A 72089-nucleotide genomic window follows, 5' to 3' on the forward strand; every position below is an offset into this window, starting at 1 on the left:
TTCATATCACTTTATATGTGAGGGTTATAATAACACCGGTGTAACTTTTATTAATTGTTACACCGTTTAATAACTTTATATTAAATATAAATTTTATAAATTTAACCGTTAGATCGAAAGTTCTTTACTCTTAGATCATATATACAAACTTTTATATTAATCCAAGATGATTTGATACTCCATTCTTATAAAATAAAATTGACGTAATATATTCATTTCAAAATATACTAAAATATAAACACTTTGATTACCTTCAATCTGTTATTCCATTTTAACAAAATTTGATATACACATATAAAGTGATATGAACTTTCAATCTACCGGTTTGATTTACAAAATTCACAATTAATATCAAGTTATTGAGCGGTGTAATACTTAATAAAAGTTATACTAGTGTTATTATAACCCTCATCATATATATATATATATATATATATATATCAAGGCTGGACATTCAATAAGGCAATTAAATTTAATGCCTAGAGCCCCCAAACTTATAAGGTCTCCAAATTTTTTTAATAGTAGTATTATTGATATAAATTAATTTTTAAAAATTAATAATATTTGAGATAAGACCCAATATTTTATAAGATACATATCTCATATTTTTTATATCTCTTATTTTCTTATTATTAAAATTACTTAAAAGACCACAAACCATTTATTAGTTTTTGTAAATGAAAAGTCACTAAACATTCAACAGTCACTACTACTTTTGCCTTTTACAGACAATAGATTTTCAACTTCTTTGTTTTCTCTCTAGTCTATCTCTTTCTCATTCTCTCTCTTCATTCTCATTCTCAATCCTTCTTCGCGTCTAATTTGAGAGCTTAATTGGAAGCAATACGGTCCTAATCTGTCTTTTTTCTTAATTGATTCCTACGTTTTAAAAATCAAGGAGTACAAAAAAGATTGCTAGACATAAACCTTAAAGCATATTATACTCCTTGCGGTTGTCATAATTTGAATTTGGTTCGAGGTGATATGGCAAATTCATGTTCTAGAGCTATTTCTTTTTTGGAGTTTTACAACGTATTTATTCTTTGTTTGCTTCTTCTGCCAAACGGTGGAAAATCTTACAAGAAAATGTATTTAAGTTTTTAGTTAAATCACTATCTCAAACAACATGGGAGTGTAGAATTGAAAGCGTTAAAGTCATAAAGTTTCAAGCACCAAAAATAAGGGATGCACTTGTTCAATTATCAAAAACTAGTGAAGATCCTAAGATAAAGAGTGAAGCTATGTGTTTAGCGACTTATGAGATAGATAATTTAGAATTTTTATTGGGAATGAATATTTGGTATATATGATATACTTTTTGCGGTTAATCTTGTAAGTAAGATCATGCAATCTAAAGATATGCATATAGATGTTGCCATAGATCACTTAAGAGGCCTTATAACATTTAAAAAATTATAGGGAAAATGGTTTTGCATCTACATTAGAATCCACCAAAGAAATGACTATTGAAATGGATACAGAGTTTAAGTTCATTGAAAAACGTAAGATTCATAGGAAAAACATTTTGATGACATTGATAGTGATGAGATATGAACAATTTTTAGAATATGAAAATATGTTTATTTTTTTATTTGATTCAAATAAATTTAAAACTTTAGGGGAAGATGATTTGAAAAAATATTGTATCAATCTTGAAAAGATTATGAGTTTTGAGGACCATTTTGATATTGATGGTCTTGATTTATTTTCAAAATTAAAGTTATTGAAAGAAATTCTAACAAATGAAATTAACACACCATTAAAAATATTAAACTATATAAAAAGATCATGTTCTTTTCCAAATACATACATTGTTTATAGAATATTATTAACATTACTTGTAATTGTCGCGGCTGTTGAAGGAAGTTTTTCAAAATTAAAATTGATTAAATCATATTTAAGATCAACTATGTTATAAGATAGATTGAATGAATTAGCTATATTATCTATTGAGAGTGAGATGTTAGAATTACTTGATTATAAAAATAACATAAAAATTATTAGATTATATTAACATAAACTCTTGTCTTAATTTTTGCCTAAGGCCCCAAAATTTCTAGATACGGCCCTGATATATATATATATATATATATATATATATATATATATATATATATCTAAAAGAAGGATATGTTTACTTTAGGAGTAAGTCTAGGTAAACTTACTCTATTCAATAACTCATGTTCTATATCAAATTTTAACGATCCAATCGTTGAATTTAAAGTTCTTAATGCATAGATCAAATTTTTAAATTTTTTAAAAATTTGAAAATCATTTGATACTTCATTTCATTAATTTAAATCGATGTATAAAATGATTTTATGATTATCTGTCAATTCGAATTAATTAAATGAAGTATTAAATGGTTTTTAAATTTTTTTAAAAATTTACATATTTGATCTATGCCTTAAGAACTTTAAATTCAACGATTGGATCGTTAAAATTTGATGTAGAATATGAGTTATTGAACGGAATAAGTCTAGGTAGACTTACTCTTAGAGTAATATATATATAAAGTTGACATCTATTTATTCTAAAATTAAGTATATTTAAACTTATTTCGCTTGAAATAAATATATCATTCCTCTTTCTACACGCATATTGATAAGATTATTGTTTTTGTACATATGTAACTGAACCTGAATTTCACCCTAAGCTTTAACTAAAATTGTTGAACATATTAGAAAAGATGTGTTTGTTAGTTTTTGGGATTCCAATCTGGCCAAAATCTATTTGATACTGATTAAGTTGATTTATGAATCTATTAAGAGTGTTTTTAGGAATTATTGTAGGCAACTCTTGTATATAAACTAATACAGTAGATCATTGAAAAGGCAGAGTTTTGTTCTCTCATATTTTATATTTTATTATGGCATTAGAGCATGTGAATTCAAAGGGAGATGATACAAAAGTGACGGGGAATATATATGACACGTCTTCTTGACCAAGGGAAGAAAATTCCCTTACCATATGATCTCAACTCGAGTGATAACCCGGGAAATGTAATCACCCAGGTGCAGCTTCTAGGAGAGAATTATGAAGAATGGGCACATGCAATGAGGATTTCATTGCATGCTAGAAGAAAATGGGGGGTTTGTAGATAGAACGATTATCCAAACGAAGGAAAGATCGTTCGAGATGGAGGATTGGTGGACATTGCATTCCCTATTGGTAGCATAGATCTTAAAAACCATTGAACCTAGCCTACATTCTACATTTTCTTATATGAAGAATGCCAAGGACCTGTGGGAAGGCATAAAGGAGCGATTCTTGATCATAAATGGCCCTAGAATACAGTAGTTGAAGTCAGACATGGCCAACTACAAGCAAGGAGACTTGACTATGGTGGCTTATTATGGAAAATTGAAAATGTTATGGGATGAGTTAACTGATTATGAACAGATTCGAACTTGTAACTATGGAGGGTGTAAGTGTAGTATTGCATCTAAATTGGAGAAACATAAGGAAGAATAAAAGGGTGCATCAATTTCTCATGGGACTAGATGATGTGACCTATGGAATTGTGTGTTCCAATCTCCTAGCAACAGATCCATTGTCTTTTATGAATAGGTATATTCAACCTTAATACAGGAAGAAAGGATGAGAACAATCATTAAAGCAAAGGAAGAAAGTGGAGAGGTCATGGGATTGGTTGTTCAAAGTAGTACCAAAGTTAAAGGATGTGGAGACACAAAGGACAAGAATGTGATATGCAGAAATTGCAATAGAGTAGGACATGATGTAGCAAAATGTTTTCAGTTGATCAGTTATCCTGATTGCGAAAGAGACCTAAAAATAAAGTTAAAAGTGGTAGACAAAGCAAGGCAAAATAACGGGTCAGAGTAAGATGTGGAAGAATGGTCTTGTTGGGCTAACCACTGAACAATGGCAAGTATTTGTGTTAATGTTGAATACTCATAATAAGGCAAACTCATATGAGAAGATGACAAGTAAGTGTAGCATTATTCCCTAGATAATTGACATAGGAGCATCTAATCATATGATAGGAAATTTGAAAAGTCTGTGTGAGTTGCGTGATATTCAACAAAGCCCCGTAGGACTTCCAAATGGAGAGAAAAATTTTGCAACTAAAGAAGGGGATGTGGTGTTGGATAGGAGTCTAAAACTCACTAATGTTATTTATTATGTTCTTGAGCTAAATTGCAACTTAATATCTATCATCCAACTAATGGATGAATCCAATTGCATTCTACAATTCACTAACAGATTGTGTGTTATGCAGGATTGCATTTCAAGGATGATGATTGGTGCAGGTGAATGAAAGAATGAGCTCTATTTTTTTGTGGAAATCGAGGAGCAAATGTTTTTAAAGTTGATGGAGTGAACCATATAGATCTTTGGCATAGGCACTTGAGGCATCCTTCGTGGAAAATAACACAATTAGTTCCTTGTGTTTGTGGAAATAAAACTAGGGAAAATTTTTCTTTAAGTAACAAAAGTAAGCAATGTGTTTGAATTGGTTCGTTGTGACTTCTTCACGTGGTGCCTTTTATTTCTTAACAATAGTAGATGACTTCTCACGTGCTATTTGAATTTATTTACTTGTTGATAAAAAGGAAATCCCATGAAAACTACTAAATTTTTTTGTGTTAGTGGAAAGACAATATGTGAATAACCAATTTTATCTGGACCCACAAAAGCAATGAAATGGATCTCTACTATGAAGAGGAGGAGCTCTCAAAGTATGGAGGCAACACCATATGACAACATGGAAGCTTGAAGCCCAAACAAGTTGGTCTTAGGAGCACAGAACGGGCTATTCCAAAACCGGAACGGGCCGTTCCCAAGTCGGAACGGGCCGTTCCTAAATTGGAACGGGCCGTTCAAGGTTACTAAAAAGACCTAAAATTCTAATTGAGAACGGTTCGTTCTGCCTTTAGAATATGCCATTCCATGTTACAAAAAAGACCTAAAACCCTAATTGAGAACGAGTCATTCCAGGTTAAAATTTAGATCATAATTGAATGATCCAGAACAGGTCGTTTTGAATATGGAACGGGTCGTTTTGGTCAGGTCTAACATCTATAAATAGCAAACTCGGGCACTGTTCTCGGGGTGCGGAAAAAAAATGGCAAAAAAATTCGTCTAAGATTCCTTATAGCTTGAAAATTCTCTATTTTCCTCTCTCTTTGTATTTCTTGAGATCTGTGAAGCATCTATATAGTGTGAAAGGTAGTCAAAAAGTACCTAATAGATCATCCTATTTGAAGATTCAACACGATAACAAGTTCAACAATTTATCTGCCTAACGTTTGGTATCATATTCTTTTCTCAAACTTTTTTTTTGTTTTTGATTTGTTGAAAATAATTGCATGTACAGAGTGAATGTGATTTGTTATCTTCAAGATTATTGTTTAGAAAGTATTCAATATACAACAAATAACAACATCAATGGAATAACATTTTTATCTTTGACATTATTTGAATTTGAAGGTTTAATGATTAGCCATTTGCTAACTTAAATTTTATACAAGTTCCACTTTTTTTTTTTTAAAAAAAGAAATAAATAAAAGAGGTTTATTTCACATATAAATTATTTTCTCGTATGCAACGATTTATGATGTTAATTGAGTAGCGTTTCTACCTTTAATATCATGTAAATCATAAAAGCTTATAGAATAGACATTTACTATCCTAAGCTTTTATGCACAAGGTAAATTAAAAATTATCATTTTATGAAAACAAAAACGATTATTAATAATATTAATTGAATAGAAATACTATCTTTAATGTTATTGATAGGGTTTATTGATTAGCCATTAGTTAACCCAAATCTTTATGATCTTTTTTAATAAAAATACAAAAGAAGCATCTCTAACATTTTTTAAAATATGTATATACCACTACAAAAAAATAGGTAATTACTGGCATTTTCTTTTTGCGATTTTCATAAACCGCCAAAAAATGTTACATCTGTGGTAAGGATGGTAATAGCTACAAATTATTGACACTTTCTAGCAATTTTAAACTGAAGGAATGGTAATTGTTACAAGTGTTGGCACTTTCTGGTGACTTTAAACCGCCAGAACCTTCAATAATTTTTTCATTAAAATTAAACTTAAAAAAACATTTTTAAAACGAAGTTTGGCCATCTAACAATAAGTACGCAAGGGTATTTTGGGGAAGAGTGAAGCTTCGTTTTGTTTAGTTTTCTTCTTCCACTGAGTCCCATGGCTAGCGTGAAGCACACTGTAGCTCTCGCAAGCTTGGTACATTTCAATTTCAACTTCTTGCTTTTGATTTTCGCAAAACCCTCATTTCCGCAAACTCCTCCCAGGTAGGAAGAACAAAGCGCCGCACGTACGCATCCACCTCCGCACCAGAATCACCGTAATCTCAATCGGTAACCCTCTCTCTTTCTCTTCACGCCGTCAGATCTACAGGTTCTCTCCTCCAAATTCTGAATTCTTTACATTCTTGGATTCCAAACGCTTTTCAATTACTCTCTTTAATTAACCTATTTAATTTCTTTGTATCTATTTATTGATTGATATTCGCCCATTAATGCAGACCAAGGGTTTGGAAATGTTAGACTCGAGTCATTTAACCAATGACAATCTCAAATCGTTCAGGTTTTTATTCCAGATTCTTATTCCATGTATACACGATCAAATTTTGAAAGAAACGATCCACTGAAAATGAATGCTAGATATGTTTTTAATTAATTTTATTGCTTCAGTTTGTTGAATGAGTGTCCTTATCTTGCATGACTTGTATTTTTCTAGAAAGGCAGGGTCCTTATATTGCATGCTGTTTGGTTGCACAATTTTTATTATTTTTTCAATAACTGCTATTAATGGATAAAGTATTGTTTTTGATGCAACTAGCTAAGATGCTTTCTTATTTAAGTAACCATTGCCAAAGTGATCTGGCCTATTCACATAACCACTTTGTTTGTACCTGAAAATTTTGCCCTATGGTTTGTTTTCATGCTTGCCAATTAATGTGTTGGGTGTTGCTCATATTGTGAAATATTCATGACATGAATTGCTTAGATGGAGCTGGCAATTTCTTTTAATGCTTTCAGACTATTGAAACTTAATTGAAAAATGAATGAAATTTTGACGTCTCTTGAATACATTTTGCTAGACAAATAATCTTTCAATACCTCAAGAACTTGATAGATCAAAAGTCACTCTAGTTTATTATCGTTGATTAATGGAAAAAGCAGAGAAACTGATGAGGTTTTTGATAACACTCCACTTGGCAAGCGGACCAAGTTTCGATGTAGTATTTAAGTATCGTTCTCAGGGATTTGAGAGTTTAGTAATTCTTACTCCAATGATTAATAAAGAGATGTTGATATGATTGGAAGTGAGCTAATGTGAAACAAAATTAAAACGATAATGTAAAGGTTATAAGAACAATTATATAAAACAAGGATTGGACCCAGGAGCACTTGCTAACTCTTAAATTTCCTTAAAATAAATATGATTTCATCTTCATGACTTCCCACGTTCATTTAGTAATTCAAAAAGATCCCTCAAAATTGAATCCTAAAGTAATTAATCTCAAAACATGATTCCTCTATGTTTTGAGACTAACACCTTGCATTAAGAACAATGACTTGAACAAAGGTGACTAACCATATCAAGTCTATCCCTAGAACAATAAATGATTAGGTGCAAGATTCAGTTCGGGTTCTCAAAAACGTTTCCCAACAGGATTCAAAAACCAAATATTCATATAACGGGTGATCAAGCCGGTATAAGCATTAAAAGTAGAATCAAGCACAAGTAATGAGAATAAAATGCATATATAGATTTAAGAAATAGAAGAGTTAGTAGTTACACCAGGACCAATCCTCAAAAGATTTAGCCACACATGGCCATTACAAGATCAGAGGAGTAGAAGAAGAAATCACAAATTAAAAGATGAAGAGAAGGGGTTGATCTTCGTTCCCAAATGATCCAACTTCCCAATCTTCACTCTTTCCCTGTTTTCTCCTCTTCGTGTTCCCAATCCTGTTTTTCTCTTTGTGTTTCATGATGCCCCCTACTTCTTTCATTTTCCCCCTTTTATATGAGCTTTAAAACAGGGGAAAAAATGATTTTTTCCCCCCACAGCTGCAACTGTAGATCCACAACTATGGCTGTGGAGAGTTCTTCATGGTGAAGTAAGCTTCACTGCTTCAGCTATGGATCCACAACCATAGCTGTGGAGACTCCTTCGTGGTTAAGCAACTCCCAACGCTGTAACTATGAAAGCACAGCTATGGCTGTGAGTTTTTGTAACTTTTCTTGATCTCCCATGCCTCAGCGCTTTAGCTGTGAACCTGCAGCTTTAGCTCCAAGTCTCTGGACCCAAAAATGTGGATTCCAGATTTCCACAGCTATAGCTACAGAACCACAACTATAACTGTAACTTTCTGACCTCCTAATTCCTTCCCAGATTTCCATAGCTCGAGCTCCAGATCCACAGCTATGGTTGTGGATCTCTGCCTTTTCAAATTTTTTGCACAAATGGAGAAAATTCATTAAGATTTTGCTACTACTCTTCTACTCTTTTAGTATAACTTGATTCTTTCAATTTAAGGGGTAAAATAACATATATAAATATCTATAATTACCAAAAAGAGTACCAAAAGTTGAGTATAAATGAAAAATAAAAGACACTCAACAGAAACACATCATCTGTGCATATTTCTTTGACTTCTAAAATCAATTCCTATGTTTCAGTAATCTACAGTTGAGTTTAAGTTAGACAAACTTTACTATTATATTTATTAAAGTTAATTTTATCTAACTTCAAAACAAAGCACTTAAATTGCTTTGCTAGAGGCATAGAAAAGAGAGACAGAGAAAAAAATGTTTATGCATAAGATAAAAAACAATATATGTAATTTTGTGGCGGTTTAAAACCGCCAAAAATGTTAAATTAGGAAAAATTTAGATGTATTTTGTGGCGGTTTTAAACCATCAGAAACAGTAAAACTAGTAACATTAAAATGAATTTTGTGGTGGTTTAAAACCGCCAAAAAGTAATTGAACTTTCTAACCCCTGACGTTTACAAAATATGCGCCGCAAACTGTGGCGGTTTTCAACCGCTAGAAACTGCCAAAATAACCGCCACAAATCACACATTTTTTTGTAGTGTACATTTCTGAAGGGCAAAATAAATATTTATGAATTTATATAATTTTGTGCAATTAATTAAAGGTACTATTTTTACAGGCATCGTAGGGTGCTAATACCTCTACACGTAATTGACTTTCAGACCCAATTTTGATTTTAAAGATTATTTTTAAAAGGGTTTTCCAATACTTTTCCCTTAAAATAAAATATTGGTGGCAGCTCCATTGAAAAAAATGTTTGTGTCACTCCCGTTGTGATTCCGGTTACGACACAATATAACAAACAAATAAAGATATTTAGAGGTGATAATGGGATAGAATTCAGTTGCATGAAGAGTTATTTTCTTGATCATATGGAATTATTTTTCAAACATCTTGCACGGGAACACCATAACAAAATGGAAGGGTTTAAAGAAAACATCATCATATTTTGAATGTGGCATGTGCTTTGCGTTTTCAAGGTGATCTTCCTATTGATTTTTGGGGGTGAATGTGTTTTAACTGTAGGCTATTAGATATACCGTACACCAATGAATGTATTAAACAGGAAAACTCCATATGAAGTATTACATGAACAAGTACCCTCAATTGAACACCTAAGAGTGTTTGGATCACTTTGTTATACTCATAACTAAGGAAGAAAAGGGGATAAGTTTGCTAGTAGAAGTAGAAAATGTATTTTTGTTGGGTACCCATATGGTAAGAAAGGTCGAAAACTGTTTGATTTGGAAACAAGAGGTTTTTATTTTTAGTTTTTTGGGGATGTCGAGTTTGTCAGACAAAATATCCTTTTGTTGGTGATGGTCCTACTCATAATGAATCAATCGTTGATTTTTTTAACCAAGTAATGAGGTGTTGTATAATGTCTTAGAAGATGAATTAACAAACCTATCTAAAAATAGTCTTGAATCAAATATAGAAGTCAAGGGGGCTGAGATAGACAAAGGCACAATAGAACCTGCACTTAGTTCTAGTGCACTAACACCCGCACATGAAGATATAGATGTTATCCCTAATGAGACTAGTCTACTTGGTAAAGGACATAGAACAAAGTAGCCCTCCACTTGGTTGCATGACTATGTAACCAACACGATCTAGAAGTTGAGCCTATTCTCCAATTCACCTTCTCCAACACATCCTTCAGGTGCGCCTTATCCCTTAGCACACTATGTAAATTGTGACAAATTTTCTTTGGCACATTGTATTTTTCTTACAGCAATTACACAAGATCAAGAACCTACCACCTATGCTGAAGTTGTAAGGGATAGCAAATGGAGGGAAGCCATGCAAAATGAAATCCAAGCTCTTGAAACCAATAGTATATGGACAATGACACCTTTACCCCTTGGGAAAAAGGCATTTGGTTGCTAGTGGGTATACAAGACAAAGCATAAATATGACGGAACAATGGAAAGATTTAAGGCTTGGTTGGTCATCCTTGGAAATCACCAAGTAGAAGGGGTAGATTATATAGAGTCGTTTGCTCCTATTGCAAAAATAGTTACGGTTAGAATAGTGTTGACTGTTGCAATAGAGAGAAATTGGGAACTGCATCAAATGGACGTGCACAATGCTTTCTTGCACAAGGAGCTCCAAGTTGTCCACTACCTTCAAGAGCTATGGATTTACTCAATCCCTCTATGATTATTCTTTATTTGTGTTGCAGAAATCGAACTTGAATCTTTTAGTTCTTGTCTATGTCGATGACCTTATTATTTGTGGGAACAAACATGAAGTCATTCATCAATTTAAGACTTACCTACACACTTGTTTTCACATGAAGGATCTAGGAAGCTCTCATGTATTTTCTTGGACTTGAGGTAGCTCATTCCTCAACTGGTATTTTTCTTTGCCAATAAAAATATGCATTGGATATAATTGTTAAAACTAGTCTTCTTGGAGCTAAACCAGCAAGCCCACCACTAGAACAAAATCATCACTTGGATCTTGTTGATGGTCCTTTTCTTGATGATCTTGAGCAGTATAGATGATTGGTAGGACAACTTATTTATCTTTGTTTCACGAGACTAGAACTTTCATATTGTGTTCATACTCTTTCTCAATTTATGTAGCAACCAAGACAAGAGCATTAGGAGGCTGCATTGGGAGTTGTTTGATATTTGAAAGGCAACCCTGGTCAAGGAATTCTTTTGCGCAGAAAAAGTGACTTAAGATTATATGGTTGGTGCAACTTTGACTGGGCTAGTGTTCCCATCACACGATGATCTCTTACAAGGTGGTTTGTGCTGTTAGGATAGCCACCAATGTCTTGGAAAACCAAGAAACAATATATTGTATCACGTTCATCTATAGAAGTTAAATACCATTCATTGGCAACCACGACATGCAAGTTGAAATGGCTGAAAGGCTTTTTATCGTGCCTCGGTGTCTCACATCCTCAACCTATGCATGTTTTTTGTGATAGTCAAACAACCCTTCATATTACTAAAAACCGAGTCTTTCATGAATAAACAAAATATATTGAGGGTGATTGTCACTTTGTTCGAGATGAGATTACTAATATGAACATCCAACCAACTTATGTCTTAACCTTTACATAAGTGGCTGACATTCTTACTAAAGTACTTCGTAGATCACAATTTCTTTCCTTAATGGCCAAGTTGGGCATCCATAATCTACATACATTCACCAAATTGAGGGGTATGATAAGATTATTGTTTCTATACATATGTAACCGAACCAGATTTCCTGCTTAAACTTTAGCTAAAATTGTTAGACATATCAGAAAAGATATGTTTATTATTTTTTAGGAACCGAATCTGGCCAAAATCTATTTGATACTAATTGAGTTGATTTAGGAACCTATTAGGAGTGGTTTCAGGAGTAAATATTGTAGGCAACTCTTGTATATAAACTAATATAGCATATCAATGAAAAGGCAAAGTTTTGTTCTCTCATTTTATATTTTATTACACACACGTGTATATATATATATATATATATATATATGGGAAAGAGTCAATTTATTTCAAGAATAAGTATACTTAAATTTACTTTACTCAATAATCTATGTTTTATGTCAAATTTTAATAATTTAATCGTTGAATTAAAAATTCTTAATGTCATGATGATTATATGTCAATTTGAACTCATGAAATGGCGTATTAAATAGTTTCTTTTGATTTTTTTCAAAATTTATAGACTTAATTTATGCATTAATAACTTTTAAGTTAATGGTAGGATTGTAAAAATTTGATGTAAAACATGAGTTATTACATGAAATAAATGTAGGTGTACTCTTAAAGTAACTGGATCCCTCTTCTAATTTTTTAGATTTGAAAATAAGTAAATTTAACTAACTTCATCTTATTTAATGTATTATTTCAAAAAAAAATACTCCTTATATTAAATGTAAATATTATTTTTAATAAATATTATTAAAGATAATTTCGAAAATAAAGTTTAATTTTTGAATGAAATCAATAAAATTAAATAAATTTAACTAATTTTTTAATATAAGTGAATTTAAAGTTTTTTCCCCTTGTATATGAGTGTAAAGAGATATACACCGAAAAAGTCAAATTTTATTGTTGAGATATTTTATTGTTGCGTTGAGAATCATTTACACACTTTGTTACTAAAGTAATCTTCATTGTCAAGTAAAATTCAAGTCCATTCTATTAAAGACAAAGTAAGTTCATTTTCAGTTATAAGGGCTTGGCATACGTGGGAGTGAAGCAGCTCATTGCATACTTAATTACGAAATGATGCCTGGCGCGTGATATCTGGGATCTGGCAGATGTCTATTTTCATCCAAGCTTGTGTATTGGTTGGAGGGTCTTTGGATTGATTTGAATTTGGATAAAACTTTAATATAAATTAATTAAATTTAATTATTTTGAATTAGTTTAGATTTTTTTTTCTTTGATTGATTCAAATAGAATCAATTTGATGTTAATTGGATTGATTGTGTTTGTATATATTAAATTTTAAAAAAATTAATTAAAAAATATTTTTTCTCAAAATAAACAAATATTTTAATATTAACTAAAATTAATATATTATCAAAAACTAACTTTAATTGATAGGTTTGTAATATAATTTCTTTTGATTTCTATTTGTTAATCTACCTTAAGATTTTTAATATAATATAGTGTATGAAAATGACATTTAATATATTGTAATATAAATTTTTTTTTTAATTTTCTTTAAGTATTTGATAAAAGGAATGAAAAAGTCTACATATTGTAATACAAAAATGTGACACCTTTTATCCCAAATATCATAATATACAAATAAATAAAACTAAATAAAAAGTCTTTCATAAATAAAATCTAACGTGTTTAACATAGAAGGTATGATCACATTTTCAATAAAATAAAATCAACTGAAATCTCATTGAAATCTATCACAAGAAAACTAACAATTAACCTAAAACATGACAAAGGTAATCTCTAACTAAGTCCCGATGTCACATTCTATTATTCTATCAAAGCATAACCCTTCTATTTAGACTAAGTCTCGTCATTGACATCCTCAACATCATACTAAAGATCACCTGAAACAACATACAAGAAAAACAACATACAAGAAAAACAACACAAAATAAAGAGAGTGAGAAACATCTATGGCTCACGACATAAGATGTAGTTGAGCAGTCAAACACAAATAAGACATATACCATTATAACAAGCATATCGATCATATAACATATCTCATTCATTCACAATGTGACAACTGAATACCACATAGTATTAAAATACATTATGCAATAAACACAGACTACGCATTATCATGCATGTGATACTAGTAAAATCATCACATATTACACTTGTGCATAATTGCCACTAACAATACACATAGAGTAGCTTAATTAGAAGTATATGTCGAGTCACACCGTCAACACACTCTCAATAGTAGGATATACTACTAGAGCCTGGTCGGGCTAACTGAATCACGCAAGATACATTCTATGCACACAAAGAGTGAGACTAGGACTTCCAAATCAAGTTATCCTCAAGGTTGGTTCCCAAGTTTTTACACAAGGGACTTTCCCTAGTGATATATTCCATATCATACCCATAAAAACACTTTTATGGATATGATGCATGTCAAACAGACTCTATGTATAACAACTCATGATCTGACTAATTCACATATGATAAGTTTTATTATATCACATTATCATATCATTTCATTATCAACTGATCCCAATATAGCAATTAACAATTCAAATATATCAATTAAATATTAGCAGTTAATTACATAAGGAATCACATCACTACAACTCACAAATAACTCACTATCATATCTATAGCATACTTATATACCATAACTAGTTATCAATATTAATTACTAAAATGATTACATATGTTTGCAAATTAAACATAACAATTACAGAAAATCATTCGATTCACCTCAAGACAAAATTATAACGAGATTGTCTAATTATATGTTAACACCTTGACCATAGTCACTAATTAAGTATTCAAATCAATAGCTTAAGTAGTCTAACAATCTTATCAATATCACTCATTAAGTCCTTAGACATTACTATCATCAAAACACTTCAAGTCATTAACCACATCAAATTGCATCATAACTTATTAACAATTGTTTTCTATCATAATTCATCCTTTTTAAATATTGATATAAGTACCTCAAACCATTCATAAGACCAAACACTTAAAGGGTAAAGTTATTCATCATCCTCATTTACAAACTACATTTCCATAACTTAATCTTCTAAGACCTGTGGTCCAAACACCCTATATATATATATATAAAGTTGATCCTAATTTTATTATGAAGTTAAGATAATTATCTCTAACTTCTATGTTGACCTCGAGAGCTAATTATGTCATCTACTATTTTAAAAAATTACAAAATCACAACATTTCAACCTAAATCTAACCATCTCACCTTTTCTCACTAATTTGACTATAACTCAAGTTCTAGGCCTTCTTTTTAAGTGATTCCCACAATATTTGAAAGCTGACATCTAGGACTACAACTTTCATGAAGATTTGAAAACCTATTTTTTTCATTTAAGTCTACTTGAAAGGCTTACAACGTATGCATATTATATTTCAGGCACAAAACATGAGGTTCATCTTTTAACTAACATAATTCGATCATTTCTTAACATTTTTATATGATTATTGAGTCTAAATTGTAGTGCTAAATGTTTAATTTCTAACCCAACAATCGAAAATCAATTTCATTAACCACTCATAGAGAAAATAGATAAATACTAAGGTATATTTATACCAAAATTTTTAGAACGAGACACAACGCACATTCTGTTGAGCACTAGGGGGATTACCACACATATACACATGTCTCCACATTGGTGAGATATTATCCTCTTTGGGCCCAAGCCCTCACGGATTTTCTTTTGGACATCATCCAAAAGGCCTCTCAACCAATGGAGACAAGTGAGTGTATATAAACCCATGTTCATCCTCTTGTTTGAACGATGTGGGACTTTGTTTGCATCCCAACAATCCTCCCCTCAAACAAAGGACCACTAGGAAGACTTTCGACACAAGGGATCCCAAACTTGGATCCACCTGCCAGCCATCATACCTGTTGATCCGGTCACCTCATACCATAGGCTCTGATACCACTTATTGAGGACCGGGGAGTTACCAGGCATATACACATGTCTTCACATTGGTGAGATATTGTTCGCTTTGGGCCCAAGCCCTCACGGATTTGCTTTTGGACATCACCCAAAAGGTCTCTCAACCAATGGAGACAAGTGTGTGTATATAAACTCATATCCATCCTCTTGCTTGAACGATGTGGGACTTTGCTTGCATCTCAACACATTCAAACTCTCCTCTCCTAGTCTAATTAATAAAAACAGATTAATATAAAATAAAATAAAATAAAATAAAGTGTGGAAGAGAGAGATTAAATCGCTCAACATTCCCCAAACGACTGAGTGGTCTGAACTTTCTACATAGTGAAGAAACATCAACGGTTGAGCCCCGGAGATGCGTTGAGCCCTTTAAGGTTAGATCATGGACCCAAAATGCTCAAGACTCTCCAAATGGCTGAGCAATTTTGGACTTTTGAAATTCCTTGCTCTTTGCCTTCAAACCGTTTAGTGCTTTACCAACGACCGAATGGTTTTGGGTTTGAACTATACTTGCTTTTTCACCTACAAGACTACAAGCCTAAAATAAATATGCAAATGTCATCAACTCTCAACAAAATATATAATTTGATATCCTTTTTATTCCAGTTACAAACATAGAGAGTTTACTTAACAATTTCATATCAAACTAGTTAGATAAGTGTCTAAAATGATCAAATAATTAAGTAAATTAGACATTTATCACCTTCTACAACAATCAATTAAAATGAATTATGGCATCTTGAAATGAAATATTATATAATAATTTTAGAAATTTTGAGTTTTAGAAATATTATATTAAGGTAAGACTCAACCTCATGTAAGATGAAAGTCAACCATTAATTTTTATGATGATTTTCAATAGGATTACAAATTGTCTATTTCATTCCTAACTCTATTTCGCATAAAAAGATATAACGTACAAGAAAAATAGAATTTAAACATATTATTTACTATTGACTGAAATTTACTTGAAATAACAGCAAACCTTACTTTTTATTTAATGAGTTGCACTACATAATTTGTGATTTTTAAAATTTTTTAGCTAATTAAAATAGTGTATGAATATGCCATGTTGCAACTCTTTTATACATTATTTGTGTAAATGGTTTATTATATTAGCAATTAATTTGAAATCATTCAAAATATATATTTTTTAAAAGAATATAATAAGATTAAAAAATTTATTATATATAATAATTTATTATTCTTTTTAGCGAAAATTTGTAATTATATAATATGATAAAATATTTAAATTAAATTCTTATTTAAAGACATATATGTCACACTTTGTTTCATTACTACATACACTTAAACGTGGTTAACTTTTTAGATTCTATAAAATATAGTTTTTTTTTTATTTCTTTGGTCACTTACAAAGTTTTTCTTTTTATTTCTATTTTTTATTGTTAGATTGATTATTGAATTTAGAGAAAAATAATAAAAAAAATTGTAAAGACTGAAAGAGAAAAATGAAAAAAATTATAGAAATCAAAATAAAACCAGATTAAAGTCAAAATTACTAAAGGATGATGGAACAAGCAAGTAGAAGTGGTAGATGATCTTCTAGATCTCCATGCTTCCTCCAAGTCCACGCGAATTCCTTTAAGGTTCCAAGAGATGATGAACACTTCTAGATGTGTGAAAATGCAGCTGAAACCGTGATGGATTTGTCTCCCTAAAGAAGGAGCAAGAAGCACTAAATCACAAACGAAGGATTCCTTTGTGAAGGAGCTTAAGGAGGGAGAATTTTCCTCCAGATTCTTGAGACTCTTTGAGAGAAATCTCTGAATAGAAATCATATATCATCAAAAAGTGGTTAGCTATAAGGAGTTTAGATATATATAAGAGTGGAGAAGCTTGTGGGAGAAGTTAGGTTAACTAGAGTTTAAAGTAGACCATTGTATGGTCACTTTAAACTCTAGTCACCCAAAATTTGAATTTGAAATTCAAATTTTGGGTGCCTTGGCTGGTCACACACAACCTTCAGACACTCACACGGATTAGATATCCAATGAATGTGATTTAGGTTGCATTTCATTTGGTTTTGAGGCATGTGGACGGCACCTAGGTTTGATCTTCCATGCATGCTTCAAATTCAAATGAAATGTATTTCAAATTACATTCTAATGCACATTTAATCCCTTCTATTATAAATGGTCCTAAACTACATGACCTAAAATACAAGGTAAAAAATAAACTAGATCATAATTCCTAAAATAAAAAGATAAAGAAAATAAGACCAATATTGGCAAAATGAATACAAAGACTTAAACCTATCCTATGTACAATGTAGCCTCAAAATGTGGTGGTCCATGAGAAGAGTAGCTTGGGCTTAGAAAGCCCACTATCCTCTAAGCTAGCTCATCCCTCGTGAATGCTCTTGGTCATAGTTCTAGTAATTAGGCCTTTGGCCCATGGTCTTCCATCATCCCCTTCGTCTTGAAAGGGATTTATCCTCAAATCTATAGGTTCTTCCTCTTCATCATCAATACCTACAAAAGGAATAAGATCACTAACATTAAATGTAGTACTTACTTTATACTCATCTGGAAGATCTAGCCTATATGCATTATCATTTACTCTTTGGAAGACGTGGAAAGGACCATCTCCCCTAGGATTGAGTTTAGACTTCCTTTGAGAAGGGAACCTTTCCTTCCTCAAATAAAGCCAAACCCAATCACCCTCCTAAAAAATGAGGGTTTTCTTACCTTTGTCTCTTTTTAAGGTATATATCTCATTTTGTTGTTGAATATGGTCCCTAACCCTCTCATGTAATTTCTTCACAAAATCAACTTTAGATACCTCTTCTTTATGGAAATAATGATGAGAATCAGGTAGGGGTACTAAGTCTAAAGGTGTAAGAGGGTTAAAACCATAAACATCTTCAAAAGGAGAGATTTTGGTACTTTTATGGACTACCCTATTATAAGCCAATTCAATGTGGGGCAAGTACTCATCCCAAGATTTGTGGTTTCTTTTAAGGACTTCCCTTAACATAGTAGATAGAGATCTATTAACTGCTTCAGTCTGCCCATCAGTTTGTGGATGAAAAGTGGTTGAGAAAAGTAGTTTAGTGACAAGTCTAGTCTAGAGAGTCTACTAGAAATGACTAAAACATTTTATGTCTCTATCAAATACTATAGTTTTAGGCAGACCATGAAGTCTAACCATTTCCTTAAGAAAAAGCCTTGCTATGTTGCTAGCGTTATCTATCTTGTGGCAAGGAATAAAATGATCCATTTTACTAAATCTGTTCACTACCACAAAGATATAATCCATGCCTTATTGAGTCCTAGGTAATCCTAAAATAAAGTCCATACTAATATCAACCCAGGGAGAGGTAGCAACAAGCAAGGGTGTGTAAATGCCATGAGGCATTGCTTTAGACTTAGCTTGTATACAAGCTATGCATCTAGAGCAAAACCTTTCAACATTTTTCCTCATATGGGGTCAAAGTAATTTTTTTTTAAGTAAACTAAGAGTCTTGTCAACTCCAAAATACCCTATGAGGCCACCCTCATGACTTTCTCTAACAAGGAGTTTTCTAATGGATCCTTAGGGTATACAAATTCATCTTTCTTTATACAAATACCCCTCAGATACATAGAATCCTCCTTGAGACTTATGCAAACATTTGTTAAATGTTTCATTAAAATTAGAGTAATTGGGATACAACTCCTTAATGTGATCAAAGCCTAAGATTTGGGATCCAAGAGAGACAAGTAAAGTGTGTCTTCTTGACAAAGCATCAACAACTTCTTATACTTGATCACATATGGGAATTGTTCCAAAAAATCAACCCATTTTTCATGTCTCTTGTTCAATTTGCCTTGATCCCTCAAATATTATAGTGACTCATGGTTACTATGAATAACAAACTCTTTAGGAACAAGATAATGTTCCCAAGTTTCAAGAGCCCTAATCAAAACATATAGCTCTTTGTCATAGGTGGGGTAATTGAGTGAAGAACCTTTCAATTTTTCACTAAAATATGCAATTGGGTGCCCATCTTGCAATAAAATCGCCCCTATGCCAACCCCAGAGGAATCACATTCTAGCTCAAAAGTTTTTGAAAAATTAGGTAGAGCTAAAAGTGGTGCATGAGTGAGCTTATCCTTTAGGATTAGGAAGGCTTGCTCTTGTTTTTCTCCCCATTGAAATTCAACATTTTTCTTGACTATCTGATTTAATGGGGAGGAAAGTGTGGAGAAGTTAGGTACAAATCTTTTCTAGAAGCTTGCCAATACATGGAAGCTCCTAACATCTCCAACACTTTGAGGTGTGGGCCATTCTTGGATGGCCTTGATTTTCTCAGGGTCCACATGAACCCCATTTTTTCTTACTATAAATCCTAAAAATACTATACTATCTGCACAAAAAGTACATTTCTCTAAATTTCCAAAAAATGGTTTTCCCTAAGAATTGAATAGACTTTCCTTAAGTGTCCTATGTGATCACTTAGGCTATTACTATATATAAGAATATCATGGAAATAAACTACTACAAACCTACCTATATAATCCCTTAATACATGATTCATAAGACGCATAAAAGTACTAGGAGCATTGGTAAACCCAAATGGCTTAACCAACCATTCATATAATCCAAACTTGGTCTTGAAAGCAGTTTTCCATTCATCTATTTCTTTAATTCTAATTTGATTGTAACCACTTTTAAGATCAACTTTAGAAAATATAATGGCTCCATGAAGTTCGTCTAGCATGTCGTCAAGCCCAGGGATGAGATGCCTATATTTCACAGTGATGTTGTTGATGGCTTTACTGTCATAACACATTCTCCACTTGCCATCCTTTTTAGGAAACAACAACACTAGAATTGCACAAGGACTTAGGCTTTTGTGAACCCAACCTTTCCCTAACAATTCTTGAACTTGAGACTCTATTTCTTTAGTATCCTAAGGATTAGTCCTATAAGCAGGCCTATTGGGTAAGCTGGCTCTAGGTACTAAATCAATTTGATGTTCTATCCTTCTAATAGGAGGAAGGCCCATAGGTCCCTTGAGAGAAAATAGATCATCAAATTCTTTTAAAAGATTTTTGTCCTCAGTTGGAAGAGTCTCGTTTTCAAAAATTGTGACAATGCGTGAGAGTCCCTCTACAAAGAAGAATAAAGGAAGGTTGTTCTATCAAGAGATTTTGTTTAGAAAAAATTAAAGTACTCTCTTGAGGAAAACTTCTAGGGATGGGACTTCGTTCTCCCTAGTCAACTCCTTATCCTTATGTTTTAAGAACTTTTTTTCCCTCTCTTTTCTACCTTTTTTTGTTCCTTTTTCTCTTCATCTCTTTTGTGTTTCATTTGTACTTGATCCTCAGCCACTTGTTAAGGTGAGAGAGGATGAAACACAAATTTCTTTTCCTTATGAGTGAAGGTGATCTCATTAGTAAGACCATTATGCATCATTTTCTTATCAAATTGCCAAAGTTTTCCTAACAAGGTGTGACAAGCTTCCATTGGTACTACATCACATAAAACTTGATCTTCATACTTCCCAATGGAAAACTTGACCTTCACTTGTTGGTCAACTACTATGTCTCCATCCTTATTGAGCTAATGTAATTGATAAGGCTTGGGATGAGGCATAGTAGTTAAACACAATTTTTCAACCAACCTAGTGCTACAACAATTGCACCATGATCCACTATCTATAATGAGAGAACATGCCTTGTTTAGAACATTACATCTAGTATGAAAAATGTTCTTTCTTTGAGATAGAGTACCACTAGTTGATTGTTAAGGAGTCTCCTAATCATTAGAAGTTCTCCTTCATAAGGATAAGCCAACTCAAAATTAGACTCTTGCTCAGTTGTTTCATCCTTACTCTTAGTAAAAGAAGAGGTTGTATTCTCTTCTTGACTACTATAAGTGTCATGCCCCCTCAAGACCATGACTTTTTTTATGGGGCATTGAGAAGTAATGTGACCTCTCTCTAAAAACTTGAAAAATTTAATATCACTAGTCCTTGTGCTAGTGTGTGGAGTGACCTTTCCTTTTCCCTTATCTTTAGCTAGTTGCTTGAAAGGTTCTATAACATTTTTCTTTTCAAAAGATTTAACCTCCCTCTTGTAGTCCTTCTTATAAGATATAGAGTGGGAGCTTTCTTTCTTAAAAGAATATTTTCTTAAAAGTTGTTATTCTACCTTAATACAAAGTTGGACCAAGTTATTTAGGTCCCTATAAGGTAGTAGCTCCACTTTATCTCTTATCTCTAAGTTAAGACCACTAACAAATCTAGCTATCGTGGTTTCCTCTTCCTCTATTATACATGCCATCATCATGTAAAGCTCCATTTGTTGTCTATATTATTCTACACTCAAACTATTTTGTTGGAGCCTTTAGAGCTTATTCATACGCTCCATTCCATAATAAGAGGGAATGTGTCTCCTCCTCAATGCACTCTTTAAGTCATTCCAATATTGGATTATAGGGTCATTGTGGAGGCGCCTCTCTCTTTCCAAAGAGGTCCACCAGTACATTGTATACCCTTGAAAGCTAAGGGTTGCAAGTGAAACCTTTCTCTCTTCACTCACACGATGGAAAACAAAGAGTTGCTCTACCTTCATCTCCCAATCAAGGTAGGCTTCCACATCATCTTTTCCATGGAATTGAGGGAGATCCACCTTGGATTCCCTTGGCTTAATCGTTCTCTTAGGGGTAGGTTGATAATGATCACCTAAATTCAAGATTTTATTAGGAGATGAATATTGTGAGTGGGTGCTCCTACTCCTATGCTTACTCTTTATCTCATTTTTCAATTTTTCTTCTTGCCTAATTAGTCCCATCTCTTCCTCTAAGATAGTAAGTTAAGTCTCTCTTTCAATCTTTTCTTTGTCTTTTAAAATGGCTTCTTGCTTCCTCCATAATTTAAGTGATTTAAGCTCTTTAGCAAGGTGTGAAATACTTTTTGGAGAGTTATCACTTTCACTATTTCGGAGTTATGAGACATCTTAGACAAAAGAAACACACAAAAATATTTTTGTTAAAACAAATATTTTTGGTGCTAGACTTAGCACTTGGAGGTCTAAGTATACAAATTGAACTATGGAGGCAGATGAGCTACAAGGAGACACGTAATAACCAAGCCTCTTCAATTAAAAATTACTAAATCCCCTTGTACCTTGTCTTACACAAAACAATTTTCACAAAGATTTTCAAAAGAGAAAAATAAAAACAAGTTACTAAGTGTCCTAGCTAAAACATTTCCTAGGTGTTACTTTGGCCTTTGGAACCTTGGTAACACCACTAAACAACGTGTAATAACAAGATCAAAATTAAAAGACAAGAAGCTTAAACTAGGCATGTAAAAGCAATAACCTATGTGGGAGATTGAGAAGCACTAGAAGTTTTCAAGGACCACTCCCACAAGTTCTAATTGAATTACCTACTTGAAAACACTTGGGAGAGATGGAGATGTACCAAAGACACCTTCAAGACACTCCCAAAGGCCTTTTACACAAATCAAATTAAGAGTGCAAAGAAAGTTAATGAGGTGGCTGCACCAAATTAAAAGAACCAAAAAAAAAATCAGCCACCAAATTAGCTATGAATTTAGCAATGGATTTAGTGATGGAAATAATTTGACAGAAATTTCCATCTCTAAATCTGTTGCTAATCCTTGTTTTCTTTTCACAAATTTTACAAAACCAAATGATGGTCCAACTCTTGAAACTCAAACTCCATCTCCTCTCTAGTGTTTCACTCCACTCTATTAGAAGTACTCTTGATGTTGAATACTCCTTAGGTGTTTAAATTTTCAAAATGTCCAAGTTGCCAAAAGAAAAAGTCCTCCTAGACCTCCACAAACATCCTAAGATGCTACCCTTGTGCTAGGGCCTTCTCAAACCTTCAAAATAATATACAAAACACCACAAAGTAGTTGCAGGACAGAGGAGAAATAAAACTGAAAATGCATAATTAAAGAAAGCTAAACTCAAGAGGAATTAATGAGACAAAACTAGAAGGAAGGCCAACAAATTAAGACAAACTAAAATTAAGGCTAAAAAACAAAGCAAACACTTCAAGAGGAATCCTATCAATGGTTCTAGAGTGGATTACAAAACAAAAATCTAAGAATAAAAAGCATAAAACAGAATTTAAGAATTGAATTATGTTGCTGGACAGATTTGAATCCAAGAGCAAATTAAGTGTCAAACTTCACTTCTTTTGGCTTTTGTCTTTGTTTAATCTTTTGTTTTTGTTTTGTATTATTTTCTCTCTCTCTCTCTCTCTCTCTCTCTCTCTCTTTAATACTTTCAAGAGTTAATTTCCTTTTTCAAATGAATACAAATCTCGGATCCAAAGTAAAAAGAATTTTAGAAGAGGATTTATCAAACAAAGAGGTTCAACTTCACTTTTGTAAACTAGAACTCATCATTTTCAAACAATTCTTTTCAAGCATTTCATATACACATTTTCTTTAATTTTATCACACTTTTTTCAAACTTTGAACCTCTGTTTTCCTCTGTTTCCTTTATATGAAAAGTGAAAATTTTCATACAAGAGAAGAACCTAGGAATTTCATACAAGATAAGAACCTAGGAAGCAAAGTGTTTATATGACATTTTTTTTACAAACAATTCAAGGAGACATAATAGAAACCTAACTCTAAGAATTTGCTAGGTCTAATAGCAAATATGAACTCAAAAATGAAAGTAAAAAGCACTCAAAGCACATTTATGTTAAGCCAAAATAGAATTGCAATGGAAACAAAATAGAAATCAAAGCATGTTAATACTATATGATGGAATAATGCCAAGGCCAAGAAGACCAAGAGGTAATACATCGAAGGACCTAAGAGGAATGGGTTAGTCTTGAAGAACATAGGAGGATTGGGCCTACTTTTGGGTGAGTGGGCCTTAGCTCATCTTGGGCTATGGGCCTCTAACTAAAAGCCCAATACCTCTCATATGATTGTGTATACATAGTAGTTACTTGTATAAGTTTATGTTGCCTTTGTATTTGTAAGGCACTTTCTTTATTTTCTTAGAGGATATCCCTTTGGGATTTTATGATATGTTACTTGGGGACTTTTTCTCCATTTGACCTTGTATTAAGGGTCATTAATTTTCATATTTTTAGTAGTAGAAGTAGGGTGACAAATAGTAAGGTGTGTAGGTGTAACTAGTAATTGGGCCAGAAGTGGGCCTAGGCTAAATTTTACATATTGGGCTTGTTTTCCTTCATTTTTTTCCAAGGAATTAATTTAGCTCGGTCTCACCATCATTTTGTGAACCTAACTAAACCAATTCCAAGATTTTTGGATTGGACTAAGTGAAGGAAATCACCCTTGGCCACGGAGCTCACTTCCTTAGACAAATTGACTTAGCTTCTTCTACACACTTGGATAGCTTGTGCTACAAGCTTCTAACTTAGCTTGCTTCCCAAGCTTCTAAGTTATAAGCTTGCTCTACAAGCCTTCTAATTAACTAAACTGGTTAGCTTGAGTGTAAGAAGGCTAACCATGGTTCTCCTTGAACCATAGTTAGTCTAGCTTGCACCACGAGCTTCTCCCTCACTATATAAGTCTTTTCCTTGACTTTGTAAACAATTTTGATATTAATGAGATCATAATTTTCAAAAATTCTCTCTACTTTCAAAGGTCTAAACCTAGGAGAAAGCCTTCTCCTTAAGAACCTTCACAAAGGATTCCTTCCTTTGTGCCTTGGTTCCTTCTTCTTCTTCTTTAAGGAGAGTGTTGTGCCTCCATAGATGCATCCTTCAAACTTTATAGAGTTTTAAACTTTTTTCTTGAAGTTCAATACCTTAATAAAATATTGTACATGAAGAACGAACTAGGAGAAGATCAACAATCACTTCTACTAGTGTCTTCCATCAATTTTGGTATCTAGAGGCATGGTTGCTCTTGAGGATATGTGTCTCATTTTCTTCTCCTAATTTTTGGTCATGTTATGTCTTCTTTTATTTCTTGTAAAGTTTGTTGAATAGATCCAAAATTTGAAAAAAAATTTGATAGATCTGCATGTCTCATTTGTTGTCTGGCTCATAAATGTTGCTTGTTCCTTAATCTTGAACCAAACTGTGTTGTGCCTTTAGGTTTCTTGTGCGTGTGATTTTTGTTTTGCTTGATTCTTCTTATTGATTCCTAATTCATGTGTGAACATTGATAATAACATGTGTTTTGATTTTTGAATCCTAAAGTTTTGTCTAGAAGTCATGTGTAGTTCTTTTACATGTCATAAATTCCTAGACTAGCTTGTTTGAACCTATAAGTCTAACATGTGTTGATTCAGTTTTGATTTGAATATATTCTTGTTTTAGCTGAACTTAAATGTGCTTTTGAGCGCCTTTTACTTTCATTTTTGAGTTTATATTTGCTTTTAGTTTTAGTAAATTCTTAGAGTTAGGTTTCTATTATGTCTTCTTAAAAAGTTTGTCAAAAATATGTCATATACACTACTTGCTTCCTAGGTTCCTTATGTGTCTGAATCTTTTTTTCATTTTTTAATCAAAAGAAACATAGAAAAACAGAGGTTCAAAGCTTAGAAAAAGTATAAGAAAATCAAAGAACATGTGTGCTTGAAATATGTGAAAGAAATGTCTAAAAAAAATTGTTGAATACTAGTAGTACACAAGTACTTGTGAACCTCTTTGTTTGCTAAATCTACTTCTAAATATTTTTCACATTGGAAGCAAGACTCTTATACATTGATAAAAGGCATTAAACTCCTGATTACATAAAAAAAAAGTGAGAAAAAGAATTCAAAAGAAAAGCAAAAGAAGAAACAAGAGTAAAAGCCAAAAAGGAGTGAAAAACAAAATCAATTAGCTCTCGATTTTCAAAATCTGTCCAGCATTTTAATTCTTTGTTTGAATTCTATCTTAAGTTTCCTACTCTTAGATTTTACTTTGTAATCTACTCTATATCCATTGATAGGAATCCTTTTGAAGTGCTTGCTTTCTTTTTTAGCCTTAATTTTAGCTTGTCTTAATTCCTTGGCAATCTTTCTAGTCTTGTCTCATTAAATTCCTTTTTGAGTTTAGCTATTTCCTAATTGCGTTGTTTCAATTTTTTATTCTTGAATTCTAGTAGCTAGTAGGTGTGTTGATTGCTTATTTGAAGGATTGGAAGGCCTAAGGTACAAAGTTAGCATCTTAGGATGTTTGTGGAGGCCTAAGATATTGTTTTATCTAGCTGTGGAAGATTTTTGAGGTATAAAAACACCTTGAAGCCAATCACCATCAAGATTGTTTCAAAGAAAGAGTGAAATGCTAGTGAGGAGCTGTTGCAAGGAGATGGGAGCTGAATCTTAATTTGGAGAACTTGAGAATTTTGAAGAAATTTTGAAAACAAGAATTAGAAACAGAAATTAGAGACGGAAATTTTTTGTCACTAATTGTTTCTCACTAAATCCGTCTCTAATTTGGTTTCTATTTGTCTGGCTGATTTTTTGTTTTGAAATTTGGTGCAGCCACTTGATTTAATTTCCTTGCATTTTAGTTCAATTTTTTTACAAGGCCATTGGAAGTATGTTGAAGGTATCTTTGGTACATCTTCATCTCTCCCTAGTGTTTTCAATTAGGGTAATTCGTTTAGTGCCTGGTGGGAGTGGTCCTTGAAAGCTCTTAGTTCTTCTCAAGACCTCACATTGGTTTATTGCTTTCCACGTCTACTTTAAGTTTTCTGCAATTTAAGTTTTGATTTTACCTTTTATATGTGTTTAGTGGTGTTACCAAGGTTCCAAAGGCCAAAGTAATACCTAGGAACGTTTAGCTAGGACAATTAGTAATTTGTGTGTTATTTTCTCTTTGAAAAATCTTTGTGAAAATTATTTTGTGTAAGACAAGGTACAAGGGGGTTTAGTAATTTTTACTTGAAGAGGCTTGGTTATTAAGTGGCTCTTTGTAGCTCATCTCCCTCTACAATTCAATTTGTATACTTAGACCTCCAAGTGCTAAGTCTAGCACAAAAAATATTTGTTTTTGAAAATCTTTGTGTTTGAAAACTCTTTGTCTAAAATGTCTCATAACTTCGATTATAGAGAAAGTGATAGCTCTCCAAAAAGTATTTCTCACCTTGCTAAAGAGCTTAAATCACTTAAACTATGGAGGAAGCAAGAAGCCATTTTGAAAGAAAAATAAAAGATTGAAAGAGACACTCAACTTTCTATCCTTGAGGAAGAAATGAGATTACTTAGGCAAAAGGAAGAAAAATTGAGGGATGAGATAAAGAGAAAATGAAGGAGTAAAAGCACCCACTCACAATATTCATCTCCTAATGAAAGTCTCAATATAGGAGACCATTATCAACCTACCCCTAGAAGGACTATTAAACCAAGGGAATCTAAGGTGACTCCCCCTCAATTTTATGAGAAGGATGATGTGGAAGCCTACCTTGATTGGGAAATGAAGGTACGTAGAGCAACTCTTTGCTTGCCATAGGGTGAGTGAAGAAAGGAAGGTTCCACTTACAACCCTTATCTTTCGAGGGAATGCAATGTATTGGTGGACCTCTTTAGAAAGAGAGAGGTGCCTCCACACTGACCCTTCTATTCATTATTGGAATGATTTAAGGAATGCAATGAGGAGGAGATACATTCCCTCTTATTATGGAAGGGAGCTTATGAATAAGCTCCAAAGGCTCCAACAAAAGGACATGAGTGTTGAACAATATAGGCAACAAATGGAGCTTTACATGATGAAGGCTTGTATAAGAGAAAAAGAGGCAACCACCGTGGCTAGATTCCTTAGTGGTCTTAACTTAGAGATTAGAGATCAACTGGAGCTACTACCTTACAAGGACCCAACTTTGTAAGAGTATAACAACAACGTTTGAGAAAATCTTCTTTTAAGAAATAAAGCTCCCACTCTACATCTTATAAGAAAGACTAAAAGAGGAAGGGAAATCCTTTGAAAAGAAAAATGCTATAAAACCCTCCAAGGAACTAGCTAAGGATAAGGGTAAAGGGAAATTCACTCCACACACTAGGACAAGGACTAGTGATATTAAATGTTTCAAGTTTCTAGAGAGAGGTCACATTTCCTCTCAATGCCCCGCAAAGAAAGTCATGATCTTAAGGAGGCATGACAGTTATAGTAGTCAAGAAGAGACTATTACCTCCTCTTCAAGTAAGAGTCGGGATGAAACAAGTGATCAAGAGGATAATGTGGAGTTGACTTATCCTTATGAAGGAGAACTTCTAATGATTAGAAGGCTCCTTAAAAATTAACCTAATGGTACCCTATCATAAAGAGAGAGCATTTTTCATACTAGATGCAATGTTTCAAACAAAGTATATTCTCTCATTGTAGATAGTGGTTCGTGGTGCAACTGTTGTAGCACTAGGTTGGTTGAAAAGTTGTGTTTGAATAATATGCCACGTCCTAAACCTTATCAATTGCATTAGCTTAATGACGATGGAGACACATTAGTTGACCAACAAGTGAAGGTTAAGTTTTCCTTTGGGAATTATGAAAATCAAGTTTTATATGATGTAGTACCAATGGAAGCTTGTCATATCTTGTTAGGAAGACCATGGCAATTTGATAAGAAAATCATGCATAATGGTCTTACTAATGATAATACCTTCAGTCATAGGGAAAAGAAATTTGTGCTTCACCCTCTTTCACCTCAACAAGTGGCAGAGAACCAACCACAAATGAAACTCAAAAGAGAAGAATAAAAAGAAAGAAAAAAATCATTTTGCTTAGGGAAGAGTAAGGAGGAAAATGTATCCTCTAAAGGACTTGTGAGTAAAGGTAATTGTTTTATCACTAAAAACCATTTGAAAAATAATCTCTTATTCATAAAGACCTTAAATCTTATGCTTATGTTGCCACTAGTCATGAAGTGGAGATTCAAAAACAAGTTCTTTTTAAAGAAAAAAAAATCTCAACTTCAAGATTTAGTGAAGAGGAAGCGAACTTCACTTAGTCCCGCTTCTTGTGATACTTTCTTGGTGGTGCCCAAGGTAGATAGCCCTCTTTTATTTAGGACTCACTCTACTTTAGTCGTTTTAATAAAGCACCAAATTTTGGGATTATATTATTTGATAGATACAACTTATAGTGTCTTATATTCTAAGTTTGATTTAAGGGAAGTTTACTTTCACTTGAACTTAATTTGACTACTTCCCTACAAGACAAACTTAGATTATATGAGTCTTCAAGGCTCTTTTTGACACTTTCTTCTCATAACTATCTAACAAATAATATGCTCCAAAATGGTTTAGGAAGTTTTATAGTAGTATTTTTCTTATTTTCAAGGAAACACCTAAGATACTACATAGGGTACCTTAGGCAAGATGTTTTAGTTGTTAGGACTAATTTCTTAAGATGTTATAGTCTTAGTTTTAACACATTCTTAGGTTTTAGTTACACACCTAGACTGTGCTTAGGAGAGGATCCTACCCATAACCTTATAAGGTTTAGTGTCATTAATTTAAATTTCTCTGATAGGTTTTTTGGAAGGATTCCTCTTAGGGTATGCCTTTCACACTTTTTATTTGAATATTTCACCTCTCATGCATGGTATTTTATAATTTTAGGTAATGATGTCTATCATAAAGGTCCTCGAGATTTGAGGACAAATCATTTTCAAGAGCGAGGGTATGATGGAATCATGCCAAGGCCAAGAAGACCAAGAGGTGATACATTGAAAGACCCAAGAGAAATGGGTTAGTCTTGAAGAACACAAGAGGATTGGGCCTACTTTTGGGTTAGTGGGCCTTAGCTCATCTTGGGCTATGGGCCTCTAACTAAAAGCCCAATACCTCTCATATGATTGTGTATACATAGTAGTTACTTGTATATGTTTATTTTTCCTTTGTATTTGTAAGAAACTTTATTTCTTTTCTTATAGGATATCCCTTTGGGATTTTAGGATATGTTACTTGGGGACTTTTGCTCCATTTGACCTTGTATTAAGGGTCATTGATTTTCATATTTATAGTAGTAGAAGTGGGGTGACAAATAGTAAGGTGTGTAGGTGTAACTAGTAATTGGGCCAAAAGTGGGCCTAGGCTAAATTTTACATATTGAGCTTGTTTTCCTCCATTTTTTTCCAAGGAATTGATTTAGTAAGGTCTCACCATCATTTGGTGAACCTAAATAAACCAATTCCAAGATTTTTGGATTAGACTAAGTGAAGGAAATCACCCTTGGTCTCTTAGCTCACTTCCTTGGCTGAATTGACTTAGCTTCTTCTACACACTTGGATAGCTTGTGCTACAAGCTTCTAACTTAGAAGCTTCCCAAGCTTCTAAGTTAGAAGCTTGCTCCACAAGCCTCCTAATTAACTAGACCGGTTAGCTTGAGTGTAAGAAGGCTAACCATGGTTCTCCTTGAACCATAGTTAGTCTAGCTTGCACCACAGGCTTCTCCCTCACTATATAAGTCTTTTCCTTGACTTTGTAAACACTTTTGATTTTAATGAGATCATAATTTTCATAAATTCTCTCTACTTTCAAAGGTCCAAACCTAGGAGAAAGCCTTTTCCTTAAGAACCTTCACAAAGGATTCATTCATTTGTGCCTTGGTTTCTTCTTCTTCTTCTTCTTCAGGGAGAGTTTCATGCCTCTATAGCTACGTCCTTCAAACTTTAAAGAGTTCGAAACTTTGTTCTTGAATTTAAATACCTCCAGAGAAGACTGGACGTGAAGATGGAACTAGGAGAAGATCAACAATCACTTCTACGAGTGTCTTCCATCACTATAGGTCAAAACAAGCTAGTCTAGGAAATTATGACATGTAAAAGGACTACACATGACTCTAGACAAAACTTTAGGATTCAAAAATCAAAACACATGCTAATAACAATATTTACATTCAAATTATGTGATAATAAAGAGACTCGAACAAAATTAAAAAGCACAAAGCACAAGAACTTATAGGCACACTCGGATTGGTTCAAAGATTAGAACAAATTGATTTTATGAACCAAAATTTTTCAAAACAAAATAGATTCATCAATTAAGATAAAAAAATCAAATTTATGCAATGAAACAACTCAAGACAAGAAAGGATATAGATGAGACAACACGGAGATAAGAAGAAGACACTTCAACCTCAAAGAGTAACCATGGCTCTAGATACCAAAAATGATGGAACAAGTAAGTAGAAGTGGTATATGATCTTCTCCATGCTTCCTCCAAGTCCACGCGAATTCCTTTGAGGTTCCAAGAGATGATGAACACTTCTAGATATGTGAAGATGCAGCTGAAACCGTGATGGATTTGTCTCCCTAAAGAAGAAGTAAGAAGCACCAAAGTACAAAGGAAGGATTCCTTTGTGAAGGAGCTTAAGGAGGGAGAATTTTCCTTCAGATTCTAAAGACTTTTTGAGAGAAATTTTTGGATAGAAATCATATAACATCAAAAAGTCGTCAGCTACAAGGATTTTAGCTATATATAGGAGTAAAAAAGCTTGTGGGAGAAGTTAGGTTAATTAGAGTTTAAGGTAGACCATGGTGTGGTCACTTTAAACACTAGCCGCCCAAAATTTGAATTTGAAATTCAAATTTTGGGTGCCTTGGCCGGTCACACACAACCTTCACACACTCACACGGATTAGATGTCCAATGAAATGTGATTTAGGTTGCATTTCATTTGGATTTGAGGCATGTGGACGACACCTAGGTGTGACCTTCCATGCATGCTTCAAATTCAAATGAAATGTATTCCTCGTTACATTCTCAAGCACATTTAATCCCTTCTACCCTAAATGGTCCTAAACTACATGACCTAAAATACAAGATCAAAAATAAACTAGACCATAATTCCTAAAATTAAAAGATAAATAAAATAAGAACAATATTGGTTATGTAAAGCCTATGGTCAAAAACGTCCAAAATACAAGGCAAAATGAATACAAAGACTTAAACCTATCCTATATACAATGTAGCCTCAAAATGTGGTGGCTCATGAGAAGAGTAGCTTGGAAAGATTACTATCCTCTAAGCTAGTCGATCCCTCATGAATTCTCTTGGTCATAACTCTGGTAATTAGGCTTTTGGCCCATGGTCTTCCACAAAGGACCTAAAGAAAAATAACGAAAATTAAGAAGATTAAAGATAAAATAACCAAAATTAAGAAGATTAGAGTAAAAATAACCAAAATTAAGAAAATTAAAGTAAAAATGACTAAAATTAAGGCGATTAAAAGTAAAATAATCTTATTTTAAAATGACTAAAGTTCTATTTAAGCTACATTTAAAAAGTTTAAATTTTAATTTGCACTTATACAAAGTAAAAATCTTAATTTTTAGAGATCATTCAAGATAAATTAAATCTAAACATAAAGCTTCATAAAAGTTCAATAAAATTTTAAGAACCTTCAAGTTATGAAAGAAATATAATAAATGAAAAGTAGTAAAAATAAAGACATAAAATATGATAAAGATGTCATAATGTAGGGTAATATGATAAAAGATGTTAATATAATTTCATTCTTTCTTCATTTAATTTCTTTATTATTTTATGCTCATGTTCTATTATTTATTTTGCTATCTTTACCTTATTTTATGATTATTTATTTTTATTGTTTTTTATTTATTTTTTGTATTTTAAGTTCTATTCATTTGTAAGGATGATAGTAACTTTTAGAAAGTTATGTGTTTAATTTTTATAATTTTTTTTGTTTGATACTATCACTTATTTATAACATATAATAAAGGAGATTATCTCATTTGATGTGCATATTTTTAGACGATTTTATCCTTAATTTTTAAATAATAAAAAATAATATTAAAAATTAATCATTCTTATAAAGATAAAACTTGAATTCAAAACCTTTAGATTTGAAAACCAAATACGATATTAATTGATCTATCAAACATTGTAATTTTTAAACATTTTTAGTAAATAAATTGTATTAGTGCATTTATTGTATGTATTTAAAAATTTAAATTTTATAAATGTGTCAATTAAATACTTAGTCCCTATAAAATATGGTTGTTTTCATTTTAATCCTTTTAATTTTAGTTATTTCTATTTTAGACCTCAATTTTTTTTTGTTGGTTTTGGTCATCTAAAATTTTTGTTGTTTTTGTTTTTGTCCTCTTAAATTTTGATCCTTATAATTTTTGGAATTTCTATTTTGGTCCTTAAAACACACATTTTTATTTGTTGATGGTGAGGAAAAAAAAACTCATATTGATTGTGAATACTAATCAAACAAATTTAATTGGTTTTCCAATCATATATATGACTTTTTTTTATTTACAATTGTTTTTTTCTTTTTATATATATAAACAAATTAAATGAGAGATTATGATCTTTCTTAATCACTTTCGAGAGATATATTTCTTTTATATGTTTTGTATTTTATTTTTTTTTACTCTAGAGGCTCTACACACCAACTTATACTAGGGTGTTGTCCTCTCATCCTAAAATTTATGAAACAGATACAATTTTTCTTTTATCACTAGCAGGATTTTCAGTTTTGGTTGAGTCTGTTGCTTACTCTAGCTATCACTTAGAAGTGTCTTTTCTACCATTTTACCTATTCGAAGATTAATGACAACATTTTGAACATGTAGCAAAACCTAAACAAAACATAATTATTGGCACTTTGATTATATTAGTTGCTTTTGTTTTCTTTCTCTCACTCATTCTGTTTCCTGTTTTTTCTTTTAATTTTACCATTTTGCTGCACACTTTAATAAATTATAGAATAGAAAATTGTATTGTATTTCTTTATTTGAATTTAGATTTACATGGTAATGTATTTATATAGCCAGCAAGCTCAACAAAGTGATAAGAAAAGTTCTTAAGCTTGTGTAACAAGATAATTGTACGACTAATGACAATTATATGAATTTGAATGAGTTGATACAAATCACAATTCTATCTTATCTCTATCATAACAGAAATGCTTATCTTTATCATAATTAACATAACTGTTTTTTATATCATTACTCTCCCTCAAGTTGGAGCGTGAGCATTGTAAACACCCAACTTGTTCATCAACAATTAAAATTGTCAAGCACCAAATGCTTTTGTAAGAATATTGGTTTGTTGTTCCGAATTTGAAATATAAGTGGTAATAATATTTCTTAGTTGCAAATGCCCACGAACAAAAAGGCAATCCACTTCAATATATTTGGTTCTTTTGTGAAAAATTGGATTAGTAGTCAGATGAATTGCATCTTGATTATTACCACATAAGATGGTAGGACTCTCACAAGTGAATTGCAGAGATGATAGCACATTGCAATTCCAAACAATTTCACTAGTTGCATGTGTCATGGCACGATATTCTGCTTCACTAGAAAACCTAAAAACCATTAATTGCTTCTTGGTTTTTCAAGATATAGGTGTTGTCCCAAGCTTCATAAAATATCCAAAATTTGATCTTTTAGCCAGGGAACAATCAACAATGATCCTTCCGCAGGTTCACCTACAAAAACCTTGTTACGACTTCTCCAAAGAATAAATAATAATGCCTATGTCCTAGATCTTCCACAAGAGTATAGAGTTAGCCCTAGTTTCAATATATCTTATCTATCTCTTTTTACAACTACCTAATTAGAATCATAATATGCAAGAAGGTTCAAGTCATTGTCTTTAGAAAGGAATATCCCTTGACCCGGTGCTGATTTTAAGTGACATAACATACTTATATCAACATCCTAATGCTTTTGTCTTAGTGCTTTACATGAATTCTGAAGTTAACGGAAAAACACATAGAAGGGGGTTGAATGTGTGTGTGTGAACGATGAATTTTAAAACTGTTTTCGCAAAGAGACTCTTTTCCGTCTAATAAAAATATTATTTTAAACACTTAAAAATTGTGCAAGGTTGGCTCAGCAAAAGATTGTGTCTGAGATTTTTATCGTCTACTCCAGGAAAATGTTTCTTAAAGTAAGTTAAGCAAGTGTATTTTCCATCTGAAGATAGTTGCAATAAAAAAATAAGTAGTAGATGAAATTTTCAGTGTGATATATCAGCTAAACAAAATTGCATCTGAGAAATAGATAAAAAAAATGAAAAGGGTTTTTATACAGATTAGCTTGACCTGAGCTACGTCTAGTCTCCTTCAATCGAAGGGTTCCACTAATCACAATGGATTACAAGTATTATCAACCACTTCTGGTTCGCCAACTTCACTCGTCAACGCTAGTATTCTTAAACTACTTCTGGTTCCCCAAGTATTATCAACCACTCCTGGTTCGCTAACTTCACTCGTCAGCGCTAGCATTCTTAAACCACTTCTGGTTTCCCAAGTATTCTTTCAACTAGCCTCTTCAGGCTTTACAACAGATAGATCTTTTGAGTGTTTGTATGAATCTCATAGAGAGGATAGGATAGTTTCTACACTCTCTAAGGTATGCAACCTTGGTTTTACAGAGATATGTATTTTGAGTGTGTGTATTACTCTCACAGAAAGGATAGGATAGTCTCAACACTCACTAAGATAAGCTATCTTAGATTTACACAAATATACAAGACTGTACAGGAAGACATGTAAGTTATTTTTTACGTTCATTTTTTCTTATTGCTCGTTGCTTCTCTTCTTTCTTCTCTTCTCTTGTTAGGTCTCGATATTTATAGCCTCGTGATAAATTTGCCCATTGTTTAAATTTGAAAGTGTTCGTTGAAGCAGAGCTTCCTGTTGGCATAGAGAGTAGTTCGTTCATGGCTATATAGATCTTTCATTTAATGCATTTGATCTTACATTAAATGTTTGCTTACTCAATCTGTGTTACGTGAAATCACCATTTCCAATTTTTTACTTTCGAAACAATGGTTTTATCAAGCTATTTAAAAACCTTCTTGTCGTTGGTCATATGATTTGTGCAACCACTATCTATTAACCAGAATCACTAGAACTATTGCTTATAGCAAAGCATGTTACAACAAAAAGTTGTTTATCTTCTTATTCCTCTGTTGTCACCTTTGCCACCTTCAATGTAGACTTGAAAATTAGCTCTATATGTCTCATATTACTATATTTTCTACATTTGACATTTGACCTCCACCAACACCTTTTTTTAGGATGATTTGTCTTTTTGCTATATGGACAAGGAGGAAAAGTCTCGCCTTGTTGCTTGTTGAAGCCTTTTGATTTTTTATTCTTCCATTTTCTATCTTCCTTATCTTTGAAACCTCTTGAATTTTGTGCTTTCATATGAAAAACACCATGTACTGTCTCCTCCTGTCACATCATTCTTCTCTACTTCTATACCAATAAAACATTTATCAGTACTCCTAAAGTGATGGCTGACAAATCTTTTGACTCCTCTAAAGCTAATATCTTCAATTCATAATTTTTCAAAAAAATGACAATTTTTTTTGTACAATTCTTTCATCTTAAAATTTCTTACCAAGAAGTCACACTTTTGTTTGCTATGCTTAAGAGTCTATTAGTATAGCCTTTGGTGGTTTTTGTCTCTTTCATGCTCTGCACCTCAAATTCTCTGATCAAGTTGAGAGCTTGCATGCCTTTGGTTCTTTCACAACCATGATATTCTGATTTGAGATATTACCAAATGGCTTTGGGAGACTTCAAGTTCATAATTCTTGTAAATATTAATTTTCACACAACAAAAAAAAGGGCAAGTTTTAGCTTAGGCTTTTCTTATCTTCATCTCTTTGTGAGTCTTCATCTTAGCTGTGGTAGGATTTTCAAGTAGCCCAGAAATGTCATAGTCATCTTCTACTGCCTCCCAATGATCAAATGCTTCAAGATGAACAGTCATCTTTACAACCCATAACTCATACTCCTCACCATCAAAAGTAGGTGCGCTGGTTGTGTGTAATATATCTTTTTCCATTATTTTTTTTCACAGATCCCTCAAGATAATAACTCTAGATACTAATTTTTAGTATTTTTTGTTTATAAATGCAAAGAGAATGAGTAATATAAAGTGAAAAGATTGTTGATATTTTATTAAAAAGTTCTATAAAAATAGCACAAACTATATCAGATTACAATCCCTTATTTTATGGCATAACAAGATTATTTGAAATTTAAAAAAAGAATTGTAACAACTTAATACTTAGAATGTAAATAGCTTAACAAAAAATTCCTACAAACTAGGAAACAAACTTTGACTTAATCAGCTTTCATAGGCACATGTTCAACAAACTAATTCTAAGCCATGAAAACATTTGAGGGGCTCAAGATTCATCATGTCAAAGCACTCGCTTAGATACTTCTTGAAGTGGGCACAAGCTTTCATGTCATTTCTAGCTATTACAAGGTTTAGAATTTTAGATAATCATGTTGATAATGATTCCATGTACTTATTCACCAAACACAATTTTTCCAAATGTTAGGAACTTAAATTTGAATTATTCTATGCCATGTTGGACACCGCAAAGGAAGAAATTATTGAATTCTAGAGCACAGATTAAGGAATATTCGTGTATTTAATATTTTCTTGTGAAATTTTTGTTCTGATTCATATAAGAGTTAAAATTCTATTACACTAAATACAAAAGAGAGCACATGTAATAAGCAAATTAAGCATACCTCTTCACCAATAAGATATATAGAGATAACAAAAGCGAATTAGAACAGAATACTCAAGGTTGTAAAAAAATCTAAAAAATAGCAAGTGAAACCAATAAGCAAACCTTAAATTAAGCACCAGGTTGAAATTGGCAACAATGGTGTTCACCTTCTTCACCATAATGGACCTTCCTCACCATAACACACCTACAAAAATCCTCACACATGAGATTGAAGGTTGTGCGATAAACCCTTAAAGGTAAAATTGAAAGTTAAGCTTCAATAAATTTCACCTTTCATCGCAAAATTCCTTCACCGCACCTTCACCACATTGCCTTGCACCTTCTTCACCATATCACACCTTCTTCCCCTTTCATGAGTTTGGCTCTTGTATTTGGGTTTCCTTTTCATGAAATTTATACTTAGGGTTTGCGAGGTAAACTAAAAATATGTGCTCATAATCTTAATTACATGAGGAAAACTGAAAAATTTAGATAAAATGAATAAGTAAATAATAAACTAATAAAAATGTGAATAAAATTAGTAAATTTCACTTGGCACAATGATTGTCGCACAATTGACATATGCTTTGCCTATATAGTCTTGCCAACTCGGGTTGATGGAGGTGTCAAAATATCCATTAATTATTTTTTTTATTTTCATTAAAAAATACATTTTATAATAAGTTAAAGATTTCTTTAATATTATAAAATTCTTAAATTGTACACAAGATAAAAAGAAAAGTTAACTTTAAATAAGATGAACATTATAAGAGTTTATATATAGCATAGATAAACATTAAAATCCCGCTCTATATATAATAATTTGTAATTTTAGATCAAAAGTGTGACTACAATACAACACTTAATTAGGAGGTAACAATTGGGAAGAAATTATTTTGTAATTTTTTATCCAAATGAGTGTCACAACCCAAATTTTTTTTATTTTGCGACCTATGGTTTAGACATCCTTTTAAAAATCTCATCAATTAAGGAATTTTCGGAGACCAGACTAATCCTTAATTAATGATTTTAAAAAATGAGTTCATGGAGTCGCCACCAATGTTTTACTCAAAACATTGGAAAAAGAAAAGGTTTTTAAAAGTCCAATAATGGTCTTGATAACCAGAATTGGGTTCGGGGGTCGGTTACGTGAAAGGGAGGTATTAAGCACCCATACAACACCCTTAATCGGTACCCTTATGATAAAGTTAGCATAACAAGAATTAATAATTTAAATATTTAATTCCCTTTATTAATGATTATTTACATGCTTGAAATTTAAATTACACAATTGACTTTAAAATATCTACATGATTGCTTTTATTATAACAATGTTTATCAAAGATGAGAAATAAAAGAGACAAAAGAAGATTGATTGAAATGCCTTGTAGCAAGCTTTGTTAGATCTTCAAATATGGAGATCTTTAGGTGCTTTGTGGCAACCTTTCACACTACAATATGTGATGGAAATCTAATCCCCAAGGATCCCTTTGTAAGAGGTAAGACCAAGAAGGGTGAAGGTTGATCCAAGGAGGCTCACACTTGAAGACCATTGGGCCTTTAACTAGGTCCATGGTTAGGAGGCTAGAGGAGGCTTCTAGAGAGGAGGTGCTTCTTAGACCTATGCTCAATATGAGTATTGAGTATGATTCCTCTTTTTAGTCTCATAGTCTCTATTGTACATACATTGTATAGTTTGATTTCTTGTACCTTGTATATAGTAGATACTTGTATAGGTGTATTTTTGCCTTTGTATTTGTGAGGCACTTTATTTCCTTTTATTACCTATTGTATATTGTTTCTAGGGTAGGTTACTTGGACACTTTGACTCCATTTAACCTAATCTAGAAATACACTCTTTTCTTAGTTTTCTAGTAGTAGGATTGGGAGTGGCATTAGCAAGCTAGAGAGTGTAACTAGCAAGCTAGAGAGTGTTACTAGCAATTGGACCTAGAGATGGGCCTAGGCAAAATTTTACATATTAGACTCATTTTACTCCTAATTTTTCATAGATTTGATTTAGCTAGCTTTCATTCACATTGGATGAACCTAACTAAACCAAATCAACATTTTTCAAAACCGGTTGGAGTAAAATAAAGTCCATGAGCCACCCACCTTGATTTTTGTTCACATTGCTTGTTCACACTCAAGCTTAGAAGCTTGAAGCACAAGCTTCTCCTTAGCTTGCTTACCAAGCAAGCTAAGTGAGTAGCTTGCTCTCCAAGTCTCTAGACCATGGATGGTTAGCTAGACCTTACCATGGTTCCTAGTGAACCATGGTTAAGGCTAGCTTGCTCTCCAAGCTTCCTACTCCTATATTTTTGTTTTTCCTTCATTGTAAAACACTTTTGGATGATATTTTTGAGTGAGATCAGAATTTGCACGAAAATTATCTCTTCCAAAAGTCTTTAACCTCTTTGATATTCATCCAATTCTCTTATCCCTTCCATAGAAGAGTGTGGTGAGAATTGAAGAGACTTATCTCTTCACCAAGGAGTGGCGTCTCTTGAGAGAGTTCCCCACCAAACCGTGGTGATTCTAAGGTCTCTTCCTCCATTAGAGAACTTAGAAAAGCTTAAGAAGAATCAAGGAGCCAAAAGTCTAGGGAGGAACTTGAAGAGGATTCACATCAATCCGGATTCTCCATCAAGTTTTCCATCAATATGCCTCACAAATCTCAAGAAATACAATAGGAGAGAGAAAGAGATAATTTTTGAGCTCAAAGGAGTCTTATACGAAATTTCTTGGCCCTGAGAACTATACCCGAGTCTGCTATTTATAAACATCAAAATGTTGTCAGAACGGCCCTTTCTAGATTCGAAATGGCCCGTTCTGGATCTGTACTTTATGTGTTAATTTCGTATCTTGGAACGACCCATTCTGAAACCAGAACGGGCCGTTCCAAAGTTGAGTTTAACACATAATTGCCTATGCTGGAATGGGCCATTCCAAACTAGGGTTTTAGGCCTTTTTTGTAACTTGGAATGGCCCATTCTAGTTTAGGAACGGCCTGTTCTAATTTGCGAACGACCCATTACAATTCAGGAACGCCCGTTCCAACTTGGAAATCACCCGTTCCAGTTTTGGAACAGCTTGTTTCGGGCTACTAAAACCAGCTTATTTGGGCTTTAGGCCTTCTAATGTCATGTCCTGTTGTTTCCATGCTCAGGGAGCTCCTTTCCTTAATAATAGACGTCCATTTCATAGCTTTTGTGGGTCCAAACGAAATTGGGTGTCTATAGCTGCCCTTCTTTACTAATCCTTTGGAATAGCTATGTGTTCCTTTTCTAAAGGCAAGTAAAGACATAGACATTTTGCTCATGTCTTCTTTTCGTCTCTTTGTGCTAGAGCTTCTGCGTTGCTTCCCTTGGATAGGTGTATTTGCTTGTATCGCCCTTTAGAGCAGCTGAGTGTTGGGTTGCGTACTCTATTGGGTAATAAGGGTGACAAACTATACACCTGATCTTCAGTCTTCGAGTAGATGCTCCATGCTATGGCTCTAATTGCTTCTCTTGCGATAGTGAGGTGGAGATCCGGGTCTTCAATCTTGTTTTGACATTAGATGCCTCCACGTTTGTTTCCTTCGAGTAGATAGTGTTTACCGGTATCCTTGCCCTTTGGGGCAACTGAATGTCAGGTTGTATACCCCGTTGGGTGTCAAGGATGGCAAACTTGTACTGCCTAGGCTTCGGGATCCATGTGAATATTCCATCACTACTACAAGATGCATATTCTACATCAATTCTCTAAAGGCATGTACATCGGTTCTAAAATCGATGTAGAATAGAGCGATGTAGAAAATGTATACATTTTTACATCGATTTTCTTGAGAATCGATGTAGATTTCATTTTTTTTTTAAAAAAAATCATGCTTATTTTTAGAATAAACATTATTTGCATAAGCAAGGCATATGGAACTAATGCAATGATTCACCGGAAAATGGAACTACCTGTCTACCATTCACTTGCAGAAAATAAAGCAATCAATCAAAGCAGTTTGTTGGCTTTTCATCATTATATTCCGAACAATTATCATTTCAAAAGAAAATAATAAAGAATTTGATTTCTATGTTGTTATAATAATAAAATCACAAAACTTAATATACATAACAATTGTAAGTGGATAACAGTTTAAAAACTTGTCACAATGCATATGTTGTTTAGTAAAATTAAATAATGTTTGACTAGTGGAAGTCAAGCTCTACAAACGCAGATTAATTTTTAATTGTCCTAAAGGATAACAGTTTAAAAACTTGTCACAATACATACACTGTTTAGTAAAACAAAATAATGTTTGACTAGCAGACTCCATTAAGTAAATTTTTCTTCTTAAAAACTTGTCACAATACATACAAGGAAGTTACAGACCTTCCAATTCCTAAAAAAAATCCCACTGACATGAACTACAAACTTTCCATGTAACTAAAAATATTAGTATAATGAATTCAGCAAAGATAACATATATATGATTACAATCATATTTGAGCAATGTTGTCAGGCAAATGAAACCCACCTCATCTGGATCAGATGAGTCCAATAAAAGACTTTGAGCAGCCCATATGATTTCTTCTGAATGATAAGTGGGAATTCCCAACTTCAACAGATCAAGATTGATATGTACAGGAAAATATCCGATATCTATCAAAAGTTTAACAGCTGAAGATGCTACTTTTGCCAGACCCATTTCCTTAAGTATCTGCCAGTAAAAGAAGATAAATTTATTAAAAGAACAAGAAAGTCAACGGTGGTGACTGGTGACATAAACAATAAACAACTTTCTAGAGATGCATTATTATTCAATGATTTTATACTAAACTTCCAAGCAAAGAGACAGCTGAATCCACTTAAGATCATCCTTTCTCATTGTTAGGAAGTGGTACATTAGTACTAGACTTGTATTTGATACAATTCATAATTACAAATATATATACAAGGAATCTAATAAAAATAAGTTTGAGAATCTCGTGCAAAGTTTCTCCGCTCCCCTATTTCCTTATCTCTTCATATTATTTATATACCTGGAAAAAAATACCAATTGTTACAATGTTACATGCCTACTATTTCCTTATCTCTTCATATTATTTATATACCTGGAAAAAAAAATACCAATTGCTACAATGTTACATGCCTACATAACAATTGAGGGAAAAAATTAACATCCTAGCTGTTTTCCTTTGTTCGTCATTTTTACATGTATCAATAGCATATGCTTCAAGTGACTCGATTCTATTCCAAATTTGTTCTAAAAGGAAAATCACCTCTGTTTGCCTGATTATCTACAGGTTGTGAAGCTTGTGATGGGTCGTCTTCTAGATGCAAGTGTTCTCTGGCCGGAGCAATACAAGCCTTCAAGTGCTCCTTCTCAGAAGGTTCAGAAACAAGCAAATGAGCCTGCTCACAAAAAGGCCAATCCAGCATTCCAGAAACCTGGCACTGTATACCTGGTCCTCAACACCGTAGCAACTCGGCATATAACCCAATAAAACTGCCAACACCGGCAACAACACAATCAATTTCTTGGCTTTTATCTCTTTAACTAACATTTTCTTTTACATCATAGTTCAGAGAAAGGGAATGTTAACCCATTCAAATGTCACGCATGCCACAACCCTCAACAAGGTTATCTAGCCAAACAGCCCGAGAATAATAAATGTCATAGATGCAATACAAATCATAAGGGGGATTTTTAATATCATGAGACAATACAGGAATATAATACAACACATAAATTTAGTTTAAAATAAAAAATTTAAATCATAAAAGAGAATTCACGGTTAAAAAATGAGTATGAGTCATCATTGATAAAGGTCTTTAAACTATGTTCATAGTTGCAGTTGTAGTTTTGTCACAATGGTTGATGTTATGAAAAAATTGCATACAAATGCAACTAATACAGCCACAATCAAGGTCACAATGTGCGTGCAGAGACCCCAAAAACATATAAGCAAAGTTCGTAAAAAAAAAGTATTTTATAAATTCAATCGTATCATCAATCGAAGCAAATCAAAATCAGTTCTTTCTAACAAAACTCAACGAAACAAACCTAGAAACATTGCAAAGTTACATTGTAGCAACAACAAGTAATAAATTATAACGAGAAATTGGAATATCATACGGATTTGTGAAGCGAAGGAGAAGCTGATGGGTATATGCGTTGGAGAAGGGATTTGAGGGACGAAACCCAATCTGCCGTAATCCTCGTTTCCCCAGAGCGCGGCGAACCTCTTCCCCGGCGCGGACGAGAGCAATCGCGTGAAAAACCCTAAAGGCGAAGCGCAGAGGGGGAGTCTGGAGAAGCTTCCCAACCTCAACCCTAAACCCCAAATTCAAGCCAACCTCCTTCACCTTCGTCTCGACGGTAGAAGCGGAGCACGGAGACGAGCTGCGCGAAGTAGCGGCATGCGAGGGACTCCGGGAGGCGGCCGCGGCGGGAGAGCTTGGAGAAGAGCTCGCTGCGGCGAAGTCCACGATGTTAGGGTGGCTTTTACTGCAACCGTGGCGCCTAGTTTTGGGCTTCATGGGCCTTTGGGCTTTTGGTACCCAATATTGGGCTCATTTTCATTCTTGTAATTTTTCCTTTCCATTGTATTTGCTTTGCCATTGTATTTAGGCCATTAGAATAGGAACTTAGAAGGATTAAGTATTAAAACATGAATCATAGAATGTTAATTACATTTAAGAGTAATTAGAGTTGCATTTGAGTCACATGTTTTGTGCCAAAGGGGGCTGCACATGTGATCACTCAAATGAACCCCAAATTACACTTAAATGTAATTAAGGTTTCTAGAAGGAGGGGCTGCACATGGGGAGCCAAATTGAATTCAAACTCAAATTTGAATTCAAATTTTGGCGCCACTTTTAGTGCACATGGGTTAGCTCCTTGATCCGTGGCTTTATATGCTTGAATCCTTCACCTTTGTAAACACTTCTGATTAATAGAGAATTCTGAGTTTTACTTCAGCCCAATTCTCTCCAAGAGTCACCGAAATCTCACTAACCCTAGCCTTAGGAAAACCTCCATTCCTAAGCTTGAAAGTGAGCTTTCATTTGGATCTTTAGCTTGGATGCTTCCATCCTTAGCTTAGGGATTCTCCTATGATTCTATTCATCTTCTTCCTCCATTTGGATCATGGCAAGCTCAAGGAAAAGGTCTTCATATTCAGAGTATGTCACAAGAAGCAAGAATCACTCCATTGCTTCAACCTAAACTCCATCAAGTGGTATCATGAGCAAGGTTGCTTCCTTGAGCTAAGTACTCTCTTTTCACCGAATTTTTTTTGTGTTTTTGTGTTCTTCTATGTCTCAATTGTGTTTTGCTGTTTGGATCTAAATTCTTGTTCAAAATTTTTGAGAGATCCAATTGGTGTGATTGTATTTGAAAATCCGGCAATCACATTGAGTCTAGGAATTCTACCTTGTCCGGTTTTTCAATTTGTTTGAGTCACTTCTTATTTCTTTTGTTTGATTCGGTCATCTCATTGTCTATGCATGTTTTTGATTTTGATTTTTGAATCTTAAGTTTTGTCAAGTCATGTTAGTCCTTTAAAATGTCAAAAAAAAATTCAAGATGTGCTTGTGTTCATATGCTGAAATTTTTTTTGAGTTTTTTTGAATTTGGCCGAGATTCAATTCTAATGATATGTGCCTTGCTTGTTTGCTTTTCTTTTTGCATTTTTGAGTTCATGTTCATCATTAGATCATTGGTGAACTCCTAGAGTTAGGCTTCCATTGTGTTCAATAGTTTTCAAATTTACTTTCCATATCAAAGCTTGAATCAATCATTTGTACCTTGAAATTTTAAGTGAATTATTCTACTTCTAGTGCACTATTGGTATTGGATTCAATTTGTATAAGATTGCTTGCTGGAAAACAGAGAAAATACAGAGCATATTAAATCAGAATAGTTAAAAAAAAAAAAAAGAGAACAAAAAGAATCCAACAAAAGTTTCAAATTATAGTGCACTAGTACTTCAATTTTCACTTGAAATTGATCATTCTAGTAGATCTGAATTATATACATTTGATTTGTGAAATTTTTTGAGATAAAAGGCAAGTGTCTTCTCTGGAAAAGAAATTTGAATTCAGAAAAGCAAAGGATTAAAAAAAATAATATAAAAAAAATATAGCAAGAAAAGCCGAGAAGAACAAAGTAGATAAAAATACACCTATTTCACAAGTAATTGGTCTACTAGTTTGGTTCCTCTTCTTTGTTTACTTCCAAATTTTGTTTGGTTTTTTTTAATCTACTCTAGTGCCTATCTAGGACTGTTACTAATTGTGTGCTAGCTTTCTTTGGAGTCTTAATTTTCAGTTTTAATTTTGGCTTTCTTTGAGTCTTGTCATAAACACTTAACTCTTCAATTTTGGTATAAGCTTTCTAAATTGTGCTTTTGTTGCTTGTCTAAGTTTTGCTTGAATAAAATTCTGTGCTGGAAGTGGCATCAAATCCTTGCTAAAGAACCAAACATTGACTCAACAAGGATAGGAAAGGAGTTTTGAAACAAGGACCTTAAAATTTGACCTAAATTTGGTGACCTAAAACTCCTAAAACTACCTTCACAAGAGTGATCAATCCTTTCATCTTGTGAGCAGCCTTCTTTCACCTATTTTTTGTGTTCATTGTGAAGGTCCAAGGAGCATCAAAGGACCAAGGTTGGAGGTGGATTAAAGCATTCAAACAAGTGATGAAAAAATGTGGCTGAAAATCCGTCACTAAAGTGGTCACAAAACCGTCACAACTTTGTTTTTAGGACTAGTTTAATTTCTTGCATTTTTCTTGTAAATTCAATCACTTTGTAATAGCTTGGAGGGAGTATTAAGAAGTTGGTCAGGTATCTCTAATCCCTTGTAATCACTCACGTGTAGTACTAGTGGAAGTGGCTTGGAAATTTCATATGTTTCAAGCTTCCACTTAGGGAAAATCCGACTAGTTGATTAGTATTGTTTCCTTTTGATTTGTTTGTTCTTAGTTTGTTTACTTTGCTTTATTAATTCGACTAGCATGTGTAGAATTTAAATTGTTCACGTCTAGTTGTAATCAAAAACACTTGTGAAAATTATCAAACATTAAAATTTTGTGAAAAATTTTGTGGAATTGAGAATACCACAAGGAAGTTTAGTGATTTCCACTTGAAAAGGCTTGGTTATTAAGTGGCTCTTAGTAGCTCACCTCCCTTGAAAGTGCAATTTGTACACTTAGACTTCCAAGTGTTAGTCTTGTTCCTAGAAAAGACCAAAAAAAAAATATTTTCTTTTTGCATAGCATAAAACAACTCTTTTTGTTTAATCATGAGAAAACATTCCTTAGGTATTTGTGAATCAAGCTCTTCAAAATATTTTTCGCAATCTACTCAAGAGCTTAAACCACTAACACCTTGGACAAAGCAAGAAGTGTTAAAAAGAGAAAAAGAAAAACTTGAAAGAGAAGCACAACTTGCAATTTTGGAGGAAGAAATTCTCCTTCTTAATCAAAAAGAAGAAAAACTTTTAGCAAAGGAAAAATTGAGAAAAACAAGAGAAAAAGAAAGAAAAAAGACATTTCTCTTAGGGAAGAGTAAGGAGGAAAACATTTCCTCTAACGGACTTGTGAGTGAAGAGAGTTGTTCTAAAAACCATTTGCAAAATACTCTCTTCATACATAAAAACCTTAGCTCTTACCCTTATGCTACCACTAGTCATGAAGTGGAGATTCTAAAACAAAATATTTTAAAGAAAAATGAATCTCAACTTCAAGATGTAGTGAAGAAGGAGTGGACTACACTTAGTTCTACTTCTTGTGCTACTTCCTTAAAGGTGCCCAAGGAAGATAGCCTTCCTCTCTTTAGAACTCCTTCTACCATAGTTGTTCTAATAAAGCACCCAAATTTTGGAATATATTGTTTGATGGATACATCTTTTTATATTTCATATTCTATTTTTGAGCTTATGGGAAGTTCAACTTTATTTGAACTTAATTTGCCTCCTTCCCTACAAGACAAAAATAGTTTATATGAGTTTTCAAGATTTTCCAAGACATTTTATCTACCAAACAATATGATTCAAAATTGTTTAGGACGTTTTCTAGTATTTTTTTCTTTATATTTTAGGAAAAGCCTAGGCTACCATTTAGGGTACTTTAGGCAAGATGTTGTAGTTTTTAAGAATCATTCTTTTCATTGTCTTAGTCATAGTGTCACTACATTTTTAGGATTTCATTCTAGGTTATACTTAGAAGAGGATCCTATTTCTACTTTTAGGGAGTCTAATTTTAATAGTTTAGTTTTCTTTGCGAGGCTAGTTAGAAGGATTCCTCTTAGTATCCACATTCCATTTTTTTCCTCTGAACATGTCACCTCTTATACATGGTATGTTGCGTATGTAGGTGATGATTCTTATTCCATGCATCCTCGTGATTTGAGGACAAATCCTTTTCAAGAGGGAGGGGATGATGGAATCATTCCTAGGAAGGCAAGAGGTGACATATTGAAGGAGTCAAGAGGAGTGGGCTAGACATGGAGGATTGGGCCAGTCAAGGTCCAATGGGCCCGATGGGATTGAAAAGCCCAAGTTGAACTTCTCATGGGCCATATCTTGTTTTAGCTATTTTCTTATGTCTTGTATATATCATGTTAGTATAGGTTTCCTATATTTTAGGTCTTGTATTTTGGACCATTTAGGATAGAATTTTAGGCCATAGGCTTATTGGGCCTAGTTTTGGGCTTCATGGGCCTTTGGGCTTTTGGTACCCAATATTGGGCTCATTTTCATTCTTGTAATTTTTCCTTTCCATTGTATTTGCTTGGCCATTGTATTTAGGCCATTAGAATAGGAATTTAGAAGGATTAAGTATTAAAACATGAATCATAGAATGTTAATTACATTTAAGAGTAATTAGAGTTGCATTTGAGTCACGTGTTTTGTGCCAAAGGGGGCTGCACATGTGATCACTCAAATGAACCCTAAATTACACTTAAATGTAATTAAGGTTTCTAGAAGGAGGGGCTGCACATGGGGAGCCAAAGTGGACGTTCAAAATTTGAATTCAAACTCAAATTTGAATTCAAATTTTGGCGCCACTTTTAGTGCACATGGGTTAGCTCCTTGATCCATGGCTTTATATGCTTGAATCCTTCACCTTTGTAAACACTTTTGATTAATAGAGAATTCTGAGTTTTACTTCAGCCCAATTCTCTCCAAGAGTCACCGAAATCTCACTAACCCTAGCCTTAGGCAAACCTCCAATCCTAAGCTTGAAAGTGAGCTTTCATTTGGATCTTTAGCTTGGATGCTTCCATCCTTAGCTTAGGGATTCTCCTATCATTCTATTCATCTTCTTCCTCCATTTGGATCATGGCAAGCTCAAGGAAAAGGTCTTCATATTCGGAGTAGGTCACAAGAAGCAAGAATCACTCCATTGCTTCAACCTAAACTCCATTACCAAGTCAAGCACGCTTAACTGTGAAGTTCTTATGAGATAAGCTACTGAAAAGCAGATGCATGTTGTTAGTATAAGTAGTACAAATTAATTCATTTAAGTTATCCTCAACTATCTAATCTCATACTTATATTATCTTTAGATCCTTATCATTTTGGTGTATCCGGACTGTTATAAATATATAATAATATATATAATAATTATATTACTAATAATAACAATTTTATTATATTTAATTAAACTTTATTTATATATATACTTACTTTTATAATTAACAATCTACTTATTTCTATTTAAAATTAATTTTATAATACAATTTAAATTATTTATTATAATTAAATTTAAAAGTTTAAGTAATAATTTATATATTTTAAAATGAGAAAGGTTATAATAACACTGGTATAACTTTTATTAAGTATTACACTGCTCAATAACTTTATATTAAATGTGAATTTTGTAAATTCAACCGTTAGATTGAAAGTTCATATCACTTTATATGTTTATATCAAATTTTGTTAAAATTGAATAACTTAAAATTAATCAAAGTGCTCATATTTTATTTGAAATGTATACATTACGTCAATTTTGTTTTACAAGAATGAAGTATCAAATCATCTTGAATTCATATAATATTTTGTATATATGATCTATGAGTAAAAAACTTTCAATCTAACGGTTGAATTTATAAAATTCACATTTAATATAAAGTTATTGAGCGATGTAATACTTAGTAAAAGTTATACTGATGTTATTACAACCCTTTTCTTTTAAAATATTATTTTTATAAATTAAATTTTAACATTTTAAATAAATTATTAATTAACTTAATATATTTATTCATCTTAAATCTATATAAAATTCAAAAAATGTATTTATCCTTGTTTTATTTTCTAATTATCAACCATTAATAAAATACTAATTTAAAATTTTATCTAGTTATATCATAATATTTTCATATCAAGTTTAAAATCATATATTAGTTATACAAAAAAATTAAAATCATATAGTAAATTATTAATAATTAAGATTCTAGTTAAATAATTTAAAATAATTTAAATAATCAATTTTATCACACAACAATAAAGAAATACTAATAGTTAAGAAAATACATTTGTACTCTTCTTATTAGAAAAAGAGAGGATGTTATAATTCTTTTTTTCCTTAAAATATCACATCTCTTCTATCAATAAAATTTAAATATAAAAAATTATTTAAAAATAAAGTTATCATAAGTTAGAAATATATATTATAAATATGGATCAAAATAAATAAGAAATTTTAAAAAATTCATATACTCTAATTAAAAAACTGCCTAAAAATCCAATTGTAAAAAAAAACCTCAAATATTTTTTCACATAAATAACTATTGGTATTAATTATGTAGGAGTGCATATAAATATTTTTTTATTATAAATTAATGTCTTGCTATTACAAAAAAAAAAAAATGGGATTGATACATAATAACAATAGGCTTAAATATGTTTTTAGTCCCTCAAATTTAAGACAAATTTATTTTTGGTCCCTCAAATTTAAAACTATTATTTTTAGCCCCTGTAATTTTTAAAAATCTTGTTTTAGTCCCTTAAGTCACCAATAACATATTTGAAAGTGACTAATTAAGACAGTTATGCAATATCAACCGGATTTAATGTGATATTTTCACTAATAGGTGTAGACCCCTAAAATTGTTCGGGTCAGAAATAAAGCTCAAAGACTCTTAAAGACCGAAGGAAAGTCAGCCGGAAGGACTCCTGGAAGACCCTAGGATGATTCTTTGTAGGTCTAGAAGTCTTAGAATAACTTAAAATAAGGGTGTGCAAGGATTGGAGCTCAATACACCCTCCCAGAGGTTCAGTACGGCCGTACTGAGCCATTTGAACTGCAATACGACCGTACTGAACTCAATACGGCCGTACTGAAGTTTTTGAACTTCAGTACGGCCGTACCAAATTCAATACGGCCGTACTGTAGTTCAAAAACCCAGTACGGGCCGTATTGACCCCCCAGGCCGTATTGCGCCTCAATCCTATAAATAGGACGTCATTGGCACGTCCTTCCACACTTTTTACACATTCCTCAACCCTCCTGCTGAGTATTCTTGGGTTTTTGAGCTCTTCTCTGCCCTAGATATCTCTCTGGGAGCCGATCCGACGAAGTTCTTGAGTCATGAGCCATTAGCTTGAGATTCGAACAAGTCGAAGGGAAATCTCTTTGATTTCCATAGTAAAAATTTGTCTTTAGGGGAAAGGAGCGAGCGGACGTGTAGTGGGAAGGAACGCCAAAAAGCCTCCTAAACTTCATTTTGAATATATAAAAGCCCGCTTCGGAGGTTTCTTTCTAAATCCTTTCTTTTACCGCTTTTATTGATTTTTGATTGTTACATTGCATGTTTAGAGCTTTCATCATGTAAATATTTTATCTATAATCGTTTCTAATAAATAGGGGTAATTTAGTAATTTTTACATTGTTATTTATGAAATAATCCGTCATAGGGAACCCGAAAGGGGCGTTGTGGGGTGCTAACACCTTCCTCGCACGTAATCGACTCCCTTACCCGACTCTGGTTGTAATGGCCAAGGTTGATTTATGAAAATCAATTGCCTTATATCTTTTTCCAATGTTTTGAGCAAAATATTGGTGGCGACTCCAAGAACCCCTTCTTTTTGCGAAAACCACTAATCCATAGAGGGTCCCGCTTGGGATTAACATGGATTGGTGAGAGTCATTTAAACAAAATTGTTAGCTCGATGAGGTCTCAGTTTGAGAATAAGTCGTTCTAACAATCCATCATTTTTCCAAAATCTAATAAGAGTCCAACCATCGTCGCGAATGCCAAGGTCCGTTTCGGCGGGTGGCGACAATAGGGACACGAATAGGTAGACTTTATGCAATAATGTTTGATAAATTTCTTTAAAAAATTTGAATATAAGGACTAAATTAAGATTTTTTAAAATTACAGGGACTAAAAACAATAATTTTAAATTTGAGGGACCAAAAACAAATTTACCCTAAATTTGAGGGACTAAAAACATATTTAAGCCATAACAATATTATCATCACTTTTAAACAATTTATAAATTTTTTTGAGTTTTATTTAGTCATTGAATAAAATTTCGTCGCTAATTTTAACTAATATTTAGCGACCAAATAGAATTGTGTTGTTAATTTTAACTAATATTCAGCTACCGAATAGAATTACATCGCTAATTGTAACTAATATTTAGCGATCGAATTTAATTCTGTCACTAAAAAAATCAAAATTTCTGATTTAGTGACCGAATTCAATTTTTTCGCTAATTTTAACTAATATTTAGCGACCGAATTTAATTCTATCGCTAAAAAAATCAAAATTTCTAATTTAGCAACCGAATTCAATTCGGTTGCTAAATTTAACTAATATTTAGCGACCAAATTGAATTCGGTCGCTAACTTTAACTACTATTTAGAGGCCAAATTCAATTCGGTCGCTAATTTTAACTAATATTTAGCGACCGAATTCGATTCGGTTGCTAAAAAATAAAATTTCTAATTTAGCGACCAAATTGAATTTGACCGCTAATTTAAACTAATATTTAGCGACCGAATTTAATTTCGTCGCTAAAAAATCAAAAATTTCTGATTTAGCGACCAAATTGAATTCGGTCGCTAAATATTAGTTAAATTTAGCGACTGAATTGAATTCGGTTGCTAAATTTAACTAGTATTTAGCGACCGAATTAAATTATGTCGCTAAATTTAACTAATATTTAGCGACCGAATTTAATTTCATCGCTAATTTTAACTAATATTTAGCGACCGAGTTAAATTCTATCACTAAAAAAATCAAAATTTCTAATTTAGCGACCGACATAGCGACCGAATTTAATTTCGTCGATAAAATATTTAGCGACCGAAATAGCGACCGATTTTCTAGCGACGTCTTATTTTGGTCGTTAAATCGGTCGCTATTTTGATTATTTATAATCGATTGCTAAATCAGTCACTAAATAGCGAATGATAAATTTCGGTCGCTAATTTCGGTCGTTATTTTGCAAATTTCTAGTATTGCGATGCATCCTGCTGCTTTTGCTTATCTTCAAGTAGTGAGTTCTTTTATTTGTAGCTTGTTGAAGAGGGAGTATATTTTGAGCTCAGCCTTTCCAGGATGTACGAAGCTTGCCTTTTTTATTTTTATATTTTGTTGTCATCATTGGTGAGGGATCACATCCCATGATGATGTTATTTGCTGAATCTTTATTGATGAGTATTATTTTGGAAGCCACTCCTGGCTTTGGTTAGGAAGTCATTCCTAGTCTTGGCATTTTCTTGGATCATTCTTCATTCAGTTGAGGAGTAGGGCACGATGGCCTCTTCATGCTTATGGGCTTGCTTATTCGGTTGATTTCATTCTATTCCACTATTGATATGTCTTGGCTTAGTGGGCACATAGAATCACTTGGGATTTCCATTTGACACCGCTTTGACTCATGCTTGGCTATTGAGATTTTACGAGTGCTTTTTCCTGATGACTCCTTCTAACCCATAGCAAGTAGAATGCATGGATGCATGGATGCAATGAAAATGCAAGACAGAAATGATTCTTTTATTTATTCCATTTTTTATGTAACGCCCTTCCATATGCCCCTACCTCATATGCATGCGATGCAGTTTATGCTCATGTGTTTTTTCCTAAACATGAAATTCAATTTATTTCTATTTTTAATGTCGGGAAATTAACCTTTGTGCGTTAAGGTTAATGTTGACGATTCCTTTCTGTCCGTGCCATTTTTTATTATTGTCAAGATATATTCCTTTGAACCCAAGGTCTCAGTGGCTCCTTAATTATCTAGTTAAACATCTCCAAACTCTGTTCAGGGACATTTTTGTCTTCCCTCTGTGAGTATTCACTGTGCATTTTCCGTGTATCTTTTCGGTACCATTTTAATGCCATAAGGGTCAAGAGAAAAGAAGAAAGGAGACGTTTGTATTATTTTCAAAAGGATGTTAGAAGGATTTTTTTTTCCAAAAGGGGTTTTTTAGAAGAATGGCAGACCAAGGTGGGCTTTAGTGTTTATGGCTATTAAACAAAGCATATTTGCTACAAAGAAGCTATCATTGTATTTTAGCCTTTTTGGAAAGTGGAGTGATGACTTGGGGTCGTACTCTGATTGGATGATTCCTCTGAGCTGCCTTTCGATTTTCAACTCAGGTTGCTGCTTTAATGTCCTAACTTTTGCCTAGGTCACTTGATATGTGTTCCCTAGCAGACATTTTTCCTTTGATCTTTTCTTTTGCCTAGGTTACCCATTTTTACTTGTGAGTTGCCTAACAGATCTTGCCCTAACTTTTGCGCATCCCCCTTAGTGGGTTTCCTGTCGGGCCTTCATTTTTTGCAGCGCTCGTGATATATGAGATGTCTTTATTTTATCAAACCCTAGTCATGTTTGAATTCACGTGATTACTTCTCTCCTACCATTTCCATGCTATTGTCCGAATAACATTTCTATTGCAAATAAGCTTTGTTTATTTGGGGTTAGTGGATGAGGCCTAGAGTAAATATTTAAAGGGAGAAAAGAAATGAAGGAGTGTTATGGCATTTAAAACAGTACTTCCAATTTACAAGTGCCCCTTTAGCAAAGCTCGGAGGCCTGGGCATGCCCCAAGTTCGTGATTCGTACACGGAGAAATAGACGGAGGTTTCCCCCTAGAGAGTCATGGTTGATGATTGGTCAGACTACTTTAGGAACACATTCCCATTTGCTTGAACGCCGATATTTTGAATTTGGAGTGAAACCTTTATGAATTCTTGCTTTCTAAAGGGAATACTCGAGCCGCCTTTCGATTTTCAACTCAGATAGGCATTTTTTTATTTTTATACATCCCTAACTTTTGCATAGGACGTATCCTATCGGGATTTTGATTCTTTTTTCTTTGCCCTAACTTTTTCCTAGAACGCCCCATGCAGGTTTTCGTCCTAGCGGGTCCTCATAATGTAATGCCTTTATTCTTCAATTGGGTCTGTCTTGTAATTCCCTAGAAGCAAGGATTTGTCTGCTCTTGATCATTCCTTCTATCCCTGCAATATTATACGTCCATGGTACTACCTTGTTGCTTCCAAATGGGGAAGTCTCAGTATTTGAATCGTCAACTTGAGCGTGTTATCCCCTCCGTCCTCTTGCAGAATTATTGGCTTTTAAATGCCCCCCGATTTGATGTGTCGAGTTTGCACTCGATTGCCCGTAATTTCGTTATTAACGCATAAGGTTAGATTTTCCTTTTTATTTATTTATTATTTATAAGGAAGGCGTGTTATCTAATGACACGTACAATAGGATGCAAAGACACTTGAGAAATTCAACGAATATCATTCTCATTGATTCTTGTTTAGAGAACATCTTTGCATACTATTATATGTGCCTCCCATTTCTAATGAATGTATGCTAATGTACTATCCTACGAGATGCATGATGTTTTTTTTCTGCCTAAATTTTATCATTTTTTTTACTAAAGGTTATGATGCATGATTTTTTTTGCAATATTTTTTTTTGTTTTTTTCTTAAATAAACTATCCTATATGGTGTTTTAGGGTTAGGGTATATAGAAGGGTGTTAGGTTTTTTATTGATATCTATTTTTTTTGTCTATAATTCCTTTCTATTTGAAATGAACAGAAGAAAGCACAACAAATGCAACACACATATGCTCAAACAAATGTACACCTGCGAACAGTCACGTCCAAATCCTTAGTTTGTGGTCCCTGTCAAGAAAAGTGCATTGTATAGGACAGTTCTAAATTTACTGGTCTTTAAGGCTCTCAAGGTGCCCTATTATAGGGACCCAGTATCTCTGTCGCCGTCACCTGGCAAACTCTAAGGTCTTTCGCAGTATTTCGGGCAAGAGTGACCGGTTATCACCTTGAGTGTGATTTTCGACAAGGCTTGCAAGCTCCAAGGCCAAACTTGGGGCGGTCGTACATCAATCACTCCCTATGTTTAATACCCTCATGCCCTCGGGTGTAGGGGGAACTGTTTTGTGCAAAGGTTTGTGTACAACTTTTATTCAAACAGGTGCAGAATTTAAACAAACAAACAGATATTAAAGCCAAACAAATAAAACAAACAAAGAAAAGGGGAAAAATATTTAAATCATTTATATGGGCCTGACGCTTTTTAAACTTCCCTAGTGGAGTCGCTATCTGTCGCAACCCGAAAATTTCCAATCTTGCGACCTATGGTTTAGAGATCCGTTTAAAAATCTCATCAATTAAGGAATGCCCGGAGACCATACTAATCCTTAATTAATGGTTTTGAAAAATGAGTTCATAGAGTCGCCACCAATGTTTTACTCAAAACATTGGAAAAAGAAAAGGTTTTTAAAAGTTCAATAATGGCCTTGATAACCAGAATTGGGTTCAGGGGTCGGTTACGTGTAAGGAAGGTATTAAGCACCCCTACAACGCCCTTAATCAGTACCCTTATGATAAAGTTAGCATAACAAGAATTAATAGGTTAAATATTTAATCCCCTTTATTAATGATTATTTACATGCTTGAAATTTAAATTACACAATTGACTCTAAAATATCTACATGATTGCTTTTATTATAACAATGTTTATCAAAGATGAGAAATAAAAGAGAGAAAATAAGATTGATTGAAATACCTTGTAGCAAGCTTTGTTAGATCTTCAAATATGGAGATCTTTAGGTGCTTTGTGGAAACCTTTCACACTATAATATGCCTCACAAATCTCAAGAAATACAATAGGAAGGAGAGAGAGAGAATTTTCAAGCTCAAAGGAGTCTGATACGAAATTTCCTAGCCTTGAAAACTGTGCTTAAGTCTACAATTTATAGACATCAAAAAGTTGCCAGAACGGCCTGTTCTAGATTCAGAAAGGCCCGTTCTGTACTGTATGTTATGTGTTAATTTCGTATCTTGGAATGGCTCGTTCTAAAACCAGAATGACCCGTTCCAGAGTTGATTTTAACACATAACTGCCTATGCTGGAACAGCCCATTCCAAACTAAGATTTTAGGCCTTTTTTGTAACTTGAAATGGCCCGTTCTAGTTTGGAACAGCCCGTTCCAATTCAGGAACGCCCGTTCCAACTCGGGAACGGCCAGTTCCAGTTTTGGAACATCCCTTTTGGCTACTAAAACCAGCTTATTTGGGCTTTAAGCCTTCTGATATCATGTCCTGTTGTTTCCATGCTTCGAGAGCTCCTTTCCTTGATAATAGATGTCCATTTCATTACTTTTGTGGGTCCGGACAAAATTGGGTGTCTATGATGAGTTGTTTCAACAAGTCTGCACACATTGTTAATTAATATACACAAAATCAAAGTACACTACAAGAAAAATGCAAATTATCGACAGATACAAATCTGTCAAAAAAATTATATTTTCGACGTATTTACTGCTTTAATTAATTTCATCTTAAAATAGGTAATGTGAGATTTTGTGATATATAGAAATATAAGACTAAACTAATTTATAAACAATACTTTATTGTTTTAAACAAAAAATATTAAATATTTAGTTTAAATAATTATGTAATACAAATTAATAACTTTCATTTAGATTATTTAAATGTGCACATATCTTTTTGGGTATTCGTAGAAAATATTTCAAACAGCTAGTTGTTGAAATGTACTATGTATATTTTATGATGTTAGCAATACATTTTTAATTTCAATAACATACACCTTTATTACTTGAAGGTGGCCTGCCTTATTAATTGCCTTGAATGCATGATATATATAAAGTAGAGTTATGTTTTTTTTAATTTTTAATCCTTATGAGATTATCTTTTCTTAATTTCAATTTTATAATATTTTTTTTTCTTCAAAGTTTAGTCGGTATAAGTTTATATTTTTTTCTTCTAATTTTAGTTGTTAGTACGAAGTTACATGAACTAACAATGAAAGAAAAATTATAATATTTAAAGAACTAAAATTGGAAAAGTGCATATTTATAAAGACAAAAATAAATTGAAAATTTTGATAGGATTTAAAATTGAGAAAACATGAACTTACACAGACTAAATTTATATCTAAATCAAAATGAACAAAAGTATCTTAAATTATCAAAATTAAAAAATAAAACTTACACATACTAAATTCATATTATAAACATATAAATTATATTTAACATTTACGATGATATATATGTGGGTTTTAATATATATATATATATATATGTATGTATGTATGTATATATGTATGTATGTTATATGTATGTATAAATATGGGTGAAAACTTAAAGGAGTTACTTAATTAGTACAATTACGTTATATATTGAATTTCTTATTCAATAAATTAAGTATAAAAATTTGTATATTAATTTGATCTTTTGATCAATAAATTTGAACTTAATGGTTAGATTATTGAAACTCAATAAGTTCTGTGAATTATTGAATAAAATAATTCTATCAATAGTTATATTTTGAATAACTTATATATATATATATATATATATATATATATATATATATATATATTGGACAAGATAAGAGGATAAGGAAAATAATCCTAAAGCAATTTGTGAGGGACTTATTCTCTAAATTTGTGAGGGATTTAATAGCAATTTGCGAGGGACTTGTTCTCTATTTTTGTGAGACATTTGCGAGGGTTTTGCAAGGAACGTATTCTCTTATTTGCGAGGGATTGGTGAAAAAGTCTTTCCCTCCCTAATTTGAGAGGAATTTGCAAGGATTATACTCATTAACGAGGGGTTTGTGACGAGAAAACTCCCTCGTTAGATGAAAAATTCATTTTTTTTTTAATTTTGGCTAACAATTTGGAGAGGGATTTATGAGGACTTAAGTTTCCTACTAGATAAGTATTAACTTTAGCGAAGGATTTGCTAAGAGATAATGGTTGGTCGCAAAATGATCACTATTTAGTGAGGGATATAATTCTTAGCTATTTTCTCGCTAATTAGTGAGGGATTAGAGAGTGAATTATATCCTTCGCTAAATTCCCTCGCTAATCCGCAAAATTCTTGTAGTGTCATCAACATATTTTAAGAAGGCTAAAAACGTGGTCCTACATGTGTATGTGTACAAGCTATGATATGCATGAGATTGTTGAAAGTCATATTATGTCAAAGCCTAAAGTTTTGCATACTAGTTTCAAAATGCTTTCCTTAGTCTATACAATGATTTTCTTTGTCGATAAACTCGCCCTTCATGTGGAATTTTGTAGCCTTAAGGAACCTTCATGTAAACTTCTTCATCAAGATCCTCATGAAGAAAGACATTGCTAACATATATTTAGTGCAACTATCATTCTTTAGCTACCACAATAGAAAGTAAACACCTAACTATGGTCATCTTATCTACAAGAGTGAAGGTCTCGATGTAGTTTTTCCCCTCAACCTGAGTGTAACCTTTTTTTACTGACCAAACCTTATATTTCTCAGTTGTCTTGTATTTTGCCTTACATACCCACTTGTAGCCCACAACTTTCTTGCCTAAAAGTAGTGGTTGAAGTAACCAAGTACCATTTTCTTCCAATGCTTTAATTCACTATGCCATAGCATCTCGCCATTGAGGTTCCTTGACAGCCCAAGACTATGACTTTGGCTGATCATGAAAGGTGACGGTCGCTAAATAAGCTTAATGTTTAGATGAAAATTGGCTATAATCAACAAATTGTGAGATAGGATAGGCCTTCCTAGGAGAAGTCGAGAAGCTTGGTGATGTGCATGAGGGGATTTTTATGTGGTAGAATGACAGTAGTAGTCCTTCAAATAGCTCAATGGTTGTTTGTTACATGGTGCAAGCCTTGTTGACTTTCTTGATGGACTAGGCTCCTCCTTACTATGTAAATCATTCAAAACTATGGGTGCAATTTCAACTTTTGCACTAGAGCTTTCATTTTGGTCAACATTTGCCTCTAATGAATGGTAATTAACTTCTTCGAAATCAACTTGGTGTGGAACATTCTCCTCTTTAGATGTAAGACTTGAGTCGAGAAACATCATAGATATGGAGGGAAATTGCTTTATTTTGACAAACTCTTTTGAGGCATAAGGGTAGACATTCTCATAGAAAATCACATCTCTACTAACAATGAGCTCTCGTGTCTTAAAGTTATAAACACTCTATCCTTTTTGACCATGGGTACAACCTATGAACATGTAACATTCTGCTCTTGGATCAAACTTGTCTCTTGGCTTAGCTGAACTCTTCACATAGCATAAATATCTAAAAAATCTTAAATGATTATAACATGTTGTCTTTAGAAAATGATTTTCATGTGTTGTAATTTTGTTGAGAATCTGAATCAGCATCTATTATTTGAGTTTATTTCATATTAATGGAGCATTATTAGAATTCCAACGGTTATGAATTTTAATTATAGGAATTATAGGTGCTCTTACACTTTTATGAGTATTTACATTTGTCATTTAATTTTATGTTTATGAGCAGAATTTGTATCAGCTTTCAATTGTGTATTTAAAGGTTGCAAGTATGAATAAAATATATGAGTTTAAGCCTTCTAATTCTTCTTGAATTCCAACAAGTGGTATCAAGAGCTTGCTTCTTACGGGCTGTGAGGAAAAGTTTATTGAGCGCTAAACACATTGAGGTTGAGTGCAAACACTAAATTGAGTGATTTATTGTTTAAACAATTTTTGGTGCAATTATGTCTACTTCCACCAATTCACATGCAATTCCAATGTTTAATGGTGAAAATTATCATATTTGGGCCGTTAAGATGAAATTTGTTTTAAGATCTCAAGGCTTATGGAATGTTGTAATTTCTGAAGCTGATCCACCACCATTGAGAGAAAATCCAACCATTACACAAATCAAAGCTTATGAGGAGGAGAAGCTGAAGAAAGATAAAACCATCACTTGTCTACATGCAGGACTTGTAGATCATATTTTTACTAAAATCATGGATTTGGAAACACCTAAACAGGTGTGGGACAAGATTCAAGATGAATTTGAAGGTAGTAGTACAGTCAAATCTGTTAGACTTCTCACATTGAAGAGAGAATTTGAATTGATGAAGATGAAGGATAATGAATCTGTTAAAGATTATTCTGGCAGATTAATGGATGTTGTGAAATAAATGCGACTTCTTGGTGAAACATCATTTACAAATCAAAAAGTTGTCGAGAAAATCATGGTTTCGGTGCTTGAAAGATTTGAAGCCAAGATTTCTGCAATTAAAGAGTCTTGTCATTTGCAAACTCTCACAATTACTGAATTGACCAGCAAGTTTCACGCACAAGAGCAAAGAGTCTTCATTAGAAGTGATGAAGTTGTTGAAGGTGCCTTTCAAGCAAAGCACAATGGAAGGAATTTTGGAAAGTCACGAATTTTCAATAAGAACAAAGGAAAAGAGGAAGGTTCTTCAAGAAAAAGGAAATTTTTTGCCTTGTTTTCATTGCCAAAGAACCAACCATTCTAAAGAAGATTGTTGGTTTAAAGATAAACCACTTTTTCACTGTAATTTTTGCAATAAAAATGGTCACAGTGAAAAGTATTGAAGATTAAAAAAGAATCGGCCTGAAAAACAACTAGAAAGACAGGCAAATGTGATTGAAGAAAAAAAATAATGATGAAGATGAGTATTTATTTATGGCATCTCAAGAATTCAATTCACATGAATTGAATACTTGGCTCATTGACAGTGGTTGCACTAGTTACATGACTAAATATTTATCATTTTTTACCTCCATTGACAAATCAATTGAGTCAAAAGTCAAGATGGAAAATGGTGAAATTGTACAAGCAAATGAAAAATGATAGAATCATGCTAAGGAAGGCAAGAGGTGACAACTTAAAAGATCCAAGAGGAGTGGGTTAGACATGAAGGTTTGGGCCAGTCAAGGCCTAATGGGCCCGATGGGCTTGGAAGGCCCAATTTGAGCTTCACATGGGCCATCTCTTAATAAATCCATTTTTCTTATATTTTTTACATATTATATTAGTATAGGTTTCACATATTTTGGTCTTGTATTTTGGACCACATAGAGTAGCATTTTTGGGCCATAGGCTTATTGGGCTTAGTTTTGGGCTTCATGGGCCTTTGGGCTTTTGGTACCCAATATTGGGCTCATTTTCATTCTTTTAATTTTTCCTATTCATTTTATTTGATTGACCATTGTATTTAGGTCTTTAGATTAGGATTTAAGGAGAATTATTAGTTTAAGTGAATTAGGAAAAACTAGGTTTAATTTAGCATGCATTTAAGTTGCATTTTGAGTCACATGGATGGTGCCACCTTGGCTGAACATGTGTGACTCAAATTCAACCCTAAATGCACACTAAATCAAACCTAAATACACCTAGCATCAATGTGAACCGGACTTGCACATGTGAGTTAAGTTTTGAATTCAAAATTCAAAACTAGGTTTAATTTAGCATGCATTTAAGTTGCATTTTGAGTCACATGGATGGTGCCACCTTGGCTGAACATGTGTGACTCAAATTCAACCCTAAATGCACACTAAATCAAACCTAAATACACCTAGCATCAATGTGAACCGGACTTGCACATGTGAGTTAAGTTTTGAATTCAAATTCAAAATTTGAATTCAAAATTTGGCACCACATGTGAAGCCTCCACATTGGCGCCAAGTGTCCCTAATTTCGGATCCATTTAAGCTTCCTCCTTCATTCATTGTATTCACTTTTGAGAATAATGAAATTTGAGAGCTTATTCAGCCAAATTTCGTTCAAGAGTCACCATGAGAGAAAGATTCACCTTAGGAACCCTACTAGGTTTTCCTCCTCTTTGAAGTGAGCTTTCCCTTGCACCTTAAGCTTGGATGCTTCCATCCAAGGCTTAAGCCTTTTCCATCCGTGATACTTCCTCCATCTAGTGTTCATCTTTGTGGTTTCCATCTCCTTAAAGAAGATCCGAGCAAAGGAAAAGCTAAGGAGAAGTCATCTACCACTCCTCCTAACCTTCTCCATCAAAAAAGGAACAATTTCTATTGCAACCAAGAAAGGTATGATAATTGTTAAAGATGTTCTCTACATTCCAAAACTGGATCAAAATTTTCTTAGTGTTCCACAAATGCTAAGGAGTGGTTATGGAGTCTCTTTTAAAGAGAATTATTGTTTTATCATGGATGAACATGGTTTAGAGATTGCCAAGATTGAGATGACCAAAAACGGTTTTTATTTGAAATTTGATTTGGTTGAAGATCATGATTTTATTGCTAAAATTGATGAGAGTAATGTTTGGCATGGAAGATTTGGTCACACTTTTATGCAAGATGTATTTGATATGACAAATTCCAACAAATAGTATTCAAAGACAGGAGGAGGAGTTAGATTGAATAACAGAAGATCAATTGGCAGACATCTTCACAAAGGCACTTCCAAAAGGAAAGTTTGAGAACTTGAAAGGGAAACTTGGAGTTAATAGCTACTGATACAAGAAGGAGTGTTGAGAATCTAAATCAACATCTATTATTTGAGTTTATTTCAGATTAATGGAGCATTATTAGAATTCTTACGGTTATGAATTTTAATTATAGGAATTATAGGTGTTGTTACACTTTTATGAGTATTTACATTTGTCATTTAATTTTATGTTTATGAGCATAATTTGTATCAACTTTCAATTATGTATTTAAAGGTTGCAAGTATGAATAAAATATATGAGTTTAAGCCTTCTAATTCTTCTTGAATTCCAACAAATTCCATCATGGATTAGTGTTGGTGTTTGATTGATGATGTGAGTGGCTGCCAAGATGCATTCTCCCCCAAAAGGATATGGGTAATTTTGCTTGGAACCTGGAGCTCATGCAACATTCAGGATGTGTTGATGTGTTGATGTTTTCATTCCACTTGTCCATATTTTTGAGGGGTTCCTACTTATGATATGTTTCATGTAGAATTCCCTCTTAATGGAAGAAACTCTAAATTGTGGATTTTGTGAACTTTGTCCCATTGTCATTATGAATCATTTTCACTTTAAGATCAAATTAAGTATGTACCATCCTACAAAAATTGATGAGATGGTTAGTGGTCTTGGTTTTTTCTTTCATTAGATATACCCATATTGTTCTCATATGATCATTTCTATGGTGAGAAAATAATGAGACCCATTATGAGATGAAATCTGATATTTCCTCCAAAGATCACAATGAATTAAAACAAAAGACTTTTCAGATTTATTATTACTCAAAGGAAAGGTTGATTCTCATTGTTTGACTTTGTGGCATACATCACAACAATCCATTTTATTCATATTAAAAATGAAATTAAGAAAATTAGAGAGCCTTTACAATACTGGAGTTGATGGGTGTCCCATTTTGACATATCAAAATGTGCTTGTGTCGACTTGTATAGCAACTAGAGAGGACCCTTGCCTTGTCTTCTTGAGCACATAAACCCTATCATGAAAATCATCGAAGCCAATCAAATTCCTTGTGTTTTGGACCTGTATCACACAAAAAGTAGCATGGTAAGTCACTATGCAGTTCAAATCTATAATTAGTTTGTTGACTAAAATTAGATTGTAACTAAATTTAAGGACATAAAGCACATTATGTAATTTAATGTTGCTATTTAGAGTAATGATTCCCATTGTCTCTACTATCACTATGTTTCCTATTGGCACAATGATAAAAAAATGGTTTGTCAAGGGTTTGAACTTCCTCTAAAAGGTGATATAGAGGGCTCATGTGGTGAGATGCATCATTTTCCAAGACTTAACTTGCTTCCTTACTCATCATGTTATTACCAACCATGGAGTCATGTTGGTCCGCATTGCGCTTCATATGGGATGCATGACCACTCACAACTTTCTTGACATCTTTTCAGTTGTTGTCCATATAAGCCATCATGGTTTTAAATTGCGGACCGCAACACGTATTGCGGCCACAATATTCCTGTTGCGGCCTTGTCCGCAACGGCATCGGACTGCAATTGCGGTGAGACTGGAAATCACACATTTTTCCGTAACGTAACGGTGTTGCGTCCGCAACACATCTGAAATGCATCGTAATACATCCGCAATATGACAAATTGATACTATAATTTTAAAATAAATTAAATTATTCATTAAAATAATAGAATATTAAAAAAAAGGAATTAAAATGTATAAATCCTTAAAAATAAAATATATATTGATAATTATAATTTTTTTTATATTTAGTGAAAATAATTAATAATTTCACACCGCAACAGCCGCAATCCGCATCGTAATACCCGCAATACCCGCAATCGCAGTAACTGCAACCGCAACCGCAACCGCGACCGCAACCACAATTTAAAACCATGAAGCCATATAAGCACCTCTTTGATTGGAAATGGATTTATTGTGATCACATTGTGACCACTTGGAGTCCTAGTTGGATGGATATCCCACCAACTCACTTCTAGATTTTTCATGTCCTATTTCCCCACAATGTTCACACTTCTATCTAGGTCCATCTCGTCCCCTTTACTTGCGTGAATTAGGTGCATAGAATGTTGTTCCTACTTCTTGTCTAGTGTCTTTACTTCTTTCTGTTATATATGACTTGTGCTTTATCCCTCAATATCTGGTTGAAAGTTCTGCGAAGGAAGAGAATGGGTCTATGTTGAGGATAGTCCCTTTAACATGAGCAAAACAATTATTGTACCCAAGCTTTCATGGTACAAGTGGACACAATGCTCTTCTTCTCTCTATGCCAACTCCTTTGTTGCACCACAAGTGCAGTCAGGCAATGGTTGCAACTCACTCAATTAATCCCATAAGCTTTTGTACATGGTTTAGAATTCAATCATGATCATGTTGGATTCTTGTTGCATCAAGAAAAGAGTCTGCCACAACTGAAATATGCAAGGTGCATTAGCTTGAGCAAAACGTTCCTCTAAATCCAACTAAGCCTTTCTTGTAGTGGTTGTGTGTGAGATGCTAGAGTACAATGTTGGAGTCTGAGTTGATAATCTAGGTTATTACCATTGAATCTACTTTCTCCCACTTTTGATAGTCAGGAGGAGGTCAATGTAGGTTTTGTAATGTTGCATCGATGTTTTGTTTTGGCACATAGAGTTGTCTTCATAGATTGTGCCCAATTTCAATAATTATCGCAAGTAAGTTTTATTCCCCCAATGGTGTTCCCATTTGTCTGATGATCCAAGATAATATGGTGATAAAGGAGTGATAATAACTGAGTCATTCATGATCTCGAAGGCATGTGATTTCTTCTCTGATACCATAAGAAATTATAGAACAAAAAAGTATATTGTATTTCTTTATTTGAATTCATATTTACATGGCTATGTATTATTGGAGTTATTTTACTAAGTTCTCACAATTTTGCTTTTAATTATCATCCAAAAGACTTTTTTATCATTGGAGTATGAGTGTGTATTTCTCTATTTGAATTGTATTGTATTATAGAACAGAGAATCATATTGTATTTATCTATTTAAATTGTTGGGGTTATTTTACTAAGTCCTCACGATTTTGCTTTTGATTATCATCGAAAAGGCTTCTCTATTTGAATTGTATTGTATTGTATTATAGAACAAAGAATTGTATTGTATTTGGTTTTGTTTTTGATTATTACTCAAAAGATTTATGGTATGTGTGTGTATTTCTCTATTTGAATTGTATTGTATTATAGAACAGAGAATTATATTGTATTTCTCTATTTGAATTCAGATTTACATTGTTATATATTGTTAGATTATTTTTAAGTCTTAACAATTTTGCTTTTGATTATCATCTAAAAGGCTCATTTATCATTGAAGTGTGTGTACTTTATAAATTGTTATTTCTTCTCTTATTTTATCGATATGAGACCTTGTTTTTACCCAACATATATTTATAGACAACAAGTTCAACAAACTAATAAGAAAAGCTCCTAAGCCTATATAACAAGATAATTGTACAGCTAATGGCAACTATATAAATTTGAATATCCGTTAATACGGATCACAATTCTAACTTGTCTCTATCATAACAAAAGTGCTAATCTTTATCATAATTAACAGAAATGTTCTTTATCTCATTACACTTTCTGTCGTTTTCACAGGGTTTTGTTGTGTAGAGATTTAACATCGGATTATTTCATAACCAGAATAATTCTTGTTTCAGCAATTAATTGTGCTATTTCTTCACATCACCCTACCTTGGTCATTCAATTCTTATTTGCAATTATTGAAATCGAATTGATTGTTCCACGAATGCATTTGTGATAGCCTTTGGAAAGTCCGACAACTCCATTACTTTTACAAAACATATGTATCTAGATTTTCCACAACCAACTCAACACATGTTGCTAGATTTATTTAATACAAACCAAAACCAAAACGAATCAATAGCTATTGCCACAAAAGCTAGTTTCTATTACCAATAGAATCGTAGTCCAATTCCAAAACCAAAATCTATCAACTGGTAGCTTGAATAACCATTTTTCAGCACAGATAGTTATGTTATTGTATGTATAACCTTCATCATATGACATAAAAAGGGTACACAACTACCTCACAGGTAACCCTTTTTGTTTGCAGCATTGGATTGCATCATCAAGCATTTCCTCAAGTCCGTACATGAACACAAATCCAGCATCTTTCAGTTTCTTTGAAGACAAATCTTGTATCTCTATACCTTCAATTTGCTTGGACGAGCTGCAGCAAAAAATAAGCAAATATTTGTTGCAATGAAATAAAAGAAAAAATATTTAATCACATTAATAGTAGTGTCTAAGTGTGTAACAACAGGAAATACAATAGAAACTCACTCTACTGTCTCTAGTTGAAATTCTGGATATTTGGCAGAAACAAGTTCAGAGATTCTTTCAAAAGTTACCAGACACTGTGAACAACTATACCTCCCTTTTGGATTAGGATGTTCCAGCAGAAATATATGTGCTCTAGCCACGTCATCTACATGCACCATAGGTGTTTGAATTATGAAACCAAAGGCACTTTTTCCTCCTGCATAAATTTCCTTTAATATATTTAGAATCTTAATCAACTTCATGAATTGAAGCATGGTTATCAAGTGTGATCTATCCTATGTTAACTCTGTTCAAATTAGAATTGCTAAACATGTTGTGTGAGTGACATGAATCATGGCCTTGAAACACTGTTAAATAAATGGTATAACAGGAGAAGCAAAAACTATATCATCACATATACCAAATGCAAAACACAAGGAAGCTTGAACCGAGCTAGGAAGCTTTGGACAAATGAAGGGTCCAAACACAAAAGTTGGAATTAGTGTGACAACATCCAATCCATTTTGTTCTCCAAATTCAAGCACTGCCTTTTCTGTCAATGTCTTTGAAACCGCATAGGACCAACCAAATGGCTTTGAAGCTCTAAGACTATCCACGTCGCTCCAACAGCTTTCATCCAACACTTCCTTGTTATTGAAAGCCGCAGCAGAGGCACTAGAGGTGTAAACAACTCGTTTCACAGTCTTGGAATTGAGGCATGCCTTCAAAATGCCAAGTGCACCATCAATGGATCTTTTGGTCACTACCTCCTCAGGTTCATCTAATTCAAAGTCAACTGGGGTAGCTACATGGAAAACTCCAATGCACCCTTCAATGGCTGCATTGAAACTTTCTGGATTGCTGAGATCAGCACTGTGAATTTGTAGCCTTTGAGATGCTCCTGGTAAGCTGGTTAAAAAACTAACATCCTTCTTGTGCTCTACAATTCATTTTAATAATCAAAATTATTATCTTTATTTTTCGAATCAAGTTGCAAACTTAATCAAATAAAGCATATCATAGAAATTAAAAATGTTGTTTCTTGGGTTATAGACAAATGGAACATGTTAAAGACATACAACAATCATTTAAATATTATTTTAAATTAAGAATTAGTCTATCTCTACAGAGATTAAAAGGTAAAAATATTCAACTATATACATACTAAAAGGAAAAAAAAATGACATGTATAGAGAGATTAAAGTGAAGTATTTTTAACCATGTGGACCAAAAAATAAAGTTCATGAAACTATATGTTAGATCTAATGGACCAATTAAATGCAAAAATCAAGTAAAATGATACAGAGTTGTTAATTATTATCATAAGCTAGGCTTCTTTTTCATCTCATTTTCTATTATATACTTATCATATCTATCAATATAATTTTCTTCTCTCTCTAACTTTGTCTTCTTTCCTCTCTTAAATTTCAAAATTAACCAAGGTTTACATTGAATATTTTATAATGGTTTATACCCTTAAATTGAAATCAATTTATAAAGTAAAAATTAATTATTATTTATATATAATTGACTTGGGATCTCTAATTAGTGATTCCGGCCTTTCAGGTCATATACATCAGGAAAACAATAACAATGTTCAGTATGTATATATGGTCAGAAAAGTGCACATATTAACTAAATAAAAATTAACACCCTAGAAGAATGCAGGGTTTGATATCAAATCCTATATATACCCAACATCAAAATGTTATAATGGAAACACTGACAATGTTTTAAAAATTTAACAGATGATCGAGTAGCTTCTACTACCTGGATCTGATCTCACAGTGGTGTTAACATAGTAACCATCTTGTAGGAGCCTTTTGATAATCCATGAACCAATAAAACCTGTACCACCTGTAACACACACTCTCCCTTTGCTTTCTTCCATATTAATTATCATCAAGCCTTCTTTCTTGCTCTGATAACTGCTATATATAAATGCACTGTTTCGATGGAAAGGAAAGAAAAACATTGGAGAGTGACACATGTGGACTTTATTCTCTTTATCGGCATGTGCGCAATAATTGGATGTTGTTCTATATTGCTATTTCGATCCTTTTTTTCTTCCTTTCTTTTTGATATTTTTTTAGCCACATATTTCACCTTTTATGTTCTGATCTGAGTTTAGGAAAAGATGCAATTTCTCCTAAGACAAATGTTTTCCGTACACTCCGAATTTGATTTTCACCCTTATGGTTGTTTAGATGATAAGAGAAGTGAGAAAGGCAGAAGTATGGTAGAAAGAATTGTTAGAAAATAAATTTAATAGAGTACAAGAAAAATTAAATATTTAGATTTATCAATAAAATCAATATCAACAACACAATGAATATTATAAAATTAAAAACAGAACAATCAGTAACAACTATTTAAACACAAAGAGTAAATAAAATTATTAGATAAGAAGTTTAGAGTAGCCTGAGTTGAAACACGCAGAGTGCTATCCTTAGAGAGAAAACGCCCCCACTGCACTGGTCATTTTGAGCCTTATAGTGCGCTCCTCTCCCAAGATACGTCAACTCGTTAGACCGTTCAAGTGCAGCGAAAGATCCCCGAACCAAAGAACACCGCTTCAAAATTATAACTTTTAGTAAAAAACATATTGAGGAAAAGAAAAAATGAATTTGTTGTGTGTGTGTTTCCTCCGTATTAATATATTTATATAGGTACAATTAGATACCTTTTTCAAAAGATGAATACGTGCATTTTTGCAGCCTTTTTGGTAGTAACAGTAAAAAAACGTGGATGCATGTGTTAACCACTTTAAAACCAAATGCAATACTTGGTCAGGAAGAAAAAAAAAACCGTACCATACCGTTTTATGATTTTGGAACGTTAGAATAGAAAAAAGAATTAATTAGATTAAATATTTAATTAAATTTTAAATTATACGATAATTTTCAACAATCCCCCACTAATTTAAAATTTAAATATAGAAAAATGATATATATATATATATATAAACTTAAATATTTTAATGGAGCATGATATATTATATTTTCAGTACAAGGAACCTTCTGGATTTGAGCCTTATAACTAGTGCATATGAACTTCCATTTGAGAGAATATGGAGACATAATTGTCTTGAGCCATATCCCTTTAACCAAACTTTAGAACATAACACATATAATAAAGGTGTTCATTTGAGTTCTAATCAGTGGAGCGCATTACGGCCTAGCGCATGTATCTTGTTTCGTGAGTGTTACTTAGAGATTGCCCATATCTCACAGTAGCGGCCCCACCACCACACTCACTAGGTAAACCCTTCCAAGGGTGGTCTATGACACCCACCCCTACAACAATTGTCATTGGGTCCATTAAGAGGTATTTTTAATTTTAACACAATAAATATAAATATTTGAATACCTCAACCTTATTACTGTCACAGTTTACTTTAGAGTACACCTCGCCATAGGAATGGAACATACAATAATTTTTCAATTTATAATGGTGTACTTAGTTAACAAACAATTTCGTTATTACCCATTGAACTCCATTTATGGGATCGCCATTTATGTGGAGACGGGTGTCCATTGTTGCAACTAGTTGATGGACTTTAGTCCCATTCCCCTCGACGATTCAAGTACTTGTTGACGCGTCAACCCTTTTGTGAGTGGATCCGCAAGATTATTTTCAGACCGGATAAAATCAACAGAAATAACACCATGAGTTATCAAATTTCTAATAGATTTGTGTCTTATTCTCAAGTGCCTTCTTTTTTCATTAAAGTTTTTGCTAGTAACTTTAGTAATGGCAACTTGACTATCACAATGCATTGAGATTGGAGGTATAGGTTTATTTAATAATGGCAAGTCATATAATAAATTTTTAAGAAATTCAGCCTCACTACTAGCAGTATCTAAGGCAATTATTTCAG

The 72089-nt window shown here is 33.0% G+C and overlaps 1 protein-coding gene and 1 long non-coding RNA gene across 5 annotated transcripts; both read right to left on the bottom strand.

The window, feature by feature from the left end:
- Positions 1-32452: 32452 nt before the first annotated feature.
- LOC109811222 (uncharacterized) lies at positions 32453-44851 on the bottom strand. 3 transcript variants are annotated; one of them, XR_014428624.1, is made up of 5 exons: positions 43390-44647; positions 42645-42827; positions 38423-38532; positions 38255-38336; positions 32453-32711 (listed from the first exon to the last, which is right to left on the bottom strand). It is a non-coding gene; the product is annotated as an uncharacterized LOC109811222 (long non-coding RNA). The 3 variants fall into 3 exon arrangements; XR_014428623.1 differs by lacking the exons at positions 32453-32711; positions 38255-38336; positions 38423-38532 and having other exon boundaries at positions 42405-42827; positions 43390-43616; positions 44247-44601; XR_014428622.1 differs by lacking the exons at positions 32453-32711; positions 38255-38336; positions 38423-38532 and having other exon boundaries at positions 42405-42827; positions 43390-44851.
- Positions 44852-67678: 22827 nt separating this feature from the next.
- On the bottom strand, positions 67679-70232 carry LOC109811207 (vestitone reductase). Of its 2 annotated transcripts, none has more exons than XM_083062379.1 (4): positions 69980-70232; positions 68631-69149; positions 68321-68426; positions 67679-68117 (listed from the first exon to the last, which is right to left on the bottom strand). In XM_083062379.1, exons 1-4 carry the CDS (start codon positions 70197-70199, stop codon positions 67970-67972), a joined length of 993 nt encoding a protein of 330 aa, XP_082918505.1. In that variant the 5' UTR covers positions 70200-70232; the 3' UTR covers positions 67679-67969. The 2 variants fall into 2 exon arrangements, with proteins under 2 accessions (XP_082918505.1, XP_020230464.2); XM_020374875.2 differs by having other exon boundaries at positions 68231-68426; positions 69980-70225.
- Positions 70233-72089: the final 1857 nt, after the last annotated feature.

The sequence above is a fragment of the Cajanus cajan genome, chromosome 8 (genome assembly GCF_000230855.2).
Source record: "Cajanus cajan strain Asha chromosome 8, NIPB_CcT2T_4, whole genome shotgun sequence".
NCBI lineage: Eukaryota > Viridiplantae > Streptophyta > Magnoliopsida > Fabales > Fabaceae > Cajanus > Cajanus cajan.

What these genes read in the sequence shown, in the direction of transcription:
- LOC109811207 (XM_020374875.2), bottom strand. Translation starts at nt 70,199, where the DNA reads ATGTGTCACTCTCCAATGTTTTTCTTTCCTTTCCATCGAAACAGTGCA. An exon ending in CACTGTGAGATCAGATCCAG is followed by an intron (nt 69,150 to 69,979) that starts GTAGTAGAAGCT and finishes AATGAATTGTAG; the next exon opens with AGCACAAGAAGGATGTTAGT. An exon ending in TTCCTTGTGTTTTGCATTTG is followed by an intron (nt 68,427 to 68,630) that starts GTATATGTGATG and finishes AAATTTATGCAG; the next exon opens with GAGGAAAAAGTGCCTTTGGT.